Below are 72089 nucleotides of genomic sequence, written 5' to 3'. Positions count from 1 at the left end.
TATTTAGCAAGGTTGCAAAATATAAACATGAGCATAAAGATAAACATAAACATAAACAAAGATTAATATCATCTTAGTTGCTCACTACAGGAACACTCAGAAGCCCCATCATTCCTAGTTTTGGAAAAATATTAGGGACCAAGGGAGCAAAATTTTGAGAGAGTGGGAAAATGATGTGTAGGAGATGGTTATAACATCCCCCTCAATCATCCTGATTGGTTCAATATTCCCAACCTAGATTTGAACAATCCGATGTTCCCAATAGGTACAGTAAGAGACTTGATTGATCACAACACCAAGATTTGGAAAATGGATATTGTAGGGATGAAGGGTCCAGGAGTGTATATTGGGCCGTGGGCCTTGTCCGAGGTCATTTAGCAGTCCTAGGATAGGTGGGCTTTAACGGAAAGGTGTCAATCGGTGAGTTATGGAAGGATTTTGCCCATAAAGGTTCGGTAAGGTTGTTTGAGGATAAATGCCTCCTCGGCCAAGCAGGGCAGCAATCAAAAGGTTTGGTCTACCATCAAGAGCTACGCTCCAGACGATTCTACTGGTAAGGATTAACATTAGAAGGGAGTAGGATAGAAGAAAGCTAAGAAATATCTAAGAGAAAGCTGCTACCACTGTATTAAAAGCTCTACAGCTAACTCTCTGGCCACATTAATGTGGAAGTGATACCTGAACAATGATATTCTGCCTTATAGCTATTCCCAAAGATTTCAAGAAAGTATTGATGGGACAAGGATAAAAGCCAGGAGCTTGATCTACACATGGAGGGTGGAGATGAAGCAAACAGGGTAATATAAATAAGAAAGACCCTAATTACGAGGAGGGAGGGGAGAATTTATAAAAGGGAGAGAAAAGACTGTAGCACAAAGAATTGAAATTGTAATCAAGTTTAAGAGGAATATACTCAAGAACTACTCTCCTCGGACCTTGCCAAGGAAGGATTTCTTTGCATAATACCTGTTTTTCTTTGTTTTATTTCAATCTAGAATTCATCGTGAGTGTTGTCCAACTCATTGAAACCTAGTTTTCAGCCCACTCTCTACAAATTCTTTGTATTGAACTCTTTGGGCCTTAATCCTTCTATCTTTTGGGCTTTAGGATCCAAAACCTGCCCTTACAGATATGATCAGGAACATATACTCTCACCAACATGCAAAGAAGATCTTACAAATTCCAATCTCCAAAACTGGTTCTGCTCAAGACCAAGTTATGTGGAAGCATGCAAAGGATGAATACCAAGTCAAATTAGCTTATGAATTGCTGATGAAGGAGTGTGAAGGTACATACCAAAATGCTCAAGATCAGAGGGGAGCTTGGAATCTAATATGGAAAGTGCAAGTACCTTTCAAGATCAACATCTTTGTGTGGAAACTCCTTAAGGACAGTCTGCCAACCATGCTTGCTCTAAAGAAAAGAAGCATCTCTTCTGACAATTCTTGCCCTATGTGTAATTCAGAGGAAGAATCTTCAACACTTGTTTCTATTGTGTCCTTTTGCTAGAGCCTGTTGGCATGGTTCAACACTAGCCAAACATGCTTCTGATTTTAGTAGTATATCCATACAACAGTGGCTAACTTTTGTGATTGTCAAACATAAAGGGAAGGATGACAATACAATGGCTTATCTTCAAGCTATTTTCACCACCTTACAGTCTACCTGGAACTATAGAAACAGAGTGATTCACCATGGTATTTGTCCCAACCCCCTAGAGGTTATTCTAATGGCTCAATCCTTATCTTGCAGGTATAAAGACACCTTCAGTCATGCCCAGGACATCAGAGATACAACAAGAACAGCTACTCGCAACAACCAGCGGCACATCATCAATCCCCAACAGGATAGTGGGATCTGATCATCAAGATCACTGGGGCGAAGGGTAGGAAAAATCAAAGAAGAGCTTTTGCCTATAATGCTAGCAATATGGAGGGAGTTTGTGTCTTTTCTGGTGTAGCTAGCACTTTTGCCAGTTCAACCACATGGGCTCTGTTTGAAGCTATGATAGCAGCTGTTACTACAGCAAGAGATCATGGCTTTCAACATGTTTTATTTCTAACTGATAGTAGGAATGTAGTTCAGGTCTTTAAGAAGGAAAAGGCAATGGATTGGCTTGACACTACCAGATTGGCTGATCTGAAATTTCTTGTCCTTCATGGTTTGTTTTGTAATGTGTTTTTTGTGCCTCATGTAGTGGTAGGCTTTGTCTGGTCTATAGCTAAGAGGGCAACTATAATGCCCATGAACCGAAATTGGTTTAATCCAGTGTTTTTGTAACTCGTTGTAACTCCCTTTGACTAGTATCAAAAAAAAAAAAAAAAAAAACCCTCTTCTTCTTCAAGTTTGTAGCAATTCGTTTCCACCAAAGAAAGAATCTTCTGGGTTGTTTCTATTGATTCAGTCTTCTTTAGGGGAAATCCATAATAAAGAAAAGGGTAAATTGCAAATTACACTTCTAAAGTTTGGCGGTGTATAGATTTTACACCCTGAAGTTTTAGAATTTGGATTTAACCCCCTGAATTTTGAAAGTATTTGAATTTTATATCCTAACATTTCAGAATTTGGAATTTACCTCCTAAATTTTAGGGGTTTTTGGATTTTACTCTCCAAAGTTTGGAGTGTTTGGATTTTATATCCTGAAGTTTCAAAATTTGGGAGTGTTAAATCCAAACACTTCCAAACTCTAGGGGGTAAAATTCAAAATCTAAAACGTCGAAGTGTAAAATTCAAACACCCCAAACTTTAGAGGGTTAAATCCAAATTCTGAAACTTCAAGGTGTAAAATCCAAATACTCCCAAACTTTAGGAGTGCAATTTATAATTTGCCCTAAAGAAAAATATATTGTGCCTAACCCGTTCATAAATATATATACATGCATGTATAATTAGGTTGTGAGTATTTATGAATATTTAATAGCATGGGGTGTGGGCACCTGCAAAGGTTTATTTGGGGTTGTAACGCATTGGCGAATTAAAAATATTTCTAAAGCTCACTCGAATTGATGTATAAATCAAACTTTCAAGACGTTAACATCACTGCTGGTAAGTGGTAACTAAGTTGTTGTTTTAATCATAGGCAATGCTATATGTGGGGGTGGAAAATCACACCCTTTCTGTTGTTGTTCTATTTCCTTTCGAGATTCTAATAAGTTGATAAAATGTGTGTAAGTACCCTCTCTTGTTGTTGTTATTATTATTATTATGCATGTAGGGTCCATAACCAGCTGAAGTTGATACTTCTCCACCACCAGCTGAAGTCCATACTCCTCCATAACCATCTAAAATCAATGCTAGCTCTTCCACAACAATCACCTGAAGTTAGTACTTCAACTCCAACTCAACTGGTACTTTTTTCCCCAAATATTCATCTAAACCACCATAGCCATAGACAACTCCTAATTTAACATTAAAGCTAAAGGGCAAAATAAACTTCAAAATTTCATCAATGTCTTGACCTATGCAAAGTGGAACCCTTTTTTAATAACTCTCACTCTCTTGATCAACACCATTGTACGGCGAAAATAAAATTTAATCTAGAAAATAAAGGAATTTTTTAGCAAGTTGTTTAAACCAAATTCTTGAAATTCCGTGAAGCCAAGATTTACTGTTATTTTTTGAATATTTCTCATGTTATTTGTTGACTGCAAAATATGGCTAATCATTCTTAACTTGGAAAGTTCTTGTCATGTTGTTATACAAATTTATACTTAGGATATACATTTTGACTGTTAGCAATATCACATTCTTAGAATGTGAAAACTGTGATGCTCTAACTCAAATCCTCTTTGTATTCACTTTTTTAGTAATTGATGGTAATGTTCATCTAGCTTTAGTTGTTCATATCTATATCTTCAAGTCCTTATTTATTTAAAATAAATATTGAAGTCAAATTCATGAACATATATGGTTAGGCTTAAATGAAATAAATTATAATATTTATCGATTCCTTATGGTATCTCTAATATTTTTGTGATATCGCTACAAGAAAAAAGTCTGTTACAACGGGAAAAATCGTTGCAATAATTACAAAGTCATTCAATAAGGTGTTATTGCAACAATGACAAAGTTGTTGCGAGCAATTGTAATAAACTCTAAAACAATAGGTTTATGCAACACAAGATCTCGGTGCAATAAAATATTTTGATGTGAAATAAGTGATTACTTATTGCAACAACATATTTCAATTTTCAACATAAAATAAGGTTTAGCTATTACAACAACACATTTAGATGTAACAAGGTAATTTTTGCAACAATCTTAAATTGATGTAATACATTTAAGTTACTATTACCAAAAAAAAAAAAAAAAAACTCACAGACGCAATAGTATATATATATTACCCTAATTATTTTTTTTTGTTGCAATTGTACTTTTTTTTTTTTTTTTTTTGATAATCTGTTGCAATAGTACTTGTTGTAATAGATCTTTTTTCACCTATTACAACAATATTTTTTGATACGAAATAAGTGATTATTTATTGCAATAACATATTTCAACATAAAATAAGGTTTAACTATTACCCCAATTATTTTTATTGTTGCAATAGTACTTGTTGTAACAAGTCCTTTTTCTTCTTGTAGTGACAGCTCCATAATCTGTCAAACTTGAACTAGCAAAGGTTACTTCTTGGAACAGCAACTTATTCTCGCATTATACTATTAAGTTGTAAAATCCCAGGTCCCATGCCCAATGGAGAGACAACATAATAATGCAAAAGTTGAGGGACAGGCTACTTCAAGAGGCTCAAGCATTTGCATATGACCTGCTGCCATCACCAAGCCTTCATGATTCCTAACTACCACACCAAGGCCCACTACCCCGATCATTAGATGAAGTACAAGTCGCCATATTCAGTTTTTATAGATCTCTGGTGGTGGTTTCTGCCATGCTTCCTGTTGTCTACTTGCATTTGGTGGCCTTCGCCGCTATTGTTGCTCTAGGTCCATGAAATGAGTTGCATTTTGAATAGCTACATAACATATGACACATGCTAGGCTTGTGGGAGAAGTTGTCCACACATCATTCTGGTTACACCACAATTTACAAGTAATACTAATGAAAATCTCAGGCTTTGAATGAGTTAAATTCTGCAATACATATTTAAAAATTTAGTAAGAAAAATGTGAAATTGGTGAGATAGTTGTCTAGTTAGAAATAATCAAAAGAAATTTAGTAAGAAAAGGGTAAAAATATTGGTATAGTAGAAATCCAAATTCGAACGCTAGAATGTCTGAAACTCTTTTTTTTTTTAATTTATCAACTGACTACATTTTCTTTTCTTTTTCTTTTTTTCTTTTTTTTTTTTTTAAATTTTTTGCTTTGAAGTTTTAATTGGAACGATTGATCTCCTCTTGACTACCGTTAACGTTACTTGACTAACTAACGGGAATTAAGAGGGTCATATTCAAGCATAGAATTTGTTACACTTGACTAACTAAAAAGGTCAAAATATCATTAAGAGGGTCATATTCAAGCATAATTCAGCTGGGTTTAAAAAATAATGTGCCATATTCACAATATTTTTACAACAAATTCTATGTGGTAAGTTGTTACTGTCTTACTGGTTTTAATTTGAATTAATTTTTCCCCCACCGGTAACAACTTACTCCATAGAATTTATTGTGAAAGTGTTGTCAACGTAGCATTTCAATACATATAAAAAAAAAAAAATAGGTTAAGGGTGTTCAAAATTTTATTTTAGGAGGTCAAAAAAAAAAAAAAAATTCTAATTGTACACGCATGAGAGAATAGTCATATGCTTGAGGGTATGGATACCCTCATTTGTCAAAAACAAATTTATACCTAAACCGTGACCAAATCATTCCAATCTTCCGCTTGGGTCTTGGGGGCAAGGACTCAGAATTCCTTACCCTCGAATGTGATAGTCTTGATGCCTCATGACGCCTTTCGGCGAAAAAAGTGAATGCCTCGTGGGCCAAGATGATCAGAATGTATTATATTATTATATGATTTTCAACATAATTGATTTTATTAACGAATGATAAAATTCCAATTTTAACATTATACAGTAACAGTTTATAACTTTATATTCCTAATGGGAAATAAAGCAACCGTTAAGTGTATATACATATATACACACCACGTTTTGAGTTTTGTGTTTTTGATCACTCAATCAATGAAACCATCGGAGCAAGGTTGTGATGCAGGAAATTTTTTACATGGAAACCCATCCTTCTATTTGACTCGAGAATCATTCGAAGAATTTAAATAAATACCCCACCCAGAGAGAGAGAGAGAGAGAGAGAGAGAGAAAACTATACCATTTCTATATATTAAACTCTTGAATATGAGTTGAAATATCTAATGCACTATAAAAGCACCCACATTAATGCAATTTTGGACCATGTGAAGCCAAGACATACTGAAGGGTACATCTTAGTATTATATATGCAGGGGGAATGTACAAAGTCCTGAAAGGAAATAAATAAACAAATAAGGTGGGTTGTTAACAGCAACTGTTTGTTTCCAAGCAATCAGGTTTTAGGCAGCAGCTATCAGTTGAGAACCTGACGCTGCCATTGCAATTCCAGCTTCTGCCCGTTTCTTCACCATGGCGGCATGCTTCTGGCCAGCAAGATGAGAATTGAAGACTGACTGGCTGTTGCACACTACACTGCATATCGTGCACGTCCTAACAGCACCTGCTGCTGCTCCACATTCCAAAACCTTACGTTTCTTCGTCTCCAGATCTTCTCTTGGTGCCTGTGACTCGGCTACCTTGTTTGATGAATTTTTTGCAACAGTTTTGCCCTTATTGGCATCTGGGTTTTCCACTGGTCCAATTATTGGATTTGTTGGGGCGGGAAGAGCATTTGAGGCAGGGGCACTGACTTCATTCTTTGATTTCAACTGTTTCTCCATATTCTTCTGGTGCTTCTTTCCAGATAGGTGTTTGACGTAGACATCATTGCTGTTACAATTGATTTTGCAAACTGAACACCATGCAGATTGAACAACCTTATTTTTCACAGGGAATTTTTTCCAAGTGCTGCTAATCTGAGACTTAACTGCAGCAATATATGGCCCAACCCCATTAAGGGCTACTAAGCCAGCCTACATAATAAACAAGATGGATTACCATAGAAACAAAGTACTAGTATGATTCCATCACAGCTCCACATTTTATTTCTAAATTCCAAAAGCTATTGCCGTAAGAAACCATCTATACATCTTATTGCTGTATTTAGTGGCTATAACCTATAATACCCCACTGAGATGACTAAACAGTATGTACCATACATGAATTTTACTGCACAGTTCCTACCCAAAAAAATATAGTTATCAACTGAACCAACCCAATATTACAAGAAAGTACACCACATTGCATAAATCATGAACATAAAGAAAAGGCAAGTTCATATTATTTATGCGAGCTTGTGAACACAAATAGAAAAGAGCAAACGATACAGAATAAGAAGTGCGAAATATAAGATTAAAGCAAAATATTTTTTATTTTTTTAATAAGTTTTATTGAAGAAAAGACTATCTCATTCACAACGCATGGAAACATGAGAGATTTACTAAAGAATTACTAAGATTATAGCATAATAATTGTGAAAGCTGGTAAAAAAAATGAAATCAAGAAAACTTTAACATGGCCATGAAACTCAATATGCATGCCTTTCTTTTGACAAAGTAGACTTCTTCGAACTAGGGACGGAACCAGATTTCATCTTTGGAGGGCTAAGGTATGTGGGGGGTGGGGGGGGGGGGGGGGGGGGGAGGAGGGGAGGGGGAAATCACCATTTGAGAATGAGAAATATACTAAAATAAAAACTAAAATTAATACATAAAAAATAAAACTAGCATATATTCAATATTAACAAAATATAAACAGAAGAAAAAACACAAAATAATTGTTTTTTACTACATTTTTTCTTTTTGGAAAGATAAGATAAAACTTCATTAAAAAACTACTTCATGGATTTTTTCATGAAGCAACGAAGAGAATACAACAAAAACTCAAAATTATGTACAAGAATTAAGGGAAGCTATAGACATCAGGAGAGAATCACCAGCTGTGAGTTCCCAAGCCCAAGACCAATCAAATAAGGTCAATATAAATGACACAAGAAGCCACTCCCTCGAGTTCTCCACATCCTCAAACGTATGCATGTTTCTCTCACTCTAGATGCACCACATCAAACACAATGGTGCCAAATTCCATATGTTCGATGAGTGTTTCCCGAATCAATTTCTCCATCCCAGCATAAGATCAATCACTCTCTCAGGAATCACCCAGGCAACCCCAAATGGTTCAAAACAAAATTCCACAACTTCCAACTCATCCAATCTCCACCTCAGAAGGAGGAATATTAGACTCCAAGATATGAAGAACAGCCAACACCAATTCCATTTCCTTATCATTAAAATCACGATGGAACCAAACATCCCAGCTCCTCCTCTCCCCCCTTGCAGCCTCACCAATAAAGACTCCACCAATGCTTCACAATTAGTAGCATTCTCATACAAGACCAGAAAAGCTTCTTTAACAGGTTGATCTCCGATTCTCCACACTAGCAATCCAGAAAAAAACAGCACCCAATTCCCCATTCCCACCTCATATCGAATATATCTATGAAAACCATCCCATCTCGTCCTAATGCTTCTCCACAAACCACAACCATAGGGTCCCATATTCAACTTAGAAGTCCATTCCCCCATTCTTCCCCGAACTTCAAAGCTATCACATGCCTCCATAGCCTTGTCTCCTCCATCCCAAACCGCCACAAGCATTTCCCCAACAAGGCTTAACCCATAGGAGTACACACCACATGCCAACCCAGCAAATGCAGCTTGGATTTATCCCCTGTACCACCCCATAAGAAATCCCTTTGCAATTTCTCAATCCTATTAGCCACACTTGTAGGGATAGTGAACAATGATAAATAGTATGTTGAAAGGCTGGAAACCATGCTTTTGAGCTAAGTCAAATGGCCTCCTTTGGAGAGATACATTTTATCACAATGATTAACATGATAATCCCATATATGTAGACTTAATCTAGATCACACTCCAATGAACCAATATCAATTTCGTTCATTTCAATTTGTCAAGGTTTTGTATGAGGATTTTTGAAAACCTAGAAATAAACGTTAGAGGTTGACAATGTTGCATCACTAGCATTCATTTATGAATTATTTCACACTTTTTCTATTCAGGAAGTCAAATATTGTAGTAGGATTTCCCACAATTTACTAATCAAATAAAAATCACAGTTATTATCTCATTATATGTCAAGTATTATTGGCAAGAGCCTTGTAGATCAACTGGTTGGCACCTCCTAATGTGTCCATGACATCTACCTAGTTTCAAATCTCCCCTCACCCGGTGTAACTATTGAATTATAAAAAAAAATATGTCCAGTATTCCCCCCCCCCCCCCCCCCTCCTCGTTTTTTCCTGGTTTGATAAGTAAATATATCCAATATTCTTCTAACTAGAAAATCAAATTAGTTGTACCCAGTGCACAAAACTCCCACTTTTGCAAGATCTAAGAGAGGTCATGGTAGGCAGCCTTAACCCCAATTTATTGGAGAGGTTGATTTCTGAGCTTGAACCTACAACCTGTCACTTTTGATGAAAGACACTTGATATCACACCAAGGCTCAACTTCTTACAAAATCAATTAGTGTTGGAGACGAAGGAAAAAAAAAAAAAAAATTCCTAGCAATAATTGCTCTCCTCCATGCCACCACTTGAGGACTTTGAGGTCAGTGATCAGTGGTCAACCATGGACGAGTTAGTGAGTGTCGGGCCTGCAACACTTTTGTTTAAAGTAAAAGGTCTTTTTCGCTTTGGGAGCCATTTTATTTTTTGAGTTAACATTCATTTCTTAGTGGGGTCAGGCATAATTTTGAGCCCAACTTTTACACTTTTAGATATATATAATCAGATGTTATATATTATTTATAAAAATAAAATTTGGGCTCAGGAGGGCCTGCAGTGATCTACGAGTTAGCCCTTCTCTGCTTAGACACTTAGTCACATGACCTGGATATATGATAAAAGGCAAGTTTGATACACATTGATGTTGACTTGCAGGAAATAACTGCATCACCAGTTCAAGGTGAAGATGAGAGCAACTCAAAGAGGCTAAATGTGGCATTTGATATGAAATGTCTGTTACCTTCTGCAAGAAATTTTTTTTTTTTTTTGATAAATACTTTTTGCAAGAAATATAAATGTGGCTTTTCAATTAAACACACATATTCCCCTTTTGACAATATAGACATAAACTAAAAGTACTTTTTAGACAATCAGTTCTGCCAAATGACAACATGGTAATGATTACTTAACAACGGAGGACACGAAACAAAAGATTTTAAAATGAAACTCCAATAGTAGTTCTAGCAATGCAATATCTATAGGACCTGCATAAGATAACTTAATGTATCTAAGATGACTCATTGTTTGCATACAAAATGATAGACAGATCATATATTTTATTTCTCTATTTTATACCATGAATTGAATCACTGATAATACTTGTAAATTTGTGGAAGTTGCAATCAACATTGAGAGAAGAACTGGAAAAAGATTTCCTAAATAAATTCCAAAAGAAGATCCAGAAAATTATTTGAATACATGAATTCTAAATCATAAATCAATATAAGAAAAGTGACTCCAGTAATTTACAAAAGCCACAAAAGAATATTTATTTCCATAAATGCAAAAATGTGGCGGTTGGTGGGGGCAGCAGAATCTAGAAAGGCAAAGTAAATGATAAATACTGTACAAAAGTTAACCCTGCAGAACATTAGTTAACTGCTTAATTTACCTGAGAAGCATGTCTTTTCCCAGCCAGATGTTTATTAAACACTTCTTGGCTATTGCAAGTAACATTGCATATTGTGCATACCCTGACAGAATCAGCTGCAGCATCGCCATTCAAAAGCTTCTGTTTCTTTGTCCCCAAGTCCTCACCTGCAGCTCCACCTGAAGCCCCAAATATCACTTGTCCATCTATACTGCTTCTTGGTACTTGTGCTTGCAAATTCCTCAAGTGCTTCTTTCCCCGCATGTGTTTTTCATAAACCTCTTTGCTATTACAATCAATTTTGCAGACCTCACACTGCATGGACTGAACAAACTTAGTTTGCTGTGGTACTATCTCTGTGGCATCGTTTGTCAAATGTTGATTTGTCCAATAGTTATTCCATAAAGAATTTGAACTAGTGGACACAATTGAATTCTCATGCAAAGAATTGCTAGCCTGCAAATCAATCAATACAGGTTTCAAAAAAAAAAGAGTGTAACCTTTCACAATGGATATACAAGAGAATTTATGGGACATACCATGTTCAGTTCGAATGATGCAGGAGAAGTTAACACAAGGAAAAAATGACCTATCAGTCCATTGTCTTTTATTCATCTATATGTTTTTTTTAATTCCTTCAGTATTTTAAAAGGTCTTGAGCTCATTGAGCGTAGAAATTGATATTTGATTGTATTTGGGAAGAATTCATAAAAGCATCTCAATTTGAAAAGAATCAAGAGATGCAAGGATAAGCTTGAGAAATTTTTTTGAATAAAGTTGTATGGTGCCAAAAGATGGTAAATTCAAGAAAGGGTCACAAACTTGTTAGGTACAAGTTCTTATTGGCATATTAAGGCTAAGAAGATTTTTCTCAAGTACAGTCTCTTCATCATCATGAACATGATGTACTTTTTTATTAATGAAAATGTTTATTACCTATCAAAAAAAAAAGGCAAAGAAGATTTTTCTTGATATACTTAACATGAAAAGAATCACGGAAAATATTATTTGGGATTCTAATAGATCGTGGAAAATTGAATCCAAACTCAAGGATGAGTTTTCTCTAACCCCGATGTAGAAGGATTTAAGACCAAAGAAAAGAGGCCCATTAGTTTGTTGTCTTTTATTTATCTATATTCTTTTTGTATGCCTTTATTATAATTTTTTTTTTTGGGTATAATGTTGGTAACTCTTCTAAAGAAGAGTCCTTTAGACTCACCTCTAGCCAGTAAAACCTTTGCAAGGTAATCCAAGACCTTTCACCCTTGATGGGTTTAGCAGTTTATACTAAAGGCATAGTAATCATGGTCATGAGCTGTATGCCTTTGGTAATTTAAAAGGTCATGTGACTAGCATATAACTTTTGATGAAATTAGATAATTGGGATTTAATTGCTCTATTGTTTTACAAGTGGATTTAATGGTTATATGTAAGATGAAGGATGAGATTCTAGGGTTACTAAAGGCTATTATAAATATCTATCTATTAAATGAAATTTCATATTTGAATACATCTTGATCACTTTAAGCCTAAAAATTGATATTTGATTGTTCAAATTTCAATTCTATTATCTTTTTTTAATTAAAAAAAAAATTAACATTGTATGTTGTTGGAATTTCTTCTTAAACCCTTGTTCTCTCCTCACCACATCATAAATTCACTTCTTTTTTTTTTCTCTGTTCATATACATGTACTCAAGCATGCAAACACACATAAACTGGACACAACATAAGTCCTCAAACAACAATTGAAAACCACTATAAATAATACTATCTACTTTTCTACTCGCCCAAGAAAGCCATTCAATATACAAAAACTGAAATTTCTCTCACCAAACACATCACCACAATAGGCACACAAAAACCATCAGTCAGACAGTGTCACTATAGCAATATATATCACAAAACCTCCATAAACCCACTTTATTAAACACAACCCCACATAACAAAACAACCTCAAAACCCCAATTCCAATAAAATCAACATCACTACACCAAACCATAAAACAAAAACCAAATTGCACTCAAAAAACCCAAAATTCACACCAATAGCTCAATACAAATTAAATTAATTTAAGCCCAAAAAAAAGTAGAAAAAGACACTTACAGGTACAGAATCATATCTGATGGGTTCAGCTTGTTTGTAAACCCAGTTCTTTGAAGCTGCATTTTGGTCCTCAGGAAATTGAACATGGGATCCGGGTCCGACATGGGTTGATGGGTAGAGACCCGAATTGGCAAAAGGGTCGGTGCCAGGTGGGTGGAGGAGTGAGTCAGAGGCAGAGGGAAGCACTGGCTGAGGAAAAGAGAGGAAAAGGTTTGGGTTTGTGAGGTGAGAAAAGGAGGGTTGTGGTAGTGGGTAGTGGTACAATTGTGCTTGTGAAATTGAAGAATTATGGTTAGAATTAGGATTAGGGTTTAGTGAGATTTGTTGTTGTTGTTGTTGTCGTTGTTGTTGCTGTGAAGTCCATCTGTTTGTGTAGTCCATGGAATTGGCATTTGGCGTTAAGAGAGAGAGACACACACACACAGATTCTGCAGAGACACTGTAAGATGAGTGTAGTGTTGCTTGGGGGAATGTCTTTTTACTCTTATAGCTATGCATATGGGCCAATGGCTATGTCTTTGGTGGGTTGAGCTTGAACCAAATTTGATCACTTGGGCTTCCTTCTATGGTACCTCAATTCTAACAAAATAAGGCTATTGAGAGAGAAAATTTCAATGAATTTTTCATCCCCATCCTTGTCTTTTATGTTTTGGTGGGCCCAATTGAGGTGTGTGTCAATGCAAAGAGTGGTGATTTGTGTTGTGTCAAGATAAGGGTATTTAACTATATGGGTTAATCTTAATTCAACTCATTTATAATTAAGTTAAAACTTAAAAGTTAAAACCACTCAACCTTAATACAACCATTCATTAAATGAGCTGATATGATATAACTTCAACTTGTTCAATCGACATGTATTAAGTTAACACAAAGACATGCCCATTTCAACCAATTTAAAAATGACCCAAAAATACCACCGCACACCCTTGGTGTAATAGTCACTCCACAAGTATAAGTGCTTGTGGGGTGTGGGGGCCAAGGGTCGGGATTCAAATCTCCAGGAGGGAGCTTCACATACATATACACTTAGATTAGGCTAGAGTAGAATTCTATCTTGTAAAATAAAAATAAAAAAATAAAAAAAAAGACCCAAAAATGCTTGTGGGGTGTGGGCGACAAGAGTCAGAGTTCAAGTCTCCAAGAGAGAGCTTCACATACATAGACACTTAGATTATGCTAGAATAGAAATTTTATATTGTATAAAAAAAATGACCCAAAAATGAAGAATTAATTAATATAACCATAGTTTTAAAAATCAAAACAGTTAAAAAACTGAAAAAGAGTCTATTTCTTTCTCAATTTTAGGTCCAGTTCTCGGTTAAACCGACCAATCCAATCTGATTTTTACAACAGTGAATATAACCATTAAAATTATTTTAATCGCTCAGTTTTATATACAATATCCAAATTTACGTTGGATTAATATGATATATATACTTATATAAATTATTTAATCTTGGGTTAATTACGAGTTAAGCAAGTCAACTCAAAACTAACCCGCATAGTAATCATGTCAAAGCAAGCAAAATCATTTTGACATAAACTTATTTTCATTAAACACAACCTACAAGCAAAAAATCATGTCGTGTTTGCGGGTCATTTCAAATCATGCCACCCCTAATAACGCTATCTGAAAGAATATGTGAAAATTTTGTGTGAACGGTTCACTGCCTCTTAGCAAAACTATAATTCTAATTCTTTGTTATGTGCTTTATATATATACCCACACTATTTTAATATAAGTGCCTCCTAGCAAAACTGTAATTCCAACTGCTTTATTTATATATATATATATATATATTTATATGTATGTATGTGTATATATATATATATATATATACACTATCTTAATATAAGTTAAATTACATATTTCGTTCTTCTCAAAAAAAAAAAAAAAAAAAATTACATACTAGTTTGCCATCTTATATTTTCCCACTAGTATTATAGTAAGTACTTTAAAAAATAACTTTTTATGTATAAGGATTAAATATTTTAAAGTATAAGAACGATTTTGAAACAAAAACCAAAAGTTAAATACCAAATATATAAATTAATTTTTATTAAATTTATCATAAATTTAATTGAATATTTTCAAGATTTTAATGTTTTTCATTCCTTGATCAATATAAATAAAAAGCTTTAAAAAATTGGAGGTAAAAAGCTAAAATTATTATTTTATTTTGAAATAAACTATTCCAATTGTTGGGCTCAAATTTAGTTAACTTTCTTTTTTAATGGGCTGGTGAAATATGGCATGGTCCAGACCAAAGTTTGGGTTGAACTTGGACAGTAAACAACTCTACATGTCTCTTTCCCTTTCTTTGGACTAGAGTTTGGGTGAAACTTTTCATAGGCCAGACCGAAGTTCATATGTATCTGTTTATACTGTTTATGTCTAAAGCAGTAGGGGTGGGTAGCAGCTAGTCATATAAAGTTGGTAGATCCTATTATTTCTATCTTGCCTACACTAAAAGTCTATCATCACGACAAATTTCATAATAATTAGAGTGATAGATTGTGGTTCGTCTTATAAAAAAAAATAAAGTTAGTAATGATCCTATATAAAAGTGATGTTATAATATAATTACAATTTCTCACCCTGACAATTGTGTAATTTGTTGAAAGAAAAAAAATATATAAAATACTAACCAATATAATATAAGTAAGGGTATATCAAACAAAAAAAAATTATTTATCATATAAAATCTAATTGGGGGGATGGTAATAGGGGAGATGTTTGGGAGCTTGGGATAAACAAGTTGTTGGGATGGAGCTTATTTTTAAGATTATTTAGCTTATATATTTATTATTTATTTAAAACCTTGTACTTCTTAAAGATATAACTTTTTTTTTTTTTTTAAATCAAAATTGGTCAATAAAAACACACACATACAAATAGGTTAATCTATGCATTTAGGCAGGCAAAATTTTACTTTTAATAGGAGTGGGGTTTCTTTTTTGCCTTGTGTCCACTGCTATAAATAAATTGGGATTAACCCATCTTTAATTAACACGCCCCGTTTTGCCTTGTGTCCACTAGGGCTGTCCACGGGTCGGTCCGGGTCGGTTTTGGCCTCAACCCGGACTCGACCCGCTCAGGTCGGGTGGAACAAAAACGGACCCGCAACCGACCGCCGACCACCACGGGTCGAGTCGGTCGGGCTCAGGGGAGCGAACGGTCGGGTCGGTCGAGTCTGATGATGAGCGACGGCGAGCGGAGGAGAAGATCTCCCTTCGTCAATTTGAGTTGGAGGCCGATCGGATCTAACGGATTATCACCGGATTTGAGTAGATCGGAGCCCAATCTAACCAAGAATAGCCGGATTTGTGTAGATCTAAGTCAGATCTAACCTAATACCACCGATTTGAGCAAATTGGAGCGAAGGATAAGAGTAGATCTCGCCGGATTTGAGTAAATCTAAGCAAATAACACCGGATCTAAGCAAAGGAATACCAAGGATGGCCGGATTGGAGCTGAGGAACACCAGAACGTCACCGGATCTTGAAGGATCTCGCTGGATTTGGTCCAAAATTCGTAATATTCACCGGAGAGGATGATTGTTTCGGTTCGGGTCGGGTGTCACGGGTTTTGAAACATAAAACCGGCAACCGACCCGCGTGGGGTCGGGTTAGAGAGTTCGGACCCGTGTCCGACCGCCGGAGATGTCGGATCGGGTGGCGGCGGGTCGAGCTCGGGCGGGTTAGGCGGGTTGGGCGGGTGGCCGGGTGGGTTGGACAGCCCTAGTGTCCACTACCAATAATCGATTTGGAGCTACCCCATCTTCTAAATCCATATTATAAGAAATATAGTGTGCGTTTGAATGGAGCGTTTTGCCCAATCCGTGCGTTTTGCGTTTTTTAGTGGGTTCCATAGGTACTATTTACTTTTCCACAAAACTCAGCAAAATATAGATTCCAATGCATATTTGGGTCTCACAGCACTATTCACACCTTTAAAAATTATTTTGTTACAGTGTTTTTAATAATAAATTGTCAGTTTTCGACAAATAAGCAGTATTCAAACACACTTATACTTTACATTTTCTTTTTCTTTTTTGTTGATCCTAAATTATATTTTGGAGCAATACTTTTTTAGCTTCAATTTAGTTTGCTAGTTTTGAGACTTCAAGATCGACACAATCAAACCATATTTCCTTATCATTGTGTGTGGGAGAAAAAAAAAAAACAATCTCATTTTCAGAATTATCTCTTGCAATAGTTGCATGAAATGTCCCTCTAATAGAATTTGAATCCCCTAATGTGTGGGACCACATTATGTGAGAAGGCGGCTCCAAATAGTCCTTTGCCCTTTTCCTTTGCCTTGTGCCCACCATGATAACCAAATTTGAAGTTTACTTTAAATCCATATTATATGAAAGATATCATACTCTCTCCCTCTCACTCTCTCTCTCTCATTTTTTTCCCATTCTAAATTATTTTTTGTAACAATACCTTCTAAGCTTTAATTTGATTTACTAGTTTTGAGACATCAAGATTGACAAAATCAAACCATATTTCCTTATCACAACATTTTTATTTTATAAAATCAATCTATTTTTTACGGAAGCTTAAGGATTTCAAGAATTATCTATGCAAAAATGGCATTGAACATCCCTCTCATTAAATGTAGGCCCCATAGGTGCATGGGACCCACATTATGTTAGAAGAGTGCTCTAAGTAGCGCCTTGCCTCATCTTCAATATAGTCAAATTGCGGTTAATCCATTTTGTAAATCTATATCATAAGAAAGACATTTTACTTCTTTTTTTATTTTTTTACTTTTTTACTTTTCCCTATCCTAAATTAAATTATGGAACAATAATTTTTTACCTTTAATTTAGTTTGGTAGTTTTGAGACTTTAAGATTAACACAATCAAACCATTTTACCTTATCAGCTTGCACAAAAATGTTGTACATGTAGGCATATACAATTTAAGATTGTAATGTGTAAATAATCTTTCTTTGAGAAACTAAAAGAACGAAGAGAATTTTTTTTTTTAAAAAAAACATATATATTTTTAGTGGGCTGCAATTAGCCCTATAAGATTCAAAACTAGTAACACGAAGCACATTTTAGCACTTGGTTCAAATGGAGACAAGTCCACTCAAGTTAAGGGTCAATCGGAGACGATAGGGGTGCGCCTGGTGGATGCTCAAGTAGGTCACTAAAGCCGCTTTTATTCAAGACTTAAAGCTCACTCAAGTGGGCTTGGACGGAAACAGGTTCTGCAAAATTTTGCAAAAATACAAGAAAAACTTGTCTCAAACTAGTAGTAAGAGCCATCAAAAATTGTTTGATGCTTATACCTACCAATGTGACTCTCCAAATGTGCCTATTGAAGGATTATATCATATTGTCTATAAATAGTGTTCCATATTCATGAAATTAATATAAATAATGACATTTTTTTTGTGTTTTTTAACGCACAAACAAAATTTGAGAAAATAATACATCATTAGAGAGAAATTTATAGGATTCTTTCAAGATTGTTACTTGCAAAATTCAGACTTAGTTGTATCTAGGAGGGGATTTTCTTGGAATCCTATGGAAAATTCAATTGAGTGAGGCCAAATATCATTTTAAAGATATCAAATTTGTTCATGGCCTTTAGCCTACTTCAGGTTTATGCTTTTTCCATTGATCAATCTCATTTTGAGTGTAGCCTAAGGTTTTTGAGAATTATCTCCTTCAATAGTTGCATGGAGCATCTCTCTCATAGAATGTAGGTCCCACTTTGTATGAGACCCACATTATGTGAGTGAAGCCCTCCAAATACCCCTTTTTGCCTTATGCCCCATACCTATAATCAAAATAGGGATAACTCATCTTATAATTCCATATCATACATCTTTTCTTTCTTTCTTTTTTCATTTTTTATTTTCATTTTTGCATATCCTAAATTATATTTTGGAACATCTAAATTATCCTAAATTATATTTGAGAATTATCTCCTTCAATAGTTGCATGGAGCATCTCTCTCATAGAATGCAGGTCCCACTCTGTATGAGACCCACGTGCCACGTTATATGAGTGAAGCCCTCCAAATACCCCTTTTTGCCTTATGCCCCATACCTATAATCAAAATAGGGATAACTCATCTTATAATTCCATATCATACATCTTTTCTTTCTTTCTTTTTTCATTTTTTATTTTCATTTTTGCATATCCTAAATTATATTTTGGAACATCTAAATTATCCTAAATTATATTTGAGAATTATCTCCTTCAATAATTGCATGGAGCATCTCTCTCATAGAATGCAGGTCCCACTCTATATGAGACCCACGTGCCACGTTATGTGAGTGAAGCCCTCCAAATACCCCTTTTTGCCTTATGCCCCATACCTATAATCAAAATAGGGATAACTCATCTTATAATTCCATATCATACATCTTTTCTTTCTTTTCTTTTTTTCATTTTTGCATATCCTAAATTATATTTTGGAACAATACTTTTCAGCATTTGCTAGTTGAGACTTTGAGATTGACACAATCAAACCATGTTTACGTATTGTAGTAAGTAAAAAAAAAAAATTCAATCTCATTTTGAGTGCCACTTTTAAGGGTTTTGAGAATCATATCCTATAACAATTACATGGAGCATCCCTATTACAAAATGTGGGTGTCACAAGAATAGGGGACCTGCATTATGTGAGAGGGGTGCTCTAAATAAACCTGTCCCCACTTTTTGCCTTATACCCACTGCCTATAACCAAATTCGGGCTAACAAATATTGTAAATCCATATTATAAGATAGATATTATACTCTCCTTTTTCGTTTTTGTCCGTCCTAGATTATATTTTGGAACAACACTTTTTTAACTTTAGTTTTGTTTAGTAGTTTTAAAAATTCAAGACTGACACATTCAAACCATGTTTCCTCATCGTGTGTAAAAAAATCAATCTTATTTTGAGTGTAGTTTAAGGATTTCGAGAATTACCTCTTAACTGCAGGAGACCCACATTATGTTAGAGAGACAAAGTTAAAATTACGATTAAACAATTTTTCACCATTTTTAAACACCTCAAAATTTTGAGACAACCAATAATTTATTGGGTCACGTTAACAATTCATTTTAGGAAAATTTTGACATCACTTTTATGAGAAATGAAAAAAGCTGTCAAAACATTAAATTTTTTTTTCCCTATAAAAATTTTCTTTAACTAGATTCTTAACTAATGTCCTAAGAGCACTCGTTAGCATTTCCCTAATTTATTATAATATAAGAACCGGAAGTCCTGAGACAATTGATAATTTATCACTTTAAATTGTTGTAACAGAGATACCCGTCCAAATCCAAGGGTTTTTATTGAATTTGAATAAGCCATTTTCTTTTAACCATCCCATGTAAAAATACATGGGGCATATCTGGTGGAGGGGCTAAGTGAGAATGCAATGTTGGATCATGAAGTTCCCAAAATAAAGTAAACAAACACCTTGAAAACAATATATATTATACTTTTCAATCACAACCTCATTAAAAGTCTTTTTAAGTTTCCAATTTTTTATACAGACGTGAATATGCAATATAAATTTTTCTATTTTGCTAAGCATTATAGACTTTAAGAAAAAGTCTAAAAAAATAAATACAATTTTTCTAACACTAGGGTTGACTTTTTATGTTAAATCTGACTCAACTTCACAATACGAAGACAAACGGCTCTGTTCTTGCTTGGATCGAAAAAAGGCCCAATAGTTTGATGACACAGTTTCTCACATCTTGAGGAACAATAATATAATGCCATGTGTCATTTTCTGGCTATGCAAGCATATCTCTCTCATATTGATATTTGACCAAAAGTGACCTTGAGGTTGCTGAAAGCCTAATTACATCAGCAAAGCTTTCTTGGTAGTTAGTTCTTTGTACTATTTGACAAAGCAGTACCAACTGCCAGCTACTTGAGCAAAGTGAAAGTGTGATACATACAACCACTCCCTCATATTTTGCCAAACAAAAAAGCACTTTGACAACAAGGAAGATCTATACATTTATCCACCTTATTAATTTTATATAATAAAAGTCGGGTTTAAAAATCGTGAATGTGTCAAAGTAACTTTCTTCTCTCAATCAGAAATGGTTAAATTCTCACCAATAAGTTAAATTCTCACCAATAAGAGTGTTCGCTTGAGGTAAAAATCTATTAGCTAAGTTTCAACAAATTTAAAATTTTAATTATTTTGATCATCTTTCATAATTTTGTATTTTACTATAGTAAAACTTATGCATTACATATCATTTCATTTCGATAATTTAATCTAGATGAAACACGTTTAAAGTTTCAAGTGGCTCACATTTCAATATATATTTCTTTTACATAGATTTTTTAATTATATTGTGCATCGCATGAGCATACTACAAGTAAATCAATAAAAAATAAACTATCTCATACAATCACTTTTAGTAGGAAAGCAAGTAAGAAAGTTTGAGCCAATTGTAATTAGTGTTTTTTTTTTGGTTAATCTTTCCACACATATGTTGTCACTAATCAGGCCAAAAATGCTTGCGTGCTCGATGATCAACCTAAAAATTACTGTGATTTGCAGTTAAATTTGAGTTTTTCACAATTAACTACAATTTACTTCTTGATGCATGGTTTGGTCATCTGTTATAAAGTATGATATTTTCAAGTGAGAAGCCGCCTGTACCGGCTTTATCTTGCAGAAATAACTCCAACATGTTGTATCTTGTGGTCCATTCCCTCTTTTGCTATAAAGAAAATATAAATATTTATGGTATTTTCTATAGAGCATAGTATATATGCAGCATTGAGATTTAATAGCACCCGTGTACACTAAGTTTGAGAAGGAAAGAAGGGAGTGAGTGAGTGAGATAGGTAGTCATGATTTATGGTGGGTGACTAAACACCCACCTTGAGCTCACATGCCATCTTTATGTACATTATAAAATTGCTTTTAAACTCCTCATGACTTCACATACCCCCAATGCAAATTTTCAACACCTCACTCATTTTCTATTTGGTGCCAAGAAAAAATAATTACCACAAAACAAAACACCTTTTAGTGTTTATGTGAAGAAAAGGTACATTTTTCTAGTAGAAGCTTAAGCATGAGAGGAAAATGTAAAATCAAGTTACAATATTGAAGTTTGGAAGTGAAGCATCAAACATATTGATGAACTTGTAATGTGCAGGAATGTATCTTATTCTATGACAGGAAAAAACCAAAAAAGTAACCATATAGTAAAGAAAGTGTTAAACAAAAACTTATCTATGAAATTTGAAGTTGTTCTTGAAGGCGATGAGCAGTAATATGCCTTGGTGCATAGTTGAATCCTGTAAAGAATTAATGAAATAGTATCCAGAAACTTGTCTGTACACTTGTGAAACTTTATTGGGAGCCATGGCCAGGACTAGGAAGTTCAGTTAGAGATCAAACTCACTAGGGCCTCATGCTTGTGGGTGCTTCCCACCCACCATGGCGTGAACCCAACATGTCCATTGTTCTCTTCTTCAACAGGAGCAGGCAGATTGAGATCAAGAAAGTCTTGAATTTCTGGAACTGGTTTCTGAATTACAATGGTTGGATTGTTTCTAGCCTCTGAGACAGCAACCAAGTGGGATCTTTTGTGACCTCCCAAGGCTTGGCCTGATGGAAAAACTTTGAGGCAAATTGGGCACTCATGCCCATTACTCTTCTTGGACCCAATACCTGTTTCAGTCTTTACATCACAAACAGCCACTCTGTCTTGCTCAGTAGGTTTCTCAGTGCAGCCTGATTTGATGAGCTTACTGTCTGCTGAAGGGTCAAGAGAGAGTTCAGTTTCAATGCTGTTTTCACTACCCTCGATTCTTGTAGCAAAGCAACCTTTGATCTTTTTATGGCTAGCTCTGTGCCCTCCAAGAGCTTGGTATGAGTGAAAGACTTTGTTGCAAGTAGTACACTCAAATTTACTCCTCTTATGTGAACTCTTGCTGAATTCAGAATCCAAATCATCTGTGTTCAATTTTTTCAAAGGATCTGAGTTCAATTCAGGATCATAGGAATTGCCAACCTTTTTCTTGCTTGAGTTACACTTAACGGAAGCCAATTGAGCTTGATCTGATGCAGTTTCCTTAGAGAAAACTTTCCCCAATTTAACTTCAGAATCCTCAAATCCTAACTGATCATCAATCTGAGACTTCTTCATCATATCATTCTTGAAAATCCCATCAGTGGAAACTTCAGTTTCAGTCATTCTGGACAGAGTTCTTAAATTGCCAGGAGCACAGAATTCTGACTCTTTCCCTTGGACATCCTCAAAATCCAAATTACCAAGCTCCAACTTCTTATCACTAAGTTTCTTCACTTGAAAATTCTTATTACCATTAAACACAGAAGTCTTGCCCACACTTTTAGTAATCAGATTAGTTTGAAAAGATTCTGGAGCTTCTAAGTAAACAGAATTATTATCAGAAGACTCAGCAGCAGAATTCAAACCACCCCAATGACCGACATCCCTAGAAAGCATCATCAAGCACATAGCAACCTCTTCTTGTTCTTGCTCAATCTCGGAAACAGAAGAGGAAGCATTGGCAAAAGACAAAGAAGAAGAGGTTGCAGCAGCCATGTACCTTGTTGTTCTTCTTTCTGATCTCCTCTTTTTATTTGGAGCAGTGGTTTCATTGTCAGATTGGCTGTCTATGACCGGCTTCTGGTTAGCACTAGTCCATGAATCTTGATCATCCAAGCTACTGGAACCTTTTTCTTTCTCTGAGTGACACTTCATGTGACCAAACAGAGCTTTCCAAGACTGGAACTCTTTCCCACATTCTTTGCAGAACCTGTTATGGAGTGAAAAAGTATTTTCACTTGAATCTGCAAGCCTCTTAGTCTTCTTGGGGTTCTCTCTAAGACCATAACCAGCTTGAGTCTCAGGTTCCACACCCAACTCAGCGTTAGTGTGCTTTCTTCCTTTCTTGGAAGGGGAGAGCTTTGTTTTGCTGAGCTTTTTATCTTTTTCAGCAGAATTATTGGTCAAATGAGACCTCATGTGACCTCCCAAGGATCTACCACAAGGGAAGGTCTTGCTGCAGAACTTGCACATATATTTGAATTCTTGAACTTCTTCCATTGAATTATAGTTACAATTCATCAAAGAAAAACAAGGATCAGAGGAGCAAATGAAACTTCAATTCTATCACAGAATTTGAGACAATGGTATTTCTTTTTGTCTTTTTGGTCTTACTATACTAAAAAAGGCCAAAATGGCAATGAAACAGAGGACCACAAGGTAAAGAGAGAACAAGATCCAGATCAGAACAATCAAAGGTGAAAGCTCAAATCTTGTGAAGAAGTTTGTGTTAGATCACGGTTGTTCTTGCTTTCTGAACTAAGCAGAGAATAACCCATCTCAGATTTCAAAGAATTATAAAGGAAAAAACAAGATCTGATATGCACAAACAAAGAAAGAAAAAGGCAAGGATAGGCTTAGTAAATGTGCACTATGCAGTAGCTTTGTCTCACCGTATTGGCTGTTTCTTGGGTAGTTGAAATTGGAAGGAAAAAAAATCAAAACTTTGGAAGAAGGTGGAGGGAGTGGAAGGGTCTGTTTCTGTTACCTTTGCTGCTAATGATAGTGATGAACAAGCCTAGTAGGAAAAATTAAAAAGACTAAAAAAAGTGAGTGAGTGAGTGAAGCGTTTGTTTCTCCATTCTCTCACTACTTTCTCCGTCTCTCTCTCTCTCTATCTAAGCTTGACTATATTTGGAGGAGAGAAATCCATGCATGGAAGCAAAGATTAAAAAAAAAAAAATAACAACAACAACAAAGAGAGAGAAAGCGAGAAGAGGTAAAGGAGTGGAAAGAAAGCAGCACGTGTACTCAACTGAGGATACTACGCCACCCCAAATCTAATGGCTTGAGATTTGTCCAAGTGAGCATCCCCATGGGCTCACAAACTAACTGCCATCCTTAACTATTCCTTCCTTTGTCTTGCTATTTAGGAATAGCTTAGCCCCACTTTCTCTCTCTCTCTCCATAAAAATCTAGTAGCACAAATAAATTCATAATTTTTGTCACAATATAAAAAAATAAAAAATAAAAGGGCAAGTTTCATGTAAAAGTGGCAGTCAACCAGTCATAATTTGATAGAAGACTTATTATGGTAATAACTCTTTTACGTGGTTGATTTAGTAGTGTAAAAGTAACAGACAACCAGTCACATTCCATCACATAGAAGAGTTATGACAACAACTCTCCCATGTGACTGACTGAATGGTGGAGAAAAAGTGATAAATGAATATAAAAGTAATAGACAACAAATCATAGTCTATCACATAGAAAAAGTTATGCCAAAAATTGAGGCTAAATTTGGGTGCTATAAGTCTATAACTACCCTCATATTTCACCTACACGCACTCTGCAGAAACAGTACACACAACGCAAGTGTAAAGTTCCACTCTCTACCCTGGCCGTTATTCTTTTGGGCTTTCTTCACTTTTTTTTAAATTAAATTTTCCAAAGAAAATAAAAGATTTTCCATTTAGGGTCCCCCCAAGTTTATCCTCAAACAAGTACCTTCTATTTCCAAGTAAGGCAGGCCCATATCTATGTGCCTGAGTCTATATTAATCATCTTTCTTGGTACACTAAAGGGTATTCAAGTAATTCAATTTTTTTTTTTTGGCTGTGATGATTGGATTGGTAATGGTACTGGTAGGTGATGAAATTGGGAGAAAAGTTCTTATTAAGCATTTGCACCAATTTAAGTACTTGAAAGAGAGTGCTGCTACAAGCTGCAATGTTGTGTAAGCTTTGCACCAGTGCAGCTATATCTATTTATTCAACTCTTTTCCTTGGAAATGAATCACCCAAAACATCTTTACTGCAAGAGCCAAATTGATCCAGCTAGCTTATTAGGTTACCATGGATGGAATAAATTATGTTTGGTTTGGTATCCTTTGAAATTATTCATTGGGTAGAGCTAAAGACATGGAAACCATCTTCCATATGAGGTCATTCTTGTGGAAATTTACTAGGCATTCAACCAACCAAAATTAAGTAGCTAAAGTTCTGGCATGTCTAGCACCTTTAGACATTTTCTATGTAATTAGAAATTTTTTATTCTTGGAAGTAATATAATTTCACTTTCTATGATTCTTTTTTTTTTCTTTTTCTAAAAAAGTTCCTTCCTATGGTTTATAAGTTCTTTCTAAACCTAGTTGAACAATAATTATTTAGTAAATCAGATATATGCATTATCTTTCTTATATAACAAATTTTAGTGTGAGACACACACCATGAGAGGGTTTAATTATGGCAATATATATTGTTCAGAAATGAAAACTGTAATCTCTTATATATTTAACTTCAATTAGAAATTGTGAAGTGGAGGTAGTGACATTAAAAAAAGAGTGATATTAAGAATACTACAATTTTTAGTACATAATCTTTACAAACCTTATCTCAAAAAAAAAAAAAAAAAAAAAAAAATCTTTACAAACCAATCACAAAAAATAAAAAAATAAAAAAGTTTAGACATTCATTTACTATCTTTTTTTGAAATTCACAAATCACATTAATTATCACATTAGTTCCTAAAGATTATGTCGGTATTATTTTTCCACAAAATAATAAGACAAAAAAATAATGACGTATATGCAAGGAAAAAAAATATCAATAACTTTTTTCTACACTTTATAATGAAGAGAAAAACAAACCTTAGGAACAGGTTGTTTGTTTTTTCTTTATTTTGTTTTTGTTGTTCTTTTCAGAGAAGTATAATATGGTAAGCACCAATTATTTCACTATGTAGATCCCTTTAGATGAAACTTTATCCCGAGTGTTAGTATATGTCCTACTCACAAGCCATTTGTACACAACTAAATCCTCTATGGAGGTCAAATTTATGGAAAGCCTTTTTCTCTCTTTCATTATGAGCCTGCAGGTTGAAAAGAACTTGTTTAGAAGTATTCTAAATAATCTACCATAAATTACAAAAAAGAAGATAAGAATTTTACAGAATACAAAGTATATACACAAACTAAGGGAAACAATTTAATTGCTAATCCATTTGCATCTTCCTAGTTTAGACCATTTAATTAATTAGTACAAGCTGGGGTCTGAATGTTACTATATTAGTTCATGTTTCACTATGTTGTTGTTACAACTTGGCCAGCATGGCTGAGCAGCGAGCGGCGTTGCCGGCCATTGTTCGCCAAGCCGGCTCTCATTGCACTAACTGTAATATTAATGTCTTATTAGCAACTATTAAACATAATTAAACTGAATAAATTCCTGCCTTTGTGCCCTTCTTGCCGGCATTTTAGTACAATGTTTAGCTGTACTTTGTTTATTAGATTTTTCCTTCTTCATCTCCTTTTTCTGTTTACAATGTCATGGATGATAGAGAAGTTTCATATAAAAATCACAAAGTGATTAAATAAGAGTGTGCAAAATGCAATTGCTTTTTGGCATACTAATTTTATAATGGAACATGTGGATGCATCATGTGTGCCTACAATGGCCTGTGTGTGTGTGCACTATAACGTGTAAACCAATTATGCAATGGTTAATTATTGATGAACCACTTCAAATATAGTATACACATATTCAGGTTCTAGTTTGGTTGAAGCAGTGACTGTTTGGAAAATGAAATTTGTTTCTTTTTCAAAGAACAGCATTATTGAACACAGAAGTCACCTATACAGAAATATTATATGCATTGTATTAGTATCAAAATAGCACAAAATGTATGTCATATATATTTCATTTCTTTTTTTTTTTTTGGTTAAAATGTGTTTTCAGTGTTTTAACTTTAGCAAAAGCGGTAGCAAAGGCCCAAAAACTAGAAAGAAAATTTTGAACAGAAGCAAACTTATGATTGCATGCAACATCAAGCATGCTTTCAAATTTTACTTATAACTTAACAAGGCTTCTAAACCACCCACTTCTTGCCCCTTTTGACTTTTTTCTCTCTTTTTAACCCTTCCTTTTCTTTAATATCCCTGTTAAACTCTTTTGGGGTTCTCTTTTTTCAGGGGAGGTGCTCAACTACTGGCCTATATGTCAAAGAAATAATATGTATGATTTGCACACTGGCTTCTACCTATAGAAACTTCACTTGAGAGTGAAGTGTGCTGGCCCTTTAAAAGTGATGCTCAAATAGACAAGTACACTCCTTCCAAGGAAAGACTGGCCACTCCTTGTCTTCTACCACTTCTACTGTGTTAACACTAAGATAAGATGCTCCACTTTGTCTTTGGCTTTATGCTTCCTCAGGCTACCCTCTATTCCTCACCATCCATGGCAAAATCCTAATTACCATTATGGGTGGGACATAGAGTTGGTCTCACTTTTGGACCTTCTTAGCCCTTCCACCAGCTCTATCCACTTCTCATCTATCCAAATCTTCTAATCTTTTTGTGCCTTCTCTCTTCATACTTTTGTCAACACCCAATACATCCTTTGTCTATTATAACTCTACAGCTGCTCCATCTTGTAAATTTCTTTATCCACGAGGAAATGACCTATTCAATTGTGATATATCATATATATATATATATATATATATTGCTACAATGTACCAAGTGAAGCTTAGGGTTTTGAGGGTGTGCTAGTAAGCACAAAGCAGTGGCTCTTAATGGCTGATATTATAATAAAGGACTGAAAAATTGCAAAGTGAAAATTGATAAGAAGGCATGCAATGTGTATGCCCTTCCACATAGCCATCACGCTTGTCAAATATAAGTGCCATTTAGCATGCACAATAAGTGATTAAAGAAATAAAATTATTAGAAATTTCTTTGATGATCAAGGACAACCTTAACAATTGCCTAAAATGCGTCAGCTATATCACACTGTTTCATATTTCTTGACTGATCAGTTAGCTAATCTCACACGGCCACAATTATCAGTGATTAAAGAAATAAAATGATTACAAAGTTGCATCAATTACAAGCATATTAAAGCTTTAATAAAATCACAAGCTAGTAGTCTTAGCGGTTGGGGCAATTCTACTCAAACAGCTTTTAGTAGCTAGTCAAATAGTATTTGCTTAATTAGATACAAAGTTGCTTACTTAAATACATAAAAAAAAGTCAAGCTCTAGATTATCAAAAAAGAAAGAAAAAAGACAAGCTCTAATAGAGAGTGGAATAGCACAAGTTTCTTCCAAATCCAACACCTTTATGAAACCTCTCTCTCTGCCCTTTGATTCCATAGGAGGATGGTGCATTTTGGTTTGTTTTTGAGTATTATATACATGAAGCAACTACTACATGTCTTAATTTTGGCCCAATCATAAAAGGTGCATGTGTTCCTTCATAAAAGTAATAATGGTGCCTATGTTATTAGAGAACAAGTACTCACCAGCAATGCTTAGGGTATACTCAAAAGTCAGTGAATTTTTAGAAGAGAATTGTATTGAGGGGAAAAAAAAACTATTATGTGGGATCCATTTTCTTACCTTATCTTTGGGATGAAATGGTGGGTATGGGTTTGGGATAAGAACATGTCCAAAACCCCCATTACTATCACTCCAATTATGTTTATTGGTTGCTTTTTCATCAACTAAGCAAGAAGTCATTTACATAGTCGTAAATACCTAATCCATAGCCATGTGGGTCTAAGAATCAAAGAGTAGTTCATATAAATATAACCATTCCATTAGGTGCCTCTTTTAACCATATCCTAGAATTCTTGTTTTTCTCCTCTCAATTTTCTCCTCATCATTAATCCTTGCTTGACCTTAGAAACACCTTTTTTTAGAATTTAAAAAATAAAAAATAAAAATCACACACAGCTAATATTTAGTTGTACATGGAAGGGTGGTCCTTATGTATAGTTACAAGTAAGATATTGTCAAAAACTCAAAAGTGGCTTATTCTAAAATCAAATGCCCACAAACTATATCACATTTCTAATTAATGCTAAATGCAAGTTCATTTTCAAACTCATTCAATTGTCAAAGTTTAATCGTACTCAAGACAAAATGAAAGATATATTTATTTTCGGTGGTCAAGTAACATCACTTTTCCCAATTATACAAAACATATCCTTGAAGCAAATGAAATGGAATCTCCCATTTAAAACTTTGTAATTGTCAAATTGTTATGAATAAATTTCAGGAAAATCTTTTTTACCATTGACCCTAAACCGTAAAAGCTGGCATTTATGTTTTCTTGGCATCCATATAGAAAACCATAGTTAAGAAAAAGAAAAATTGGGAATCATTTTAAAAATTGAAATATTTTGTTATGGTTATTAATAGGAGAAAGACTTAAGCTGTTAAGTTTATTCCAAACCTTCAATAGGGCTTTTTTTTTTTTAAAGAAGAAAGTCAATAGGTTGATTGTAATTTCAGTTGAAGTTTAAGAGAGTAATTATTTTCTGAAATCTCAAGGGAGGTCAATGACTTGATGTATTTCACCTTTTTCTTTTTCTTTTTTTCCTTTTTATTGAAAGGTCACAGAGTCACCACTAAACTCTTTAGTTCAAGTGGTACCTCCCCATGCACCAAATGTCTGGAGGGTTGAGGGGTTTGCGTAATAGTAGGAGCCATTTCTAATCAATATAATAATAAATAAAGGGGCCATAGAGTCTATGAGCTATTAGGCTACAAAATGAGAGGAAGCTCTACCCCTTCCCTTAAACCTATCTCAGGGCCTCCCCTTGTTGAAACCGGGATTCAATTTCAAGTGTTTTATTTCTTAACAAGAGACTTGACACATAAGTCAAAAATTGTGTGTAAAGTACATTACAGTGACTTTCAATGCAACCTCACTAATTGATAATTATTTCAAGCATTGCATGCAAACCTTTACCAAGTTGGATGTGTAGTGAATAACAAAGCCCCTAGCACCTTTACCAGCCATATCTTTTTCTTTTCTTTTTGTTCTTTCCCTGAACATGTCAGCTTATTGCTTTTCTTAGTCTCACACCATTCTTGAATGTGATTAAATTGAGGAAACCCAATTTACTGGTTAGCATTCAATAAGAAATTCGGCACTTGAAAAGTTACATGTAAAGGTGAAGCGAATTCAACATTGTAGTTAGGTAGGTATTTACATCAATGAAACAAAATGTTGCCTTGAGTCAAGCTTTGGCATTAAATAAAAAGATAAAGATTTTGGTTCATGATTTGTTTAACTAAGAAGCTGTCCTTCCAAAGACCAAGACCATGTAGTTGGTATATTTCCATTAATTGCAAAGGTGAAAAATCTGGGATTTAACTCACACGACATGGTATATTTCTATTACATAAGAATTTTGACTTACATCCCATGCTTTAAAAGTACTAAACACAATAAAGACATGACACATATCTTGAAATGACCGCATGTTAACCTAGTATCCCGTCTTGTGCACGGAACATTGGATGGAAGCTTTACCCTTTACAGTTTACATGTGAACAATAAACAACAAGCCGCAGTCTATACTAGAAAATTAATTCTTTCCCATGTGTAAAGTGAGCCAGTACAAGTGGTAGCTAAATATGAGTAAACACATTCATAATCAATCACAGGACTACAACCACTTTGATGAAGATGAATAGTTGGGAACTATTTTTCTCAAAATTTGATTAGAAAGAAGACTAGTAGTAGGCTTTTGTTAATGGAAGCAGTGGCCAAAGTTAGTATTGTAGCCACTACACTAAATGACTAAAAATACCAATTGCGTGTACAAGTTGCAAAGAATTATACTACTTAGATGAATTTTTTAATGGCAGGCATCTCTTTTTATCTTTATCCACGAGTATCAAATGTTTGGTTCTCAAAGGGTTCATGTAAAAAGTGATAGATGGTGTGGAAAATTCATGCTTTCCTTTTTCTTTTTCTTTCTTTTCTTTGATTAATCAGATTTTCATGCTTTCACAAAATTCCATGTTGAAACACCGCAATTGCAGTTGCAGACTAGAAGAGACACTTCAGTTGCCATCAACCTTTCTGGCTGCCTAAATCTATTACTCTTTTCCAACCACTACTTTAAGGTATTGTTTTGCCTAGTCACTGGTTGTGACCTTCTGCATATATTTTGGGACACCAATCGATGTCTTAAAGAAAATTGGATAGGTTCATTGTGCCTAGATACAGATCCATTATCCACAATGGATTATGGAACTATTACAGAAAATGGAACCATGCATCATCTACTCAAGGTAAATATGACAGAAAGCAATCATTTATCTTCACCAATTCTCACATACCTGTTTAAATTTAGGATTATGGATTTGTAAACATGAAGCTACCTATAAACACTTTCCTAAGGAGTGACTAAGAAGAGAGTAAATTTTCTTGTTGGTCATGATAATTGTAATAAGAGAACAAGAGCATCTGCTACAATTAGACTTGGTAAAATTATTCTTGTACCCATTAATCCCTTCAAGGGAAAAAAAAAAAAAAAAAAGTACGGGTAAACTACTGGCAATATTTGGACCCAATCCAATCCGACTTGTTTGAGAGGCTTCTACTATAGTAAAATTTATGATAAATTACATTTTATTAAACCCTACATTTTAGGGTGGTTTCAAATTAAACCATGAAGTTAAGAATTCTTACATGCTAAAACCTTATATAGTTTTGTTAGTTTCAAATCAAACCTGAACTTAAAAAAAAAAAAAAAAATAATAATAATAATAATAATTGTAAAAATATATACCTTAAAATTTTTAGGTTTGATTTGGAGGTTTAAATTGATGGTTTAAAAGTAGAGGATTCAATTTTAAACTACCAAAACAATAATGTTTAAGTTGTAATAGTCTTAAATTTCCGTGTTTAATTTGAAGAAAAGTGCTACGTTCACAATATTTTTATAAGTGGTAAGTTGGGTTTTTTTTTTTTTTACTAAAAATTCTACTATAACCTAATCTAAGTGTATATGTGTATAAAACTCTTTACTGGAGACTTGAAATCCGGCTCTTACTCCCCACATCACATGAGCATTTATACTTATAGAGTGACCATCACACCAAGAGTGCAGAGTGGTGTAGTAAGTTATTATTGGTTCTAATTTCAATCCATACCTTAAATTACTTTTTTGTCAAGTCATAACTAATAACAACTTGTCACTTAATATTTGTTATGAAAATGTTATGAACATAACATTTCACTAATATGAAACTACTTAATTTGAAACCACCCTATAGTATAGGAATTAAAATGTACGTTGTCCTAAAATTTAAAATTTTATTACTTTTTTTTAATCCTTTTTAATTAAATACTAAAGTTATATTAAATTTTATATATTAAATGAAAATACTAAATAGTTACTTGTCAACTTAAGGAGTAACTCAACTAGTTAGCTCAACTAGAAAAGTTTCTAATAATTAAATAAGAGATCTGAGGTTCAATCCCCTCCTACACCAAAAACTGATTGGTGTCTTGATCTGATAACAAAGAGCTATCATCAAGAGTGAACATCATAAGTTAAAACTCACTCTCTCTCTCTCTCTCAAAAAAAAAAAAAAAAAAAAAAAAAAAACTTGAGGAATAACTCTCAAATATGAATATTTCAAAGTCAAATCTATCATTAACATTGAATAATATTTTTATAAATTTTCTTCTTGATTTTTTTTCTATACCTTGCATATTATATTTTATTCTTAAATATTTTTATTTTTATTTTTATTTAGGAATTTAACTTTATTTTATATTTTGCATATTAAGGGTTCCCTTTTTTTAATGTATTCTTTTGTAAATCATTATACTAGTAGTAAGGACTAGATTTGATCTTTGGTCCACTAACAGTGTATGATGGCCCAACACGCCCAACACAATATATTTGTTAGATAATGAATTATATAAGAGAATACCTCAATAAATCAAGTACGGACTATAATTGTTCAAATTCAAGCTAGGAAGACAAACACAATATCAAGGAAAGCTCTCCTCGGTTGTATCTGAGGATGAAGTGTTCTTATATTTACTCAAGTTATCTAAATATAAGGTGTTCTTTTCTTTCTTTCCTCTTTTTTCTCTCTCCGATTACATGCCCCATTTTTCACGAGGGCCTTTCCTTTATGTAGTCCTGTTCTTTTCCATCCCAGCCTTCCACTTGTTGATCATGTAGGTGATCTCTTGGATGCTTGTTCCATTAGAAATCTCTTGGAAGTTTTGTGAGTAGCTGTGAACTGAAATATCTTTTCTCGAGGGTCATTTTCACATAAATGCGGTCAGTTGATTAGGTGCAGAGTATTTAATATGGTGGTAGTAGCCTTCTTCTCAGATATTTCTTAGGTTACTGTTGGCTCATTTCCCTGAAACTTATCCTCAGAAGTATGGTTGCCCCTTGCACAATATTCTCTAGGCAACCGAGTTCCAACCTTCCACAATGCTTTCCCGAGGAAGTTTGGCTCCTTGGGAGACACCATCCGTTCGTTATTATTTGTCTTTATCCTCAATCCATTGACCCCCATACTCATTTTACCGTTTGACCATCCTCGGATTTTTATATGTTCTCGGGCATGGCCCACGACCCAACACTCCTGCTTAGCTTACTTATCCCCACACTAGCAAATTAATAAAATTAATTATTAAACAATAAATTTAAGGATTTATGTATATCCGACTTTTATTTTTAAGTAAAGTATAAATACGTTTAGTTTTTTTTTTTTTTTTAATTAAATTTTTGTGTGTGTGAAAAAGACTAGTGTAGTGATCACAATAGGTCAACCAAATCTAGCAAAGATTGGGTATGGGTAATAAAGTCTATACTTATTTTTCACCCATATGAAGTCAAGACCCGACCCAATTGTCAATTCTAGCTACAGTCAAGAATTCATGATTTCTCTACCTTTTTTTTCATGGTGATTTGATTTTTCCTTTTAGATATATTAATGTAAATAGATGCCTTAAATTGTTAACCATAAGTTCACGATTCAAATCTTTCTCGCCCTTTGTAATTATTCAATTTATCAAAAATAATAATTCTTAAATAAATCATCTTGATGGATTCTTTTATGATACCTATACTATGACTTTGAGATATAGTGAGCGTTTGGATCCAGCGTTTCTGCTGAATCCCGCGTCACGTTTTCCTTTTCTTTCTTTCTTTTTTGCTTTCACGCATTTAAGAGAGCAAAATTTACTGTTCATGAGACAAATTTTACTGTTCACACATTGTTCCATCACTGTAGCAGCACTGTTCATACATTAAAAAATATTAAAAATAGGTCTCACAGTACTATTCATACATTTAAAAATTATTTTGCTAGTTTTCAGTTTCAGCAACAATAAATTCAATCCAAACAGACTCATATTACCACTGGTATTTATATCATAATAATTTAGGGATAATTACAGTAAACCCACCTGAGGTTAAGCCCGTTTACACTAAGCCTACCCGTGGTTCAAAACTTATCACTTTGCCCACCTGAGGTGCCTTCCGTTAGGGATCTGTTACCCACCTCTCCGTTTGCCGTTAGAAAAACACATTTTTAAAGATAAACAAACATAACAAAGATCAAAAAGTTAGGATTTTTTATTGCTTAAGAACTTGTTTGAGAACAAAACACAGAAATAGCACAGATCAAATGCTATTCCTGATTAAAAGTGATATCATTGAGTATTTGTTTTTTTATTCTTGTTTTTTTTTTTTATAGATCTCTCCAACTTTTATTCAAACCAAACCAAACCCAAAAAAAAAAAAAAAAATTCCAGAAAACACAAGCCAAATCCCAGAAAACACAAGCCAAATTCCAGAAAATCATATCTCGCCGGCGCGAGATCGCGCCGGCGAGATTGCGCCGTCACGAGATCACGACGTCGATCGCGATCTCGTGATGCTTCGCGAGATCGCGCCGTCGATCGCGATCTCGCGACGCTTCGCGAGATCGCGCCGTCGATCGCGATCTCGCGACGCTTCGCGAGATCGCGCCGTCGATCGCGATCTCGCGACGCTTCGCGAGATCGCGCCGGATCGAGATCGCGATCGACGGCGCGATCTCGCAAAGCGTCGCGAGATCGCGATCAACGTCGCGAGATCGCGATTAACGTTGCGATCTCGCGCCGGCGAGATATGATTTTCTGGAATTTGGCTTGTGTTTTCTGGGATTTGGCTTGTGTTTTCTGGAATTTTTTTTTTTTTTTTGGGTTTGGTTTGGTTTGAATAAAAGTTGGAGAGATCTATAAAAAAAAAACAAGAATAAAAAAACAAATGCTCAATGATATCACTTTTAATCAGGAATAGCATTTGATCTGTGCTATTCCTGTGTTTTGTTCTCAAACAAGTTCTTAAGCAATAAAAAGTCCTAACTTTTTTATCTTTGTTATGTTTGTTTATCTTTAAAAATGTGTTTTTCTAACGGCAAACGGAGAGGTGGGTAACAGATCCCTAACGGAAGGCACCTCAGGTGGGCAAAGTGATAAGTTTTGAACCACGGGTAGGCTTAGTGTAAACGGGTCTAACCTCAGGTGGGTTTACTGTAATTATCCCTAATTTATTTTAAGTATTTTAATTTAACCTTTTATTTATATTCTTAAAAAGAATGGTGGGGATTAAACACTTGAAAAAAGAAGTGTAATCTATCTATACCATACATAAAAATGAAACTGTTGAGCTTTTTTCTTTTTCATTTTGTTTTTTTTTTTTTTTTTTTGGAGAAACAAAGTGTTGAGCTTAGTTTTGCAGAACTTGTAGTGTCACGCATCAGCCAGATCAAATTCATACCCTTTAATGCATGCACCTTATTCAATTCCCTCCTTCCTGACCTCATATATTCTACCGTTACATTTTAACCTTCCACTCCTCAATTTTCACTTTTCTTTTCCCTCCATAATTTCTCAAGTCAAAACTTGGGTTCAAGGCCTCCAACACACTAGACCTGTTGCATTGATGACACATGGTACCATCACAATGGTCCAGTGTATTGAAAAAAAGCCAAGTACAATTTCTCACTCTAACCTTATTCTTCTTGCACTATTCATCTTCCATCTTATTTTCTATATAAATTTCTTATTACTCCTTTTGTATCCTCTGGAAAAAAAAAAAAAAAAAAAAAAAAAAAAAAAAAAAATCACTCCATGTTCTGTCTATAGCAAAAAAAAGGTCAATACTCTCTATTTCTTCCATTTTGTATCTCTGTTTCTCATTTTTTTACTAAAGGTTCTTTTTTTGTGTATTAATTGCCACATCAAATTTTCTATGTTAATGATATAGTGTTATAAAAATACTATCAATTTTAGTATATTAATTAATTCAACTCTGTTTTGGCCTTACGTATTTTGCTCTATTATGCAGATCTATGATGGTCTATGCATTTTGGAGTTTTAATCTCCAATCAGAGGTTCTTTCTTTTCATCACTTCAGTTTTGTTTGAGTTCTGGTTAGTATTTATTTATTTTTGAAAGTGGGTATTTAAGTTTCATATAATATTTGAATATGTATTTCATTGTTCATATCAACTATATGATTAATTGCTTATACAAACAATAGCCTTTTATAGATTGCTTTCCAAGTGATGTTAAGTACCATAATTATTGGATATTAAAACCACACCACTGTATACTCATATGGTCAGAGTAGTTATTATCACACAAAGAAAACCAAATTTGTGCTAGAGAAGAATGGAACAGAAGAAATCCTATTCCATAAATCCATAAAGAGGATTACTCAAAATAGGAAGTACTTTCCTCTTCTTATTAATGGATTGGCCACATACATTGGTTGCCAAGGACAAGCTAAAACAACTTAGTTCCTAAAAGTAAATGGAACTTTAAAAAGAACTCATCTTGGTGTTAGTATTATATATTGTGGGGCCCGACAACAGATGGGCCAGATCCACCTATTCACGGGGATACTTAAGGCCCAAGCCGAGGAGGATAGTAGTCCCAGCCCAATAAACACAAAGCACTAATGGGCCATAGAAGCCGCCGAGGAAGGTACAGCCCTCGGTTAGCCCAGAGCTACACTAAGGAAAGGGGCAAAAGTGGTATAGGGATAATCTTGTAAGAAATCTAAAATATCTAGGAAAGGCTGCCAATACTACCGGCCCTAGACAGAGCTTTGCCTCTCACAGAGTCGTGTTTCTTTGGCCTACTCAACCACTCCCAGCAACTCAGGTCTGAAACTGATGGGACAGGTGTCAGTCTTGGAAAGTCCGACCCTACACGTGGACGAAGGAAATTGAATGCATGCTAATATAAAAGGAAAATATACAACCTAAAGAAGGGGGGGGGGATTCTTCCGGAAAGAAAAAAGACCTAAAGGGGTGAACACCTCTAGATCATGCATGAACAACTCAACTAAACCACGGCTGAGTAAACATGGTTTAGCCTTTCGACCCCATTCTCTACAAATGATATTGTACGGGTCCATTTACGTGTGAACCCAACCCTACTGTGGGCCCACGCGAACTGTGTCCCTACAATTGGCGCCCACCGTGGGGAGGCTTGCATGTTAGCTCGAGCGATGGTGAAGTTGAGCTTCCGTCGAACAAGGGGCTACGAAGGTGCCTATATCACCGGCGACATATTACTGATGTTCCAACATAAGCTCTTACTAGGGGCTACGTTCCACGTCGTCGACGACATAGACAAGCCTAGGGGCTTCAAACACCAGGCCAGCTCCCCCCACCTTGTTCGAAGAGTCAAGCCTTCAGAAAACAAGCAAATAAAAAGAAACAAAAGCAAGTTTTGGACAGAACCAAGGCCTTGCATGGTCCTCGGACCCAAGCCTCTGGGGAAACCAACTACTTACAAAGAAAAAGCAAGTTTTGGACAGAACCAAGGCCTTGCATGGTCCTCGGACCCAAGCCTCTGGGGAAACCAACTACTTACAAAGAAAAAGCAAGTTTTGGACAGAACCAAGGCCTTGCATGGTCCTCGGACCCAAGCCTCTGGGGAAACCAACTACTTACAAAGAAAAAGCAAGTTTTGGACAGAACCAAGGCCTTGCATGGTCCTCGGACCCAAGCCTCTGGGGAAACCAACTACTTACAAAGAAAAAGCAAGTTTTGGACAGAACCAAGGCCTTGCATGGTCCTCGGACCCAAGCCTCTGGGGAAACCAACTACTTACAAAGAAAAAGCAAGTTTTGGACAGAACCAAGGCCTTGCATGGTCCTCGGACCCAAGCCTCTGGGGAAACCAACTACTTACAAAGAAAAAGCAAGTTTTGGACAGAACCAAGGCCTTGCATGGTCCTCGGACCCAAGCCTCTGGGGAAACCAACTACTTACAAAGAAAAAGCAAGTTTTGGACAGAACCAAGGCCTTGCATGGTCCTCGGACCCAAGCCTCTGGGGAAACCAACTACTTACAAAGAAAAAGCAAGTTTTGGACAGAACCAAGGCCTTGCATGGTCCTCGGACCCAAGCCTCTGGGGAAACCAACTACTTACAAAGAAAAAGCAAGTTTTGGACAGAACCAAGGCCTTGCATGGTCCTCGGACCCAAGCCTCTGGGGAAACCAACTACTTACAGAGAAAAAGCAAGTTTTGGACAGAACCAAGGCCTTGCATGGTCCTCGGACCCAAGCCTCTGGGGAAACCAACTACTTACAGAGAAAAAGCAAGTTTTGGACAGAACCAAGGCCTTGCATGGTCCTCGGACCCAAGCCTCTGGGGAAACCAACTACTTACAGAGAAAAAGCAAGTTTTGGACAGAACCAAGGCCTTGCATGGTCCTCGGACCCAAGCCTCTGGGGAAACCAACTACTTACAGAGAAAAAGCAAGTTTTGGACAGAACCAAGGCCTTGCATGGTCCTCGGACCCAAGCCTCTGGGGAAACCAACTACTTACAAAGAAAAAGCAAGTTTTGGACAGAACCAAGGCCTTGCATGGTCCTCGGACCCAAGCCTCTGGGGAAATCAACTACTTAAATGGAAGAGCTGTGTTACATGGACTCTCTAGTCTGCTTTTGAACCCTTAACACTAAAGGGACCAATATGGAATGGATTAACAAGTTTTCAAAAGCACCACCAAAGTCACGCAACGTTTGGTCGTGCTCTTAGATGAATTATTCAAAGTTCGACACCCTCAGACGATATTCTCACACTTATTGCAGAGCGTTCAATCGACATCTCGGTTAGTTTTCTAAGTTTAACTTATTACGAGTTATTATCATGTCTGTTAGTGTGCATAGATTAAAATTAGTTGAATCGGGTTTCAAGAGTCCTTGCCCTGAATACTGCCAAGGAGAAACACACACATGGAGTACACCAACTCACAAAGTAGTTCTATCAAAGGAACAACATTCAGAATAAATAAAGAAATCGTCATTTCTTACTAAAGCAAAAAGACAGTACAATGTACAATGAAAAGCTAGAACCGGTCTGTGTCAAAGTTCACTACATGACCAAAAGAAAGGAAGATACAAGAAAATAAGTAAAAGCCGAGGAAGTAGGTCAGAAGAGAAGTTGGCTACAGCTCCAAGACCTTGTTCTTCTTCAAAGCTCTCACTTGCCCACAACTCAAACAGCGAAAGAGATCCAACTTGAACCTGACACCATTGAAGAAAAGGTGTAGGGAGTTGAAGGTGGTGGGGCTTTCTCTAAATATACGCCTACCGCAAAGCGGAGGCGCTGAGGGAGGAAAACCCTTCTTCTGCCGTACCAAAACTCTGGCATGAACAGAACCTGCTTCGGATTTTGACTAAACGAGGGGACGATTCTTTTCCCTCTCGGCGGAGAGGGAGTATTCTCCTGAATTTGTGCTTCCTGCGCCCATCTCTTATGGTAGTAAGCCTCATGAAGACACGATGCTTCTGCGGCGGAGGAAGTTCTTTATTCCCAACCCTCGTTTTCAACATGTTATGCCAAGAAAGGAGAGCTCCGGATGTGGGAAGCGTGATGTGAGAGAAAACTGAAAGAAGGGGTGTTATATATAACGCAACCATCTCTCCCTCCTATTTATTTGAAAAGACAAGATGATGGTAGTCAACTCATGCAGCGTCCCAAGGAGCACTACAGACAAAGTGGTCTTGGCTCAACTTCCAACATCGACTGCAACCACAAGATTAAAAAGCCTCGTAAAGGCGCATTTCGGTCATCGTGACATCAGAGAGTACCACGTGGCCAGAAGTTGCAGAAATATCTCTTAATTCATAGGCTAGGTGGATTCGTGGACCCGGGGCCGCTTGGCGTAAGGGCCCAGGTACCTTGGCCGACGCGGAGCAGCGGCCATGGCCGAGGACAGTCAATTTTGGGCGAATCGGGAAATGCTCAAAGATAAGGGAAACCAAGTACTGGTGCGGACATTGGTCTCGGACAGAACCTAAGGCTCGCATGGTCCTCGGACCCATGCTAAAAGGTAAAACTCAATACCGACAAAACCCAAGTCTCGGACTCATGCCTCCGAGAAAAATCAAGTACGTAAGATAAAACGTATAAGTCCTGAACAAAACCCAGGTTTGGCAAAGTCCTCGGACTTAAGCTTCTTTGGAAGTCAGCTGCCCTAATGAAGGGATTCTTTTCGGCTTAAATAATGGAAAAGGTTAATGCTCACGCCTCGTGGAGATGGCAGAGCAACCTAATGATCGTCAACCTAAGGAGGCCATTCATCCGAGAGGTAACATGTCCTCGGGTAAATACTTCTCACACCTAATCGGACATTTGACACCCATCACTGCTAATTTTAAGATAAGTCTCATTCCTTACTGGTCGGACTGTTATATTGAATAATAATTTTGTTAAAATTATCGTGGCATCATTTTATCAACGATTACTTCGTCCTTAGTCCTTACTGATTCAAATTCTATACTATTATGCCGAGCAGCGCTTTCGCATTTGTTAGAATATATAAACAAGACATAAGAAATAGAGTAACACTATCTTTTATTAATATGAAAATTTGTTACAACGTACAAGGAAGGGCTTAAACAAGCCTATACAAAAAATGAACTGCAAAAACAATAACAATATCTGTAATACAAATAAGTAAACCATCAGGTGTCTTTTGAATCTGCCTTCAAGGTCTCTCTGAAATCCATGCCTCAGTACTGCTCATATCAGGAGAAGAACCTTATACAAAAATAATGAAGGACAAGGAAGAAGAATTGGAACACATGGAAGCACTCCAGCAAGCTCTTGTTGCTGAAGAAAGCAAGGGAAAAAGAAGATGGAGGACATAAACGGGAAGGAGGAGAAGAAGAGTGAAGCAATGAAAAGAAAGTAAAAGGAGCAAAAGAGGGAGAAGGGGAGCCTAATTGGGTATGCTCATGAGAGAGCAGATGGAGATGACAAGGGAGGTTTTCGACTCAGTCACACCAGAAATGGGGTATGACGAGTCCCTGCTTCGGATTTTGGCTAAAAGAATGGGGAGACAAACCTTGAGTCTCCACCATCCTTGTCCCGACCGAGCCATCTCAAGTTTCGTTAAGATATGGTGTTTCAGGGAAAGGAGGGATTCATTCATGGTTGATCACTGTGGTGGACATGTTATCAAATGAGGGATAACCAGAGGGAAGAGGCGGATTCTGGGAAAAGTCTAAGGGATTCGCATATGAGAGAATCACCCTCTTATCTTCTCTCTTTATATAGGGGAAAAAGACGAGGGTACGTGACACGTTCCGATCCTCTAAGAAATCTGCTAGTAAATGCAAAACCGTTTCGTTTCTCCAAGCCATCCTTAACCGATAGAGTTAAGAGACCTCGTAAAAAGAAGACATTAAAAGCGCACTACGGCTATCCAAACGGAATAAACGCCTCATGCGTAAGTCAAGGGAATTGTCACGTAGACCGGCGCATTACTTGGGGAGGTGAGAAGTCGCTGACGTTGATCAAGGGCCGAACTTAATAAGCCGCAATAAAGTCTCGGTATTATCAAAACCCACCTTTCCAACCGAAGAGTTGGATAGCAGGGTTTTGAGGGGCTATTGTGGGGCCCGACAACAGATGGGCCAGATCCACCTATTCACGGGGATACTTAAGGCCCAAGCCGAGGAGGATAGTAGTCCCAGCCCAATAAACACAAAGCACTAATGGGCCATAGAAGCCGCCGAGGAAGGTACAGCCCTCGGTTAGCCCAGAGCTACACTAAGGAAAGGGGCAAAAGTGGTATAGGGATAATCTTGTAAGAAATCTAAAATATCTAGGAAAGGCTGCCAATACTACCGGCCCTAGACAGAGCTTTGCCTCTCACAGAGTCGTGTTTCTTTGGCCTACTCAACCACTCCCAGCAACTCAGGTCTGAAACTGATGGGACAGGTGTCAGTCTTGGAAAGTCCGACCCTACACGTGGACGAAGGAAATTGAATGCATGCTAATATAAAAGGAAAATATACAACCTAAAGAAGGGGGGGGGGGGATTCTTCCGGAAAGAAAAAAGACCTAAAGGGGTGAACACCTCTAGATCATGCATGAACAACTCAACTAAACCACGGCTGAGTAAACATGGTTTAGCCTTTCGACCCCATTCTCTACAAATGATATTGTACGGGTCCATTTACGTGTGAACCCAACCCTACTGTGGGCCCACGCGAACTGTGTCCCTACATATAGCATTTGTCAAAAGATGATTCTCTTTCCATTAATGTTGATGGTTGAGTATTGATAATTTTGTGCTTCTCAAATGTGCTGCAATTGTTAACCTGTCAATATTGAGAAGAAGAAGAAAAAAAAAAAAAAAAAAAAAAGTGCTTTGGTGGATGAATCAGTACAAAAAATTGAAGATACCTTTTGTTTAGATTTGTCCACTTCACGTGGAAGAGGTCCTCAAACTAGGTTTGCTTCCCTATCATTTTATTGTTGTAGAATTAATTTACTTTAAAGAGTTAGGCTATGACAGAGTTCATTCATTTCAAATTCAAGACTAATGATCTGTTTCTCTCTCGTTTCTTTCACTCGGTTGGGGATTCTTTCATTCGGTTGGGGATAGGTGAGGAAATTTATTCAAGAAAGGCAATCAATGCAAGTCATTATTTATACTAACATTTTGATATTTATGTATATGCATGACTTCTACTCAAAATCTTACGGTAAATGTTCAATAACTAGCCAAATCATATTCAAATGCACACGTTCAAAAATTGTTTTGAGAATCAGGTAATGGTATTATTCATATTTAGGGCATGTTTGGTTGCGTTGTTTAACCAACAATTTTCGTTGTTTAAACAACATAACACGTATTTCTACAAAAAAATTTCACTCACATGTATTTCCACAACATTTAAAAAATATTACTAAAACAACATTACCAAACAGACCCTTAATTATTTACATCAATGTTCAAAAGATAACTAATATTTATAAACACTTTTCTCCCAAGCTTTTTTTTATTATTATTCTAATTAGCTCAATTAGTAAAAAAATTTGTAATTGAATAAGAGATTTGGAGTTCGATTTCCCTCACTTACACAAAAAACTAATTGGTGTTTTGATCAATATTAATGATTAAAAGTTTCTCTCAAAAATAAGTATGTTTTTTCCCCCGCTTTATGTTATTTGTTATATTAATGATTAATTATGATCTACCATATAGTTATCTTTATTCAGTTTTCATTTAATTTGTGTGGAAGAAAGAGATATCGCTCTACCTTCTGGAGAAATATTCCTATAACAATTGATTCTCATCCATCTGTTTAGTGATTATCAAAGTATAAATAGTAACAATTTGGTTTAATAATTCTCCTAACGTAAAATAAAACAAAACCTTTTTAGGGTGTTATGTTTTCATGCATTTTTCACTATATATATATATATAACACCCAATTACAAAATACATTATCCATAAAGAACTTGCCATTTAAAACACATTGAATTTTTTAAAGTAAAAAATATATCATATACTGCTATTTCAATTATACCCCATAAAAAAAAATCAAAATTTTCTGTATATTTGATTGATAATATTTGTATCACACCCTAACAAAATAGTACAGAGGGATTATAAAATTGTCATCTTATTTTTATATGCAAGCTTTTAAAGTTGCAAATTATTATATGGGCAAAGGTTCAGAAATAGTACAGAACCTTTTTTTAAGCCGAAGAATAATGAATAAATTGTTTAAAAAACTTGATTTGACGAAGTTGACTTTCGTCAATCTGCTGAATATGCATATTCACCAGAATCACCAAGATGCTTCACAAAGAAAGTCAAACTCTTAAATATTTTCTCAACCTCAAGAGGTATATTCCATGTAATCCTGTATTTGTTTATTCATCATTTTCATCCAATTGATGCTCCAAGGAAGAATCGGTATTCAAAATATATAATTTGACAAAGGTCAACTACTCTTGTCCTCTTTGCATCCAAAGGGTGCATTATTATTATTATTGATGAACAAAGGGTGCATTATTTAATACCTTATGATTAGTAAGTATATAATAATTCTTTCATTTTTAAAATAACTCAAAAGTTACATCAAGGAATCACATTCTTACACTTGGTGTATCTAGCAAGTCCTAACCACCTACAAAGAAAGATAACCATTGTTGATTTCTTTTTAGGTGTGAATGCAAATTCACATTTCTCAAATAACAAAAATAGGTGATAAGTAACAAGAATTAAAGCCTAAACACATTGAACCAATCACCTTCTACAACTCTATCTTACAGAGGAGGCAAATGTACAAAGAGAAAAAAGAAGTTAAAACTATCACTATACTTTTTTATGAGATAAACACTTAGTAGATTTGCTTAATATGAAAGCCTCAAAATCCTGGTGCTTCCCAGAACTACCTCTGATGCTAGGACTAGCAACACTAGCTCAAGCTCTATTTCCAAGATCCGTCTCCAAAAATCTCTTCAATCATGCTGCAAGTTGGCAACAAGTCAACTTTATTCTTGGGGCAAGTCATGAACCCAGCATCCCAAGCTTTATTGTCACAAGGCTCCATGATGTACTCATGGCCAACCCCACTGCTTAACTCGTTAACACTACCGCTACTCGACCAGTGACTGCCATTTTCAGACTTCGCCTGAATTCCTTGTGAGGCAACCCCAGTGTCCGAAGACAAGCATGAATCATCTTGGACTTCCTCATCTCCCCTTTCATCCCAAGAAGTTTTATCCTGGAGCTGAACTGTGGGACTGGAACCACAGTTGTCAAGCAACTTCTTTGGGTTTGTTTCTGAAATATTGGTGACACCCTCTCCACTAACAACATTTGCCTTTTTGTCATCATCACAAGTTCCATCTGCAGAATCCTCATCATACTCTTGCAAATCATCCTCCCTGATCCGATCATAAACAGGATTGTTGTGGCATAAAGGAGATTCAACAACAGAATCCTCATCCTCCTCTGTCACTCCATGTTCATTGTCACCATAATCATCACTCCCATGCCATTCATCATTGTCACTGTCGATGTTCATTGGGTCGCATCTGTTTTGCTCAGCCCTCCTTTGAAGCATAAAAACATTGAAATAGTAACTGACAATCTCCTTTTTGGTTCGGGAGGGGAAGGCACTAGGGAGATTCTTCCAGAAATTCCTGTGCAATGATGCTGGATTTGAGAAGACAATTTCATTAAATAAATCTTCCTCCTCCTCACTCCATTTCTGTGCCACATGCTCTCCCATGTCAGAAAACCCCAACTCCACAAATATTTCTTGCCCAACATTCTCTAAAAGTTTATATCTTGCTTCTGTAATGTGCTGTCGGACACATCTAACAGAACCCCCATCCTCACAGCTGCAATCAGTTCTACCATTACCAACATTGTCACCATTGCACACAGATAAATCCAAATCAGGCATTGGAATGACACAGGTCCCCATCAGTCTCTTCTCATCTTCATCCCTAACAGTGAGGTCAGAGTCTGAAACTGCTTCAGGTGTGCCTAAATGAGTTGAAGTGCTCTTGGTGTCCTGTGAACTCCATGCTGGAATATCAGCTTGATGGTTGGGTCCAGTAGGAACAGGTTTCCGAGGAGGATGATCAAAAAGTATAGAATAGGCATCATCACAGTGAGTTAATGTCTTTGTAGGACGCTCGGCATAAAAAAATTCTGGGAAAAAAGATACATGAACTGGTGCCTCTGACCGGAAATCTTCTTCACTTGTACTACTGGTTGCCCAGGAGGAGATGGAAGTGGAGCCAGGAACAATGGCTTCATTGTCCTCACTACTTCTTGGAAGATCAGTAAAAATGTCACTGAGCTTCTCATCAACTTCAATATTGCCTTTTAGGAATCCACCCTCTACCAATTACACATTACAACTTGATGAGTGTTGATTTAAAATTACAAAGGGAATCATCCAATCACTTAGTGATCTAGAAAATTCAACAAAGAGGCGAGTAAAAAAAACCCATATAATGAACCTTGGTATTCATATAACCACTACCTTTCTAATGGTCAAACTAATGACAAACGTGCATTGGTTCAGAACAATGTTTAATCTGAAGATCCAAAATTTCCAACCAGGCACAAACAAATGCTTACCTGGAAATAAATAACTAAAAACTCACTAAAAATATAACAAATAAAGGACAAACCAATTGGTAAGAAGAGACAACTATGTCATTTGACAATGAAGGACCACTGGTGAAGTTCAACCCCTTAGAGGGCTCCCACAGATAGAATCATTTGAAATCTTTTAAGTGGCTAGAATAAGAAGTTTGATTTGAGAGTGGTTCAGAGGTCAGATGATTGAGATTACACAATCAGGTAAAACTTAGATACACAACAAGTGGCACAAATTAGATTAGGTGGGTGTATAATTGCACAGCTAGTATTCCCTATTTACACTTCACATCATAGCCTCTTTTTGTATCTTTTTAATTTTTTATTGACAGGGTGTTAAAGGCTCCATGAACACCGAAGAAGCCCGCATTAAGCATTCCATAAATTAACAGAGACTAAATGCCTCACCTAATGTTTGAGGGACCTGGGAAGCATTTCCAGGAAAAACAGATTCCGAAAACGAAACTAGCCGATTATTGTCTTCCAATTGTCTTGGAAGCTTGGAAGAAACGTCAAATATTTCATCATCATCATCATCAAAACGCCTTTTCTGTACCATTTTTAACTGCATAAAATAGTTTAAATAAGTTAATACAAAACAAAGAAAACATTACTGTTTGATTGTATGTTGTGGAACAAAGCAACCAAAGAGAGAGACTTCTACCATTAAAAAAAAAACAAAAAACAAAAAAGCTGTACATTATTGCTTTTACCAATTGAAAAGATACAAAAGAGAAAAGAAACCAGACGAAGACATTTTCTACATTGCATCGCTTAAAAACAACCATCCATCATTGATAAAAATAAGTTAGAAGATACACTGCTCTTAGTAACATTCTAATGTGTCTATCTGTACTGGCTACTCTATTTCTCTGCTGCTTAATCAAGCATTTTATAATCATCCAAATAATTTTGAACTTTCTGTCACTTCACATAGCAGTAGTTATAATCTAGAGCCTCATTCAAAGCCTAACATTTAAACTATTCTAACTTAAGATATTTGTGAACTGCAAAACAGCTAAACTCGGTTAATGTTTCTTTTTCTTTTCTTGTCTTTTTTTTTAAGAATAAAGTCATTCTAACTTTCCATTGGTATATATGCTTTCATATGAAGCAAAGTCATCCTAAGAACTCTTCTGAAACTAAATATGCCCATATACCAAAATAAGTAATTGCAAATTATTCTGTTTCACTACAATTTATTAGATAAACTCTATTGCCAAACACCCTTTTCTAAGGCATGCAATGAATTATATTATAAGCCATCAAAATGCATACATAAAGCATCTACATGTTGACATCACAACCATAAGAAATTAACATGCTATTTATATTAATCAATTTATTAATTTTATTTTCAATTATTGTTCAAAAAATAGATGGGGCCAGTGACTTGTGCAACTCTTCCATAAATAGATCAGTATCTATAATGAGGGGCAATTTGGTAAATATAACTAACAATCCTATTTTAAAACCAAAAAAATTAAAAAATAAATAAAGATCACTGCAAAAAATTAAAAATTAAAACCTAAATAATTACAACAGATATTTATTTATTTTTTATTAATTAGAAATGGCAGGCTAAATTTTCATAATTATTATTTAAAAAAAAAAAAAGGACTGGTTTATACCTCAAGAAACAGTCTTCAGCAAATGATATATCGGATCGTTGGATCGGGAAATTATAGTAAGCTTACGATAAATTAATGGACAAATTTGGTGAATAATGGTAAAATTTTCACTTTTCCCCAACCTAATTCAACGAAATAAATAATTTTCTCCAAACCCTAACCCTAGATCTTCAAAGATTCAACGAAATCCCCAAAATTGAACCCAACCCACAAATAAATACACCGATTCCAGAGGAAAAACCAAGAAACAGAACAGATCTATGAATCAAACAAACCCTAAAAGAATCAAACCCAGAAACCCAAACAAAAATCCGCGAAATTTTTATACAAATCGGAAGAAATTGAAGGAGAAAAACAAGACCCAGAACCCAAAATCCCTAATTGAAGAAACGGATTCACAGATCTGAGATCGTATACACAGATCGAACAAAAATTTCGAAAACCCTAACCCTAGAAATCGATCGAAGCCATGGCTGACGATAAAATTGGGATCGATCGGAAGAGGATAGCGAGGAGCGATCGAATCCGATAACGAATCGAGGATTCAGAGTGAAAATCAAGATCGAATTTGGGTGAGAAAGAATCTAGATCCGACAATTGGCGGCAATTGAAAAAAAAGGGTAAAAATTTAGGGTTAGCTAAAATTTTGTAAGGGCTAGTTCGGAAAGCGAAATACCGAAAAAGGACACGTATGTGGAATGTAATTACAGGGAATGCCCCTCCTTGTATGGGAATTGAGAAACGTCAATACAAGGTACTTTATAATGAGGCAAACAAGAAGTGATTTCGGGGGATTTTGGATTTATATATATTGTAGCCAAGGAATGAGTGACACGTGGCATGTGAATGGTGGGAAAGTAGTAAATGACAGTTTGGTTCAATTTCTTTGGTTTTGGCACCAACTTTTTTTTTTTTTTTTTTTTTCAACTTTCCTTCTACAGATTAATTTAATTATTCAATTTTGTTTCTCAAAAAAAAAATTTTAATTTAATTATATTTCCAAAAAAGAAAAATAAAAAGGAATGGTTACTTGCTAAATTCATATGAAGCATACCTTAAAAATCAACATTTAATAAGAGACTATAAATTAGATTATGAATAGGAAAAAAAAAACAATATTTACTAATAATTTAAAAGAGTATAGATGAAAGATATCTCACCTGATATTACTAATGTACTTCAAGCTGATTTTAACAACTTTCCTTAATTGAAATGCATTGTCTTTCTTCTATAATATATATATATATATATATATCATATAGGGTAGTAAGAAGAAAAAAAGAGTTGTTTTGGTTTTATTAATAGAATATTTTGATTTATAAAAGGAAAAAAAATATATGGATATGTATTCATTAGGATTTTGATGATATATATATATATATCATATAGAGTAGTAAGAAGAAAAAAAGAATTGTTTTGGTTTTATTAATAGACTATTTTGATTTATAAAAGGAAAAAAAAAAAAAAAAAAAGGATATGTATTCATTAGGATTTTGATGATATGGACAATGAGTTATGTGATGTGATGAATAAATAATGTGTAAGGCTGCCAAAAGAGTTTTATGACTTATTAACATTGTCCGTATTTCTTTATATGCAGAAATTGAGTTCAATTTTTTTTTTTTTTAAGTGGGAAAAAAATATTTTATTTAGGGGCCAAACTTTTATTATATTACTTACCTATTATATGATGATATATAATTTGAAAATATTTTATAATTTTTGTTTAAAATTTTATTTTTAACATAAAACTAAGAATCAAAGTTGAAGACTTTTATTTTTGTTAAAATTTAATATATAAGTTTAATGGATTTTTTTTTTTTTTTTTGGGTTGAACTCTGAACATCCTTGTGAGAAAACCAAGAGGTACTAACTGACCCACGTCATACATGCATTTGATGAGATATTATGTTAAAAAAATGTTTGAATACAAATCTCCTGTACCACTTTATGTTCCATCAATAAACAATTTATCATGTGTTTTTTTCTTATAAAATTATCAAATTTTAAAATGAAAAAAATAAAAATAAAAAAAATAGTAAGTTTTAATCGGTAGAATACAAAAATGGTATATGAGATTTGTATTCAAAATGTTGCAATATTTTATAAGTTTTAGCTTTTAATTTACATAATCTAAAATTGATAAATCCAAATTGGAAGATTTTGGCATTTTGTTGTTGTTGTCTTTACCTAACAACTTCTTAATATTAGTTTTGAAATTTATTCGCTTTGTTTATCCGAGTTGGACAACTTTATGTTTAATCTGTAATAATTAGCAACCCCTCCCCAAAAGAAAACAAACACTTAAATTAATATTTAAATACAACTATTGGTTTAGGATGTGTTTGGATACTACTTATTTTGTTGAAACTGAAAAAATATTACTGAAAGTACGGTAGATAAAAGTAAAAGTTAGTTGAAATAGTATAGTGGGACATATGAATAATGCTAAAAGTGCAGTGTAGTCTATAAATAGTAGCAAAAATAAGCTGAATAATAAAATAATTTTAATTTTTCATTCTTATCCAAACGCGCACTTAGTATACGTTTGGATAGGAATTTTTTTCCTACATCTGGCGTTTTGCGTTTTCCTTTTCTTTTTTTCTTTTTTTTTTTTGTTTGATGCATGTGTTTCAGCTTTTAGGAGACAAAGTGCACTGTTCATGCACTATTCACGTGACCCACAACCACTTTATTAAGAAAAAATATATATTAAAAATGGGTCCACGGCACTATTCACACATTTAAAAATTATTTTTCTACAGTATTTTCAATTTTCAGTAAAATAAGCTGTATCCAAACGAACCCTTAATTTCATTTTTTATTTTGTGGAAGACCTTTTTTTTTTTTTTTTTGTAAAGTGTTTTTTCACAAACTTTACAGAGTTGGATTCTCTTGCAAATGGGTAAACACCACTTTCAGTTATTAAAAATTTGCCCTATTTTCATTTGGTACATTGGAGTTTAAAAAAATAGTAATCAAATCCTTAAAATGTATAAAATTATCCAATTTGGCTCATATACTAATTAGAACACTGACCAAGATTCTTATGGTTTAATTAGCACTATGAGTTCAACTAATAGTCTTGACCTTGTCTACATGTTATTAGCTTGTTTCTTTTTAATTTTGAAATACCAGAAAATTCTTCTGTTTGTACTATGGTTAGATTATCTTTGGCCAAAAAAAAGAAAAAGAAAAGGTACAGGTTGTTAAGGTTACTGTCTGTCATTCCACAATCATAGAATTCAAAATGCATTCAGTTTGGTTTTTTTAGATTCAAGAACTAAATATTATGTGTGTCAAACACATTTCATTCCATGTATAAATGTAATCTAAATAGTCCCAGGAACCACAACAACCTAAGGAGGATCTTTAAATACTAAGTACCTGTTACATATACAAGCCTGCAAAATGACAGGCATATACAAAGCCAAGCCCTCATTTACAAATATAATAAAACTGAGTTTGGAGACATTATTTCAAATGTGACCTAAAAAAAGTATATACCAAATTGGTCTATCCCAAGCTACAATGAAAGCTGTTTATGAATTTATGGCTGCCCTTCGCGTTCAAATGGCCCCACCTGATCAAACCCTGCCCTCTAGTCTGTTAAAAAGGAATCAAGAGCATTCATAAAAGGCAAAAAAATATCAAAGAAAGTAAGATAAGATATTGTATAACTTAATTACCACACACAGTTGCAACTGTGGTAAATATGCAAGACATAAAACCATCATCAAGTAGGTCCTACAAACAGAACTGTTTCAGGTTTGGAAACTTTTGGAGTGAAGAATGTGCAATGTGCTTATGTACATCGATTCCATAGTGCCAATTTGTTTTGTTAGAGGTATTTTTTGCACTCCATCGGCCACATTTTAGGTGCATCACATGCATGGTATAAGATGGACCAAAGGTATCTCATTGTTTGTTAAATTCAAGCATCCTCACCAAAGATTACATTCCTTATCCTTTATTATGAGACCATATAACAAATATAACACGGCTTGACAAATTTTTATAATTTGAGTGAAAACTGCCAAGTATCTCTTATTGACAAAATTGATTCCTGTCCAAGCACATGATATTCACTAAGGCCGTTGCTTTTAGCCCTTACTGAAAAGCCTCATGTAACAAACCCAGATGAATCATAACTAGCGATATATACTCAATAAAGAGTGTGAAAACAAATAAAAGAGTAGTGCCAACATTTTCACAACAAAGCCTGGGTGGCAAGTTGTTAAAGGTAAAACAACGTGCCGCCTAGGCTTTGCTGTGAAAATGTTATGCTTGTAGCTTTATTGCAAATAAAATGGAGAGACCAAAATATAAAGTTCTTGGTGATACAAGCCACTAAATCGAGAATATAAAAGCCTGATATATTCAAGATTCCTCAACACAATTTCCTCTAAAAGCCTGTTTTTTCTCCTTTCTGCTAGATGCTTCTTAAACCTATTAAATCTTTTGATACTTCAGGAATTTAGGCCAAGCAATAAAAATAATCAGATTGGTAGCATTCAGAACTAATCTTGTCCGTATAGGCGTGTTTCTAAATTGACACTCCCGGTGCAAGACACTAAAGTAATTCATTGAGATTGTGGTGTAACAACTTACTCTTTTAGGGAGCACTGATGTAAGACATTCATAGATCAACACCCTCATCGAGGCCTTTTGACCCAATCATCACATTTGAATCAATTTGCTTGTCAAACTTCTTCTTTCTTCTTGCTTCAAAATCTTGAAATCCTTCCATCTAAAAACGTTTAGGGTTCAGTTGGGTTGAAAATACATATTGGGTTTTTGCTGAAATATAAAATGAATAAACTAATAACACTACATGCGGGGACTATGACATACCTGCTGAAATTGATCCATTGAAATAGGATTGCCATGCAGGGAGATATTCTGCAGAACTTTGCAGTCTTTCAGTAGATTCAGAGGTATCTGTCCAGAAATAAATACTAAATATTAATACAGGCAAGTCCAGCTATTGCATAAATAGACTAGTACAAAGGGAATCAAAAGAACCATGACTCTTCAATACTTAAACCACCTTATTCAAAACAGTACCAAATAGTAAGGCTTCCCAAATAGATTAATAACCATGAATCTTGAAACTCCAGAATTCACATTTCTAACCTAAAAATTAAATTTATATAATCTTCAGAAAATTGCTGAACTCTCCTTTTGACTGGCAAAGTCCTGAAAGCAAACACCATCACTGTCTTAATTCGAAAAGGTCCATCAAATGGTAGTCAGGAAGTTGTACTTAGCGGAGAATAATATGTTCCGATTCTCTTCTTCAACCTAAACTATATCTTCTCTCTTTTAATTTCTTCATCTGTGTTGACCACGGGACAAAGTTTGCAAGTCCAACAGCTTTCGAGTTTGATAAAAGTAAAAGGGGCATTATCAATTCTGTTTTGGGGAACTTTAGGAAAGATAAGACTTTGAGGTAGAAAGAAGGAGAGAAAATGATGAGAATAATAGCTAAGTAGATCAAGGAAGAAGGGAGGCTTCAGTATTAGGAAAGTTGACAAGAGATCCACATGCATGTGTTAAGAGAGAGAGAGTGAGAGGTAAGTTAATACCTGGTTCACATTATTATTGTCCAAGCAAAGTGATTTTAAGTGAATGAGATTGCAGATTGATGCAGGTAGATCTTCAATGAGATTATCTGAAAGGTTATCCAGAACATGAAGCTGTGAGTGGTCAAAATATAATTAAGAAATTACAACCATGGCACACAGCTGACAAAGAAAAATTTACTCAGAAGTCAGAACTCTTCAAATAGAACCAAACAAATATATATATATATATATATTTGGACAAATAAATAGAACCAGATAAATAATGATGAAATATGACACGTGAAGCACAGAAAGCAGAATCGTGCCTCCAGCTTGTCCACTAAAATAACACAACCTATAAACAACTTAACAAATTCATAGTGATTGTAAATTTTATAATCAAAAGATAACATCCAAAACATAAATGCAATACACATTTCACAACATATTGATGAAGTATGAAAGTAGCATGGCATAGAACAAGAAAAGTAATGAAAAATGTAAAACTTTAGATCAAAATGTCGTGAAAAAGATGACATATGCTATTAGTAAAAGATTTAACAAATTTGTTCATCATCTATACACATGCAGAAATTATGACCTTAAATCTCAGAAATCTACATAATGTTCAGATCCACTTATTCTAGTGCCTTACTATAGGCAATAGTTTTTAATGTAAAAGAAGACATCAATCTGAAGAAAGATTTAAACATACCATTTGCTTGTAATTCTTCAAGAGAGAAACAACTCCCAATTGATTCTGGAAGAGACTTCAACTTGTTATTTGATACATTTAAAAGCAATAACTGCATCATCAACAATTCATATTAGATCCTGGAATTTATAAGACATGCTAAATGTGTCATTCCTAATATTAAAATACCCAAGAAAGCATGTGAAGTTAACTTCTAATCATGATTCTGATCAGTGGGCACCACAATGCGACTCCTATTGAAGTTATTCTACAATTAAAGAAACCCAAACCACAGAGGCAGTGAAACAGCCAAATAGCATTCAGTTTCATTAGATAAGATTACTCACATTGCGCAAGCTCCCAATAGTCTCAGGCAAGCATGTTAACAAATTTCCAGAGATGGATAACCGCTCAAGCCTCACAAGCTGTCCCACTAGAGACAAGAAACATAATCTGGTTAGATGCCAGTGAAAAGGTCTCATGCAAGTTACAATTATTCCATGACAATTGCAGATAAAGCCAAGGAAGGCAAACAAACTATATCGAATTTATAAATTAGCATTATCTTACTTATTTAGAGAAGAGAATTACTTTCATCAGGCAAGGAGGTAATTTGATTTCCATCAAGTGTCATAAGTTTTAGAGACTGAAGTTTCCCCAAGTTTGTAGGTAGTTGCTGGACAAGATTCTCAGCTAAGATCTGAAAAGATAGGGCAACTTTAAGCTCAAGCTTTGCCAATATCATATTATGATGATCACTCATGACAATAAAAGCAAAAAACACCATGTGCATATAATCATGTCATAAGAAATATTTAAAAAAAAAAGATAAGACTTAGCAATAAAGTCACAAGAACAGCTCTCAGAGATAAGTTGGTAAATAAGATATCCAACTGTTTTACGAGACTAAAAGATCTAACAAGAGAGGAGAATGGATTGTTTCAATGAATCTCTTACAATTAATTCCCAAGAATTGCTCTTCTGATGTATGTCCCTCTCTAAGACTCTAATTCTCTCCACCACAGTGAGATAAAGCAGAACCAATACAATTATTATTCCTTATAAATATTTGTATCGACATATTCTAAGCTGATAAACAAACTGAAAATCAGATAAGTTCAAATCCATTTATCCATTCCACCTCCAAAACATCACTTGTTTAGCAACCAATGCATCAGCCAACATTAGTGTTTCTCAATGTAATTCATTAACAAATAAAAAAATGGTTCTATTGCCAATCAATGCTTTTTTTTTTTTGTTTGATAGGTAATAAGTGTAGTTAACTGATCAAAAGTATTAAAAAATTAAGTTCATGATGATGAACTCAAGGGAAAAAGGCTAGTCTAAGAGAAACAAGGAAGTCTATGTTGGATGAACAATCCAAGAAACCCCAACACCGAGACCAATCAAAAAGAGTGCGTTGACATAATGATTTTTCCGTATCCTAAAAAAAAGACGATTTTGCTCAGTCCAAACAATCCACATCATACAACCCGGAACCATATTCCAAATATCTAATCTATGCCTCCCAAGCCAATCAATGCTTAGCGAAACTAGGTAGATCAATCCAACTTATCTCTTAAAAATGCAGCAGGCAATATGCAAATTTAAAGCTTACACAAATTTATGAATCTATTAATAGGTGATCTCTCAAGTATCCAAACTCTCTCACTACCAGATATGTTATTAAGATAGAATATGTATCCTTACTTTCTCTAAAAAAAACTCCCATTTTTACAACTATGTTCATTCTTGTAGTTTAAGCTGGTATATTACATTGACTTAACAAGTCACTGTGAGCCATGTTGAAACTTTGTCAATTCAAACAAATAACAGATTATCCTGTAATCTTTGATTCAAAACTAGAAGCACTGTTTCCATCAGAAATTGAAAAGCTCCTTCAAAATCAAGCAGTTAAGGTTTTATCACTTATTTAAATGATAAGTGCATTTATAACCTATTTCATGGAAAGGGATTACAGTTCACATACACAACTGAATTTAAAGATTCTTACCAGGCGCTGCATGTTAATTAATTTGCTTATATCCATAGGTATGTCAACTGCAAAAATAAATTGAACTTGAGTAGGAGACAGGTGTTAACTGTTAACAGCACGAAGACGTTCTTTTAAAGAAAATTTAAAAAAAAAAAAAAAAAAATCAATTTCTCACTGCTAAATCAAGTACAGAAAACTGTGAGAACAAATCTGCACGAGTCTTTTTCACCAATGTTAACCCAATGACTTGGGATCTTCATAGGAAAAAGAGCATTACCTATTTTATTGTGGGTTAAATCAAGAGTCCGTACAGATCTATCCAGATCGAAAACTTCATTTGGGAACGCCTGTTGAAGAGAAATAAAGTATCCATGAGTAAAAATGGTAACTCTTCAACTGGTATCATAGTATTAGTATCCACAAACTCACTTCATAGTTTTACACAAATTGACAGGTACTGATTATAGATACGGTTTTTCTTATTATTTATGCATGCATAAAGCAGTTCACTTTTATGTATTGAAAATATCTCCATGTTGGTATTTATGTGTCTCTATATTGATCTGATCGAAACATGCACTGACTACTTTAATTGCTAACATTAATGTATAGATCAAACCATCCTATTCCTATCTAATCATTTCACTGTTGTCCAAGATATGCAACAAAACTGAAAAAGTTTAACCAATGAAAAACTTTATATTCTCAACAATACTAGAACCCATTTCACTTCAATTAGAACCCTCTTGTACTGTAAATTACATACAACCCACACTAAATCAAAACCACTCTGAGCAAAAGCGGGTGACCTCCACTAAAAGAAACAAAACTTTTTTCAGTTTTAAAAACTCCATGATTGAGAACAAAACAAATACTTTTTATGGTTCCACATGGAACACAAATATACATAAAATACATTAAAAAAAATAAAACTCGCTGTGACTTTTTCTATATAAACAAGCTGTCAATCTCAAGTACCTCACACCCAATCAGCTCTTACTCAATATAACTCCAAACACAATGATGGGTCATAATTCTTAATCCTTGGCTCATGCATAAACAATCACGGCCCTCATCCACACACAAAGAAAATGATCAGTGTTTGATTATATGATAAAGTTAAAGAAACCCAATTCCTAAAATCACAAATTGATCAAGATTAAGCAGCACCCACTTAACCTTTCAAGTCAATAGATAATTCAACGACCCACAAGCCCAAAAAAAGAGAAGCACAAACATAATGAATATACACATAATATTGTAGAAAAAAGAACAAGGGAGAGAGAGAAATTACCTTCAATTTGGAGTCTCGGAGAGCAACAATGCCGGTGGATCGCCACCGTGCAATCCTACTAGCCTTAGAGTCCGTGCTCTTGCTCACACAGCAACCCATTTTTGTGATCAACAAAAAACCAAACAAACTAAGAGAAATGAAAAATTAAAAGCTCTCTCTCTCTCTCTCTCTCTTTGTCTCTATGTGTGTGTGTGTTTAATTCGATATATTTAACGTTCTTGTTGTAGAAAAAGAGGTTAAGGTGAGAAAACAGTGGTGGTGGTGTGGTCTGGTCTAGCGTCTAGGTAGGAGAGAAGCTAGACTTTTTTAAAGGAAGGAAACCGCGTTGTAAATTGTCGGCCTTTTGTTTATGAATTCATGTAATCTTTCCTTGTACTTTGTTTCTTGGCTTTTTAATGTCATTGGATATGAAAAAGTTTTAACTCCCATTGGGTTTGAAACTTGTGTATCTTTGTTTGGACTTTAATATTATTTTTGGAAAAATATTACATCATTTTTAAAATATATATATATATTTTTTAAATTATCTCATTTTCCTATGTTTGAAAAATATATCATTCTTTAAAAAGTATTTTTTTTTTAAATTATCTCATTTTTCTATGTTTGATAAACATTTTAGAGAAAACATTTTAGGGAAATACTAATGAGTGTTCTAAGGGCACTCGTTAATAATCCATTTAAAGAAAGTTTTTATAGGAAATGAAAAAAAAAAAAAAAATTTGATAGCTTTTTTTCATTTCCCATAAAAGTGGTATCAAAACTTTTCTAAAATGGATTATTAATGAGTGCCCTAAGGGCACTCATTAGCATGACCCAACATTTTAAATGATCTGGAGAACTGTTTGTTGATTTTCTTTATTTAAAAAACAGTTTTATTTCAAATCAAATTAAATAAGGAAAATCAAGAGTTAATTTTCATTTGACTTTTTTTAAATTTTTTAATACTGTCAACTAGTCAAATACCAAAATATATATATATATATATATATTTTTTTTAAGGTTTTGCATAAAAACAAACAAAGTGGCATGATAATGAATGTAATTGAAACTAACAAATTGGAGAGACGTCTATAATCAATATGTTTTATACTAAATTTATAACCTATTATATTTATTTTAATATTTCTATATATTTGGTTTAGGGGACCCATAAAAAAAAAAAAAAAAATTGTTTTAGAGACAGGGTCTTGGTGCGATGGCAAGTGCCTTTAACCAAAAACGACAAATCACATATTTGAGTTTAGACTTTTGTATCTTCGTTTGGACTTTAATATTATTTTTTGAAAAATACTATATCATTTTTAAAAAATATATATTTTAGAAAATTATCTCATTTTTTTATGTTTAAAAAATATATCATTTTTTAAAAAGTATTTTTTAGAAAATTATCTCATTTTTCTATATTTGATAGACATTTTAAATGATCTGAAAAACTTTTTTTTTACTTTCTTTATTTAAAAAACAATTCTATCTCAAGTCAAACTAAATAAGAAAAATCAAGAGCTAGTTTTCATTTGACTTTTTAATTTTTTAGTACTATCAAATAGTTAAATACAAAACAAAACAAAACAAAACAAAAACAAAAACAAAACAAAACAAAAAAAAGGAAAATTTATTTTAAGGTTTTGCATAAAAACAAATGAAGTGACATGATAATGAATCTAATTGAAACTAACAAACTGGAGAGATGTTATTACATTTTATTGAAAAGCACTCTATAATCTATATGTTTTATACTAAATTTATAACCTATTATGTTTATTTTAATACTTCTATATATTTGGTTTAGAGGACCCTTAAAAAAATATGTTTTAGAGACAAGGTCTAGATGTGATGGCAAATGTCTTTCATCAAAAGCAACAAGTCACAGATTTGAGTTTAGACCTCAACCTCTTAATGTAAGGTACTAAACACCTTTTTTAGACCTCACAAAAGTGGGCGCTTTGTACTATAAGTTTATGTATTTAATTTGTTTTAGTATTGTCTAAGTATGCTTTTACTATAAAGAACTTATAGTTATTGAAAATTTTTAAGAGAGCCACATGCTACTTTTCTTAAAAATTACTGGTAAATATAGATTTGAGGAGATTAATAAATAAAAGTACTTGCTAAGTCATAAAATTTAAAGAGAATTGAAGTGGAGGAGCGTGACGCTGAAAATTGTTTTGATGCTTTTAAAGAGGGTTGCTCCCATGTTGTTTGGCACATCCAAGCTTTAATTAGTACTGTTTTATAGCAAATCTTTTGTTAATTGTAATTTTAATTGGGTTAGGAAAATATGTTTTTTTGAATGTTTACATAAAGATGATGAATCTGTTTTTCATTATTGATATTCATTCTTGGTTATTAGCAAAAATTAAAAATAAAAGAGCTTTGATGTTAGCATTAAGCCATATGATTAGCAACAACTCTAGCTTTATGGTTTAGTGCAAAGGTTATTTAAACATACTTTTCTTTATTTAAAAATAAATAAATAAAATAAAATAAAATAATAAAAAGCCTCCTCTCTTGACTGCTCTCCTATGTTCCAGGATTTCATCATTTGGGAACCCTTGGGATTTGTTCTATAAACTATAGGTACTTGGAACACATGGTTGTCATTAGAGAACATGGACAGATAAATCTAAAAATGTATTTAGTTTAATGCTTATTCATGCCTATACATATTTTTCCTTCATTGGTATCAAAGCCGAAGGCTAATTTTTTGGCTCCCCATGACCTTATGAAGCCATACGAGGCCTTTTACACATTTTTGCATAATGCCCATAAACCGATTCAAAGATTACATCCCCAATCCTTCACTATTGAGACCATAGGTATTGTACCAAATATAACACAGCTTGAATAAGTATCATAATTTGAGTGCTAAGATTTCTTATTTTGACAAAACCAATTCCTGTTCAAGCATATGTTATTCACTAAAGGCTGTAGTAGGCAAACCCAGATGAACTATAATTAACAGTATATAAAATGGAGAGACCAATATACAAAGTTCTTGGCGATTTTACAAGCCACTCAATCAAGAATATAATGGTTTATTCATGATGCCTCAACACAATTTCTTCTAAAAGCCTTTCTTTCTCCTTTCTGCTGAATGCTTCTTTATCCTTATAAATCTTTTGACAGTTAAGGAATTTAGGCCAAGCAATAAAAATAATCTGATTGGTAGCATTCATGACTAATCTTGTCTGTATAGGCATTTTTCTAAAATTTACTGTCCTGGTGCAAGACAGTAAAATGATTCATTGAGATTGTGGTGTAACAAAATACTCTTTTCGGGGACACTGATGCAACATTCATAGATCAACACCCTCATCAAGGCATTTTGACCCAATCATCACATTTGAATCAATTTGCTTGTCAAACTTCTTTCTTCTTGCTTCAAAATCTTGAAATCCTTCCATCTAGAAGAGTTTAAGGCTCAGTTGGGTTGAAATATACATATTAATTTTGCTGAAATATAAAAAAAGAAATAAATTACACTGCATTTGGTGACTATGCCATACCTGCTGAAATTGAACCATTAAAATAGGATTGCCATGCAAGGAGAGATTCTGCAGAACTTTGCGGTCTTTCAGTAGATTCAGAGGTACCTGTCCAGAATTAAATACTAAATATCAATACAGGCATGTCCAGCTTGCACAACTAGACTAGCATGAAGGGATCAAAGAACCATGACTCTTCCATACTTAAAACCACCTTAAACAAAACACTGCTAGATTGTAAGGCTTCCCAAATAGAAAAAGAACCATTAATCCTGTAACTCCAGAATTCACATTTCTAACTCAATAATTAAATTTATAGTCTTTAGAAAATTGCTCAACTCTGCTTTTGACTGGCTATATTACTGGCAAAAGTCCTGAAAGTATACACTATCACTGTCTTAAGTGAAAAAGGTCCATCAAATGGTAGCCAGGAAGTTGCCCTTTGGGGAGAATAGCATGTTCTGAATCTTCTGATTCTCTTCTTCAACCTACCCAATATATATTGTTTCTTTTAATTTCTTCATCTGTGTTGACCTCAGGACAAAGTTAGCAAGTCCAACAGCTTTCAAGTTTGAAAATAGTAAAAGGGGTATTATTGAAACTGTTTTGGGGAACTTTTTTACTTTGAGGGAGAAAGAAGAAGAGAAAACAACGTGTACAACACCCAAGTAGATCAAAATAGAAGGCGGGCTTCAGTATTAAGAAAGTTGGCAAGAGATTCACATGCATGTATTAAAAGGGGGAGAGAGAGAGAGAGAGAGAGAGGTAAATACCTGGTTCAGGTTATTATTGTTTGAGCAAAATGACTTTACATGAATGAGATTGCAGATTGATGCAGGTAGATCTTCGACAAGATTATCTGAAAGGTCATCCAGAACATGAAACTGTGAGCAGTGAAAAAAAAAAATTAAGAAATTACAAACATTGCATGCAGCTGAAAAAGATAAATTTCTCAGAACTCTTTAAATGATGATGAAAAATGACATGTGAAACACAGAAAGTAGAATCATGCCTCAAGCTTGTCCAATAAAATGACACTCTAACCTAGAGAAAACTTGACAAATTCATTAGTTTCACAACACATTGATAAAGATGAAAGTAGCATGGCGTAGAACAAGAAAAGTAATGAAAAATGTAAAGCAAATTCAGGTCAAAATGTCATGTGAAAAAAATGGCATATGCCATTAGTTAAAGATTTAGCAGATTTATTCATCAGTAAGCTAAAAGTCTATGCACATGCAAAAATTATGACTTTCTACAGTGTTCAGATCCACATTTATTCTAGTGCCTTAGTATATGCAATAGTATTTTTTTTTTTTTTTTGATAAGTAAAATTTTATTGATGAAAAGAAAACGAAACAGCAACTAGTACACAGGCATTGTACTAGTCGTGTATCAATTTTACAAAAAATTACAGAAATCCAAGAAATCTAAGAGATTAGAAAATTAATGACCACTCAACATGGCCATCCACTCATATCAAGTACATAAAAAGACCATCTTCACCGCCATCATAGGTCGTCCAATGCCTTCAAAAGTCCAATGATCCCTCTCCTTCCAAATGCTCCTCATAATTCAGAGAGGGATTGCATTCCAGATACCTCCATTCTGATGTATAGCAAACTGCCCCTTCAAACTTGCCAATAAATTTACCACTCTCTAAGAACCTTCCTTTTTTACAATTATGTTCATTCTGACTTAAAAAATCGTTGTAAAGTGTGTTGCAACTTTGAAAGTAAATCTTTATATGTTGTCAATTTGAACAAATAACAGATTATCCTGTAATCTTTGATTCAAACTAGAAGCACTGTTTCCATCAGAAATTGAAAAGCTCCCTCAGCACCAAGCAGTTGAGGTTTTATTGCTTATTTAAATGACAAGTGTATTTAAAATATATTTCATGGAAAGGGACTACAGTTCACATACACAACTGAATTTAACAATTCTTACCAGGCATATTAATTAATTTTCTTGTATCCGTAGGTATGTCAACTGCAAAAATAAATTGAACTTAGTAGAAGACAGGTGTTAACTGTGTACAGCATGAATACTTCATTCTTTAGGGTTCATAAAAATTTTAGAAGAAGAAAAGGAACTCCTCACTTCTAAATCAAGTGCAGAAAACTGTGAGAACAAGTGCTGAAAGAGTCTCTTTCACCAAACTTAACTTGATGACTTGGGTACTTCATAGGAAACAAAGCATTACCTATTTTATTGTGGGTTAAATCAAGAGTTCGTACAGATCTCTCTAGATCAAAAACTTCATTTGGGAATGCCTGTTGAAGAGATAAAAATTATCCATGAGCAAAAGTACAAAAATCTATAAATAAATTAAAATTTAAAAAAAAAAAAAAAGATGGGAGAAAGACCGCTATTTAGCATCATCCAATCAAACAAAGTAAGCGAGAAAAATTGCCAACCATAGGACCACGTGCAACATCTCGAAATCCCTGTCCATCCAATTCACACAATTGATAATAATTATGCATGCACTCACATAGAGAAAAATACTCATTGTCAACTTTATGCATGCTGAGAGAAGAATGATTGATATACATTTGATATGATCAACTGACAATCAACATATGTTGTTACAAATTACATTCAGATGGTATCATTACAAATCCATGATATGTTCCTAGACCAATATGGTATTACGTCATAATAGCATCTTAAGAATGTTAAACAAGGAAAAAGAACAGAATTGTAAGAGATATCAAAGGATGCGAGTCCTAAGATAACAACAGAATAGTCATTACTTTATTTGTAGAAGATGTTGTCAAATGAAATTAAACACATATTTAACTTTTTATGACATGGTAAAGGCAGACAAGCCAACATGAAAGTAAAGTATAACAAAACAATCAAATGTCTCATTGTTGTTTTTTTGATAGGTAATCAAATGTCTCATTGTTGTTCTACTATAATTCTGGAATCCTAGCATTTGAATGCTCTTCAGTATTTGTTTTGATGGAGCAAAGATGTAAGATACCTCCACTTGTTCTCACACTAGTTACAATTCCTTCATTACATTTCCTTAATCACCACAATATATATTAGAAGAGCTCATTTCTTTAATAAAATCCACCAAATAACCTCTCTAGGTTCTCTATCATACGTCTCCTTTATATTTCTCCATTAGACATCTAAGTAAGAAAAATACTTCTATGGTAGACCTCCCTAGCATAAAACCAAATTGATAATCTGATAATGTTCAATCTGCTACATTATTATACTAGTACCCTAAAGCATAAATAAAAAAAATAAAAAAATAAAAACTAGGAGGAGAAAAGGATTGGTCACTAAAGGCACTCTCCTCTATAGGAGGAAGTATAAATCATATATTTACATATAGAATGACTTCCCAAGTAAGCACAGTAAAGTAAAAAAGGAGAACACGCCATCACAATTAAAGGGTACTACAATCAGGTAATTCTAAGTGAATATTCAGAAAGTAGAAATTGGAAAGATGGGGGCTGAGAGAGGGAGGGAGGGAGGTTGAAGAATGAGAGAGGGAGCAAATGCTGTAGCACTACCAATCATAGTCACTAGCATGCAATGAATGAACATAGAATACACACACATACATAGCCCAAGACAGAATATCTGCCCAAACTACAATAAATTTGATCAAACAAGCCATGCATGTAAGAATAGAATCAATTAATGTGCCATAATCAATAAATATTCAAGCATACCATTTCCATGCCAAGAGTTTGATACTTCTCAAAAGCCTAAGGAATAATGTATTCAGACACTGGCACATGGCGCTTTGACGGTCTCATATATTGACCAAATGTCATCACATCCACACCTGCTGCTCTCACCTTCTCCATAGTTCTGACAACTTGCTCGGGTGTTTCTCCATAGCCTAACATTATTGAAGTTTTGGCAAGAGTTCCAGCAGGAGCGTAGTCCTTGGCCATCACTAAAACATCTGAAGACTGCTTGAAATTAGCACAGTGATCACGCACAGAACTCTGAAGCTCTTCAACCGTTTCAATATTATGAGCAAAGACATCTAATCCTGATTTCGCCCCTTTCTCTACACAGCCAGCATCTCCTCGAAAATCAGGAGCTGCAGAATCAAAATAGTACAACATTACAGAAAGAACAAGGGCTCCTCCAAACCATCTATGGGCATAAATCAACCTAAAAGAGTCCTTGTAAAGTCATCCAACTTCTTATATATAAGCAGAATTAAATCATGTATACATTTGGATCCAAATTTAACCATGCATTCCACAGTCTAGGTAAAATTTATTATAAGTTCCAAAACAAGTATTCAAATGCCTCCCTCTAAAACTGCCAGTAGTGTACATGAGCTTCCCTCTAAACAAATTCCAACGTAAAAATTATTCATGAGCACAACTAGTCAAAGCTCCAGAACCGCCAAAAAAAATTATACAAACAGCCAATTAAAGGGCTTGCGTGGCTGATGAACCAAAATTTGAAAAATCAGGAGCTGCACAATCAAAAATAGTGCAAGCAACTGATTAAGGGAAAGTAAAGAAATATTTATTTAGTTCCAGTTTTATTTAAATTTCGAAGTCAAATGTATTTTATTTTAGATATTATTAGTAAATTATATAAATTTGAATTATATTTAATTCCTAGAGTCAAGGTTATTTTGTAATTCAATAATTGGGATTTTCCAAATAAATTAAAATTCGGGTGTTCCTATTTCAGTTAGAATTAGGCTTAGTCCTAATAGTCTATATAAGCACAATAACACACTCCTATATATGAAGACAGTCTTATAGATTACAGTTTGAATGATGAATAAACTTTCTCTTGAAATTTTCCAATGGTTAGGTGCTGACTCCAGCCAACTCTATGTGCTAACACCTAGAAGTTTGTTTTATGCTTGGTGCTAACTCAAAGCACTCCAAACTCCTAGAGGTTTATTTTATCCCTCTTGTTATGAATCCAACAGGAATAACAGAAAATGGGAAACACATTGCCAGCTTGTGCAGCATTAGCATTTAGCAGTGGTGTTTACTAGCCTACATTTGCAATTAAATCCCAAGCTATCTATGACTTTTCCAAGGAAATGCACAATTGCAAGCAACATCACAGAAAGAACAAAGATGCATCTAAACAGCTATAGACATAAATGAACACAAGAGTCATGGTAAAGCATTCCAATTTCCTATATATAAGCAGATTTAAATCATGTTTAACCATGCATTCCACTGTCTAGGAGAACTTTACAGTAAGTCCCATAAAAAAAAAGTATCCAGATGCCTCTCTTAAACTACTAGTAGTGTAAATGAGCTTCCATATCCATATATACAAATTCAACATAAAAAAATATACAGCTCAACTAGTTGAATCTCCAGCACCACCAAAAGTGATTACACAACCAGCCAATTAAAGGGCTTGCGTGGCTTATGAACCACATTTTCAAAATCAGGATCTGCAGAATCCAAAAAAGTGCAAGCAACGTGACAGAAAGAACCAAGACACATAGAAGACCAAGAAATGTTAACATCAAGAATCATTGACAACGTCATCCAACTTTCTATTTATAAGCAAACCCTTATCATGTATAACAATGGATCCAAGTTCAACCATTCAATCCACAGTCTAGGTAAAGTTTACAATTAATTATAAAACAAGTATGTAGGGGCCTTTGTTTGGATCTGCCTATAACATACATGAGCTGCACTATTTACAGATCATAACAAAAGGCTTAATCACCCAATCAAGGGCTGCAGGTTTTACAACTATGACAAGCTAAGCTGGTTTGAGCAGCATTTCTCAAAAGCCACTCCACAAATTTGGAGAAATAAATAATCTTTGATTTAAAAAAAAAAAAAAAAAAAAAAAAAAAAAAAAAAAAAAAAGATGCAGGCAGCTTCCGCTTTTTAGAAGCTGAAGCTTCCTTTGAAAAGACCAAACAAACAGAGCTTAAAGGGTCACTAAATCAAATGCCAATTTCTGCAATCCAGGAAAATGGACTTCAAAGGTAATAATAGAAAAACCAATACATCTTCTGCATGTGCAGCATTAGTTGTAGCATCCACTGGCCTATATTTATGGTTAAATCCCGAGCAATCTATTGCTTTTCTTAATAACAATTAGCTATACTTGCAAACCTTTCAATTATTCTGACATCTATATACACATTCATTAATTCTCACACTTAAAAATAAAAAATAAAAAACCAATAGCTCATTCATACCACCAAAAAAAGAGTATACAAGCAGCCAATCAAAGGGCTTGCGGGCTGATGAACCAAATTTGAAAAATCAGGAGCTGCACAATCAAAAATAGTGCAAGCAACTGATTAAGGAAAGGTAAAGAAATATTTATTTAGTTCCAGTTTTATTTAAATTTCGAAGTCAAATGTATTTTATTTTAGGTATTATTAGCAAATTATATAAATTCGTATTTTATTTAATTCCTAGAGTCCAGGTTATTTTTGTAATTCAACAAAAATGTTTTTGCATAATCATTCAACCAAAATTGATTTCTGGCATATCATTGAAAATCTCATTCTAATTTAACAATTGCTTATAAAATAGCCAACAATTCAATGACCTAACATGATGGTGATTGAAATCTATATCCTAATATCATTTCAGCATTTAATCCAATCAAGAATAAACAAGCATAGTACATACACCTCATAGAAACCCTGGAGTTATGGTATTTGAAGACGGGAATTTTTTGTTTTTTGTCTTTATAGGTAAAAAGCTTAAAGGAATATAAGAAACAAACAATCTGCTCCTATGGTATACAGGTCTTGTACTAATGGAAACAAAAACATTAAGCAAAAGTGCACAAATCTAAAAAATCCAAAAAAGAAGCATCATCCAATCAAACAAAATAAGCGAGAAAAACCACCAAGTTATTGCATGCCAATCTGCTTTCCTGGAACTTGTGACCAGTTTTCAGTCCTACAATCGCTTCATTTCTCCACGAGACTTTTTCTTTGTACCCGAATCTTCAGCATCCTTAAGCTGGTACCAGTGCGGGGCTATGTCCACCAACCACTCCCGCTTTAGTTCTGTTACCTGTCTCATATATGCCTTGGTTGTGAGCACCAATTCATGGTATAGAACCCATCTTGGAAGTACTTGTGCTAGCCCTGAGCTTGGGTGTATGTGAGCAGCCTGTGGAGGTTTGACTGTCTGGTAAGACCCATTTGTCTGTAGCCTTGCAGAGTGTGGAAAAAAACCTGATGTTATAGCCTTTTTTATAGAATCTAAATCATTAGCATTTGAGGTTAGTTCAATTCCAACCCTTTCCAAGAGCCCCTCAAGTTGATCACGTATGTCCCTAGCACGTTTCATACTCCTAACTTGTACATAATTTTCATAGCACCATTGTGTCGAGTAACCTGTCTCCTTCCATGAATTGTAGACATTTAGCAATGCAATGTGATCCCCCACATTTCCAGAATGAAAATTCATTCGTGCATTGTCAGCATGGACTTGTTTGTCCTTTGGCCGATAAAAGATGGAATTACCAACCGAAAGCATAGCAGCAATGGAAATCATTTCATCTGAGCACTTGTATTTGTCAGAAGCAACTATTGCTTTGGACAGCATGGGATCAAGAGGGAACTCTGCCATCCGTCTACCTAACATAGTTAGCTCGCCTCTTTCGTTCAAAGCATTCAAAGAAAAAAGTAGTTCCAAGGCTTCCATTAATGATTCAGGTGTAGGCGAGTCCATAAAATCAAACTTCAGCAAGTCATGGATCCCAAGGCTCTTAAGAATAAGGACAACATTTGCAAGGTTAGTCCTTTTTATTTCTGGTGTAGTATTATCTTCCAAATCATTATAGCTGCAGACAGTATATAACCGGAAGCATTTTCCAGGACCTGTTCTTCCTGCTCGACCTTTCCTCTGATTAGCTGTTGCTTTTGATATTGGAGCAACTAGCAATGACTCCATTCCAGTCCTTGGATTATAAGATTTCATTTTACAAAAGCCTGGATCAATTACATACTTGATCCCATCAATAGTCAAGGAGGTTTCAGCTATATTTGTAGCAAGAACAACTTTCCTTGCTCCTTCAGGAGTGGGTTCAAATATTTTTGATTGGAGCTCAATTGGTAGGTTTGCATATATTGGGCAGATAATCAGTTCAGCAATCTTTGTCCCTAGTCCCTTTGTCCTGTGCTTTAAATTTTCTTCAACTGTTTCAATCTCTTCTTGACCAGTCAAGAAAACCAATATATCTCCAGGTTCTTCCTTCACATGAATATGAAGAACAGTAAATATAGCTGCATCCAAGTAATCAGCTTCCGGAGCTTTCGTGTAATTTATTTCAATAGGATAGCGCCTCCCTGGAAAGCTAAAGATTGGAGCAGAATCAAAAAAATCACTAAATTTCTCTGCATCAAGTGTTGCACTTGAGATTAGTAACTTAAGATCGGGGCGGGATCGAGCAACATCCTTCACCAATCCAAATAGAATATCAGTTGAGAGAGTTCTTTCATGGGCCTCATCCACCATTAACACACTATAGCTTTCCAAATCTGGTTCAGCTAGAAACTCTCGCAACAACATCCCATCTGTCATATATTTCAGAACAGTATTTTCTGAAGTGCAATCTTCAAAACGGATAGAATAACCTACCTCATGGCCAAGTTTGACACCCATTTCATGAGAAACTCGAGCAGCAACACTTATAGCAGCAACTCGTCGTGGCTGTGTGCATCCAATCTTTCCGCGCTTTGTGTATCCAGCTTCATGAAGATATTGGGGTATCTGTGTAGTCTTCCCAGAACCAGTTTCACCAACAATAACAATAACTTGATAATCTTGAATGGCTTGAAGCAGTTCATCGCGATATGAATAGATAGGTAAAGATTTTCTCTCCTCTTGAAACCTCTCCAAAGCTGATTTTGCCTCAGACTTCTCAAGCAACTTGGACACCTCCTCATTGTCAGTATTGTAACCATCCACAACTCAAGTTTTGATAAAATCAATCTGATCCTCAAACACAAACTGATAGTCATCATCAGATATTTGCCTTTTATTCTTTGAACCATATTTCAGCATTGCCTTTCCAATTTGATAATCCTCCCAAGCCTCTTGTTCTGCAAAAGGATTCATTTTATCCCCAACACCTTCTTGGTCTCTGCAACGTATCAAAGCCACATCAAATCTCTTTTCCTGATTAACACTCCCTTCTTGATCATAGGCTTCAGGAATTTTGCGCTCACTTGTATCGTCAACCTCCACTGATTGCTTCTTCTTCTTCTTCTTCACAATGTCATACAATTCCTTCTTGTGCCTTAACTCACCATATTCAGCTTCAGTAAGCTTCACCCCATCAAATAAATACTCCTCATCTTCAATATCATCTCTTAATTCCTCTACTTTCTTTTCCTCCCTTTTCTTCAAGTACTCTTGCCTTGAAACTCTTTTTAAAGCTGTAATGTCATCTTGCTCCAAAGCATTAACAGGCTCCATCAACTTTCGCGCCCCTATTACATCCCGGTTTCTTATATTTTGCTCTAGTTGCTCCCTCTCTTTTTGGTCACGCACTAGTCTCTCCTCTTCTGACTCTGAACCACCATCATCACCATCTTCATCTCCGGTTATTGTTCTCCTTTTAACCCGTCTTTTTTCATCTTCTTCATCAGCATCATCCAAAAGTACTGCATAAGTCCTCTGCTTTCTTGCCAGCATTGCAGCCTCCATCTCTCGTTTCTGATAAAGGGTTACTACACCACTATCTTTACGGGGTACCCTAGTGAAGATTTCTTCTGCAAAACCATGAAGAGTGTCAGATGATGAAGACAATGATCCACATTCCACTAAAAGCTTGTTCACCAAATCACCAGTTGAAGTTGCTTGCTTAGCCAGTGCAATAACGTATTGAACCAACGTGGGCTGTGAATATCCCAGCATCGACATCAACTGATCAGACACCCATGTCTTCAAACTGTCGCTGCTGCTCCCCATTGATCTCTCCTAGTCCGGGTTTTGCTCGCTTGTAAAAGTGAAAGAGAACGAAGAGTTGTGGATATTGATGAGAAAGCCAAGAAGAATCCTTCGCTCGTCTCTCATAAAAACAGAAAAAAAAAACTAACCATTGAAAAGTCTAGACTAACGGCGCCGTGTATGTAAACAATCAGTTTTTTTTTTTTTTTTTTGGCTACACGCAACACGTGTTTAAAATAAGAAAAAACTAAAGACCCCTTTGTAAAGGATTCCTAGTCCTAATTAAAGTAGGACTCTAAAATCTAAATAATCAACTCACGGAAAATAAAAATAAAAATTATATAACATTTT

General features: G+C 34.8%; 5 protein-coding genes and 1 pseudogene across 7 annotated transcripts; all 6 read right to left on the bottom strand.

Moving 5' to 3' along the window:
* Positions 1 to 6383: 6383 nt before the first annotated feature.
* LOC126701927 (uncharacterized) lies at positions 6384 to 13385 on the bottom strand. The gene is made up of 3 exons (XM_050400379.1): positions 12888 to 13385; positions 10804 to 11238; positions 6384 to 7077 (listed from the first exon to the last, which is right to left on the bottom strand). Exons 1-3 carry the CDS (start codon positions 13383 to 13385, stop codon positions 6505 to 6507), a joined length of 1506 nt encoding a protein of 501 aa, XP_050256336.1. The 3' UTR covers positions 6384 to 6504.
* Positions 13386 to 21885: 8500 nt separating this feature from the next.
* Positions 21886 to 24637, bottom strand: LOC126702695 (zinc finger protein ZAT4-like). The gene has a single exon (XM_050401517.1). The coding sequence runs from the start codon at positions 23979 to 23981 to the stop codon at positions 22269 to 22271; it is 1713 nt and encodes a 570-aa protein (XP_050257474.1). The 5' UTR covers positions 23982 to 24637; the 3' UTR covers positions 21886 to 22268.
* Positions 24638 to 45069: 20432 nt separating this feature from the next.
* Positions 45070 to 49557, bottom strand: LOC126704461 (uncharacterized). Its single transcript, XM_050403499.1, has 3 exons — positions 48795 to 49557; positions 47572 to 47728; positions 45070 to 46899 (listed from the first exon to the last, which is right to left on the bottom strand). The coding sequence occupies exons 2-3, from the start codon at positions 47720 to 47722 to the stop codon at positions 45473 to 45475; spliced, it is 1578 nt and encodes a 525-aa protein (XP_050259456.1). The 5' UTR covers positions 47723 to 47728; positions 48795 to 49557; the 3' UTR covers positions 45070 to 45472.
* Positions 49558 to 52078: 2521 nt separating this feature from the next.
* On the bottom strand, positions 52079 to 65734 carry LOC126702117 (plant intracellular Ras-group-related LRR protein 7). Of its 3 annotated transcripts, none has more exons than XM_050400742.1 (10): positions 65529 to 65734; positions 64037 to 64106; positions 57070 to 57116; positions 55647 to 55755; positions 55403 to 55488; positions 55077 to 55167; positions 54383 to 54468; positions 53649 to 53735; positions 53406 to 53544; positions 52079 to 52400 (listed from the first exon to the last, which is right to left on the bottom strand). In XM_050400742.1, exons 1-9 carry the CDS (start codon positions 65535 to 65537, stop codon positions 53434 to 53436), a joined length of 696 nt encoding a protein of 231 aa, XP_050256699.1. In that variant the 5' UTR covers positions 65538 to 65734; the 3' UTR covers positions 52079 to 52400; positions 53406 to 53433. The 3 variants fall into 3 exon arrangements, with proteins under 3 accessions (XP_050256699.1, XP_050256698.1, XP_050256697.1); XM_050400741.1 differs by lacking the exons at positions 64037 to 64106; positions 65529 to 65734 and adding exons at positions 57329 to 57398; positions 58346 to 58725 and having other exon boundaries at positions 52079 to 52388; XM_050400740.1 differs by lacking the exons at positions 64037 to 64106; positions 65529 to 65734 and adding exons at positions 57329 to 57398; positions 58346 to 58723.
* Positions 65565 to 67346, bottom strand: LOC126704141 (lipoyl synthase, mitochondrial-like). The gene is made up of 3 exons (XM_050403168.1): positions 67197 to 67346; positions 66841 to 66934; positions 65565 to 65908 (listed from the first exon to the last, which is right to left on the bottom strand). The coding sequence occupies exons 1-3, from the start codon at positions 67344 to 67346 to the stop codon at positions 65565 to 65567; spliced, it is 588 nt and encodes a 195-aa protein (XP_050259125.1).
* LOC126702116 (pre-mRNA-splicing factor ATP-dependent RNA helicase DEAH1-like) lies at positions 65826 to 71759 on the bottom strand (annotated as a pseudogene).
* Between the last annotated feature and the right edge of the window lie 330 nt (positions 71760 to 72089).

The sequence above is a fragment of the Quercus robur genome, chromosome 10 (genome assembly GCF_932294415.1).
Source record: "Quercus robur chromosome 10, dhQueRobu3.1, whole genome shotgun sequence".
Lineage (NCBI taxonomy): Eukaryota > Viridiplantae > Streptophyta > Magnoliopsida > Fagales > Fagaceae > Quercus > Quercus robur.
Note: the sequence above shows the minus strand (reverse complement) of the source record. Positions and strands in the feature narration are given on the sequence as shown.

Excerpts from the sequence above, each read along its gene's own strand:
- LOC126701927 (XM_050400379.1), bottom strand. The coding sequence starts at position 13,385 with ATGCATAGCTATAAGAGTAAAAAGACATTCCCCCAAGCAACACTACAC. Across the intron at positions 11,239-12,887 it reads TCAGATATGATTCTGTACCT|GCTAGCAATTCTTTGCATGA; the intron begins GTAAGTGTCTTT and ends ATTGATTTGCAG. Across the intron at positions 7,078-10,803 it reads GGAAAAGACATGCTTCTCAG|GCTGGCTTAGTAGCCCTTAA; the intron begins GTAAATTAAGCA and ends TTTATTATGTAG.
- LOC126702695 (XM_050401517.1), bottom strand. The coding sequence starts at position 23,981 with ATGAATTGTAACTATAATTCAATGGAAGAAGTTCAAGAATTCAAATAT.
- LOC126704461 (XM_050403499.1), bottom strand. The coding sequence starts at position 47,722 with ATGGTACAGAAAAGGCGTTTTGATGATGATGATGATGAAATATTTGAC. Across the intron at positions 46,900-47,571 it reads CCAGGTCCCTCAAACATTAG|AGGGTGGATTCCTAAAAGGC; the intron begins GTGAGGCATTTA and ends TGTAATTGGTAG.
- LOC126702117 (XM_050400741.1), bottom strand. The coding sequence starts at position 58,444 with ATGGGTTGCTGTGTGAGCAAGAGCACGGACTCTAAGGCTAGTAGGATT. Across the intron at positions 55,489-55,646 it reads TACCTCCTTGCCTGATGAAA|TGGGACAGCTTGTGAGGCTT; the intron begins GTAATTCTCTTC and ends TCTTGTCTCTAG. Across the intron at positions 54,469-55,076 it reads TGAAGAATTACAAGCAAATG|ATAATCTCATTGAAGATCTA; the intron begins GTATGTTTAAAT and ends ATAACCTTTCAG.
- LOC126704141 (XM_050403168.1), bottom strand. The coding sequence starts at position 67,346 with ATGACGTTGTCAATGATTCTTGATGTTAACATTTCTTGGTCTTCTATG. Across the intron at positions 66,935-67,196 it reads GCAAGCCCTTTAATTGGCTG|CTGTTTAGATGCATCTTTGT; the intron begins GTTGTGTAATCA and ends TTATGTCTATAG. Across the intron at positions 65,909-66,840 it reads CTTGGGATTTAATTGCAAAT|CTCCTGATTTTCGAGGAGAT; the intron begins GTAGGCTAGTAA and ends TTGATTCTGCAG.